Source organism: Peromyscus leucopus, chromosome X, assembly GCF_004664715.2.
Source record: "Peromyscus leucopus breed LL Stock chromosome X, UCI_PerLeu_2.1, whole genome shotgun sequence".
Classification (NCBI taxonomy): domain Eukaryota; kingdom Metazoa; phylum Chordata; class Mammalia; order Rodentia; family Cricetidae; genus Peromyscus; species Peromyscus leucopus.
Window position 1 is genome coordinate 90,095,851 of NC_051083.1, and position 72,089 is coordinate 90,167,939.

General features: G+C 41.0%; 2 protein-coding genes, 1 non-coding gene and 1 pseudogene across 4 annotated transcripts; 1 reads left to right on the forward strand and 3 right to left on the reverse strand.

The window, feature by feature from the left end:
* The first annotated feature begins 7,024 nt into the window (after positions 1 to 7,024).
* Plp1 (proteolipid protein 1) lies at positions 7,025 to 22,295 on the forward strand. Of its 2 annotated transcripts, none has more exons than XM_028855733.2 (7): positions 7,025 to 7,195; positions 15,655 to 15,841; positions 16,567 to 16,723; positions 17,876 to 18,044; positions 18,521 to 18,594; positions 19,422 to 19,487; positions 20,383 to 22,295. In XM_028855733.2, exons 1-7 carry the CDS (start codon positions 7,192 to 7,194, stop codon positions 20,452 to 20,454), a joined length of 729 nt encoding a protein of 242 aa, XP_028711566.1. In that variant the 5' UTR covers positions 7,025 to 7,191; the 3' UTR covers positions 20,455 to 22,295. The 2 variants fall into 2 exon arrangements, with proteins under 2 accessions (XP_028711566.1, XP_028711565.1); XM_028855732.2 differs by having other exon boundaries at positions 7,027 to 7,195; positions 16,567 to 16,828.
* A 5,295-nt stretch (positions 22,296 to 27,590) lies between these two features.
* LOC114681995 lies at positions 27,591 to 27,698 on the reverse strand. Its single transcript, XR_003732974.1, has one exon. It is a non-coding gene; the product is annotated as a U6 spliceosomal RNA (small nuclear RNA).
* Positions 27,699 to 43,920: 16,222 nt separating this feature from the next.
* LOC114681985 lies at positions 43,921 to 45,024 on the reverse strand (annotated as a pseudogene).
* A 2,437-nt stretch (positions 45,025 to 47,461) lies between these two features.
* Rab9b (RAB9B, member RAS oncogene family) lies at positions 47,462 to 58,204 on the reverse strand. Its single transcript, XM_028855744.2, has 3 exons — positions 58,003 to 58,204; positions 52,204 to 52,280; positions 47,462 to 51,126 (listed from the first exon to the last, which is right to left on the reverse strand). The coding sequence occupies exon 3, from the start codon at positions 51,082 to 51,084 to the stop codon at positions 50,479 to 50,481; it is 606 nt and encodes a 201-aa protein (XP_028711577.1). The 5' UTR covers positions 51,085 to 51,126; positions 52,204 to 52,280; positions 58,003 to 58,204; the 3' UTR covers positions 47,462 to 50,478.
* Between the last annotated feature and the right edge of the window lie 13,885 nt (positions 58,205 to 72,089).

Sequence of the window (72,089 nt, forward strand, 5' to 3'; positions counted from 1 at the left end):
GTGTGCTACCACTGCCTATCCTCTATGTTTAATATGTGGCTGCTCTGTCTCTGACCCCAGATAAGTTTATTAGAGTGCACAATATTTCGGGGAACACAATACCACCACACAACTGCTTAAAGTGTAGAGTTTGGGTAGGCCTATCCTCTATGTTTAATATTGTGGCTGCTCTGTCTCTGACCCCAGATAAGTTTATTAGAGTGCACAATATTTCGGGGAACACAATACCACCACACAACTGCTTAAAGTGTAGAGTTTGGGTAGTTCTCTGGCACTGGTAAAGGCTAACCAACCTGCCTTGGGTTCCCCAAGATGTACCCAGTTTTCACAGAGAAGGACCTGCATTGTGGGAAATGTTTTTCTTGTTGGAAAATTGTTGGCTGGTGAGGGCTTTAAACTTAGAGGATGTGGAGTCTTTGGAAAACACCAAATGAATTGTGAAACTGCTCAGTGAGTCCCAAGACATTTCAGTATTTCTACCAAGCACATTTCCTAATTGCTGTTTTAAGGATAGGCAAATTTTGGGGATCTCTAGAAGTCCTAGATCTGAAAGGTATCGTCGGTGCCAGAGATCACTAAAGTTCAGCGTCTGCTTGTTGTTTATGAAGCAGTTCCAGAGTATCAGTCCCCTCACGTGGTTGTTATTAATACTGTTTTTGTACCATAGCAGAGGTGATGTACTGAGAATTTCTTGTTCATTTTCTTGATTAAATCCTGATGGTCCCTCTGCCCTATAATAATAGCAATCGAAAGAAGATCAATGGTGATGTCTGAAGTTAGTAACCATATCAGGTCACCACTATTGTTACACCTTTTTAGGAATGAAAAAGCAAAGGCTCAGTCCTTGCCTAGTGTCATAGACTGATCTGCTAGCCCTAGCAGGTCTGACTAACTGAATCAATGGTTGTTTCGAAGGAAGGAAGGAAGCTGGGGTTGGGCTTGTTTCTAGAGACAGGTACTTTTCTATGGGCTTTGCTATGCTCGACAAGCACTTGGTCACTGTGCTCCATCTCCAGCCCTTCAGTCTGTGTTTTAAATCACTGTACTCTGTACTCATGTAGATCCCTGACCAGGTGAAAGACCGCTTGATGTCTAGCTGAAATCTTGAATGTCACCATTCAGAGTCCTTTCTTTTTGCTCAGTTATCATGAAGAGAGGACGACCACTCGGAAACCCAGAAAAGTCAGTTTCTCCAAGTACAGTTTTGGGGAAAGATCCAGTCCCCCTAAAGCCTCCACCAGCCATCTCTCTGCTGTTCCTTTTATGAAAACTGGAGGTTGAACGGCTTCTAACACCAAGGTGAGTTTCTTTAGACTTAGCTTTGGTGCCTCTTTCAAAGGCCAAGACCTTAGAGGGATCTCTAAAGCAGTGTACTGAAAGGACTTTCTAGGGGCAGGCCACGATGGTAGACCCAGTAAAAGTACATCCTAGTGAGAGTTTTCCTGTCTTTCTAATGGTCCAGCTTCAGGCAGGCAAGTGAGGCAGCAGGGAACTGCTGCCATTGTTCTCTTTGAAGTCCTGCCAAAAGATTGCTGGATTCAGCCTGTGCAAGTGGTTGCAATGCCTTCAAAATTCTGCAGGATATGGAAAGGTAACTCAAGGAGCAGGTATGGCCCTCTTTGGAAGGTCCTCCAAGACGAATGCTTCTTAGATTGAAGTTTTTGACAATGGCACTTTCAAAACAAACGCATTTTCCCTTGAGAGCCAGGGCGCACACCATCTCACAAGTTAGGCCATGGTAGAGGATATATTAGCACCTTCTGATTCAGGGGCTGGTCATCAACTTGGCAGGTCCCTGAAGTGACCTCAGCTCTGGGGCCAGGGCCCCTCATTTTACTCCTGGTTTCACAGAGGAAACCCTTTGAGCAGCAGTGGTTGGAGAGTGGGAGAGCTCAGCACAGGCAAAAGCCTGCCCCATCCTACCTAGACACAGAGGAGCTCTTGTCTTTCCCTGTACCAGCTTCTAGGCTGTCACTTCGGCCCAGGCTTCTGGGCAAAGCAGCTGCTCGGGCATGGCTCAGCTGGGGCCTGAGAGGAGATAGGAAAGCACCGGCTCTCTGCAGGGCCCACTTGCCCTAAGCTCCAGCAACATGCTGTGCACTTACCAGAGGCATTTAGCTCTCAGCAGGGAGGACTGAGGTTTCCCCTGCTTCTTCATTCTGGCCATTGGCCTAGTTTCCCAGGAAAGGTCCATTAGCTTCAAGGTTAGGCAGTCTGCTCCATAGCACCTCAACTTTAAGTTGCAGTGTCATAGCCCAGAGCCAACGACCCTTCGGCTGCCTATGCAGCCAGATGCTTGGCCATGTTCCTCTCTGAAAAGCTCAGCAAAGTTTGTTACTGCTTTTGTTATACCAGAAGGGGTTGACTCATCTCTGTAAAGACTGCCCAGGGCTATGGCATCAAGAAGAGGTCTAGGCAGCTGCTAGAGCCAGGCCCTCGAGGGACAGAATGCAGCCTTCAGTGTTGGTGGAACCCGTAGGCAGGCAGATAGGCTTTGTACCTCTGGCAGGCTACCTCCTGGGTGAAGGGCTCTTGGATAGCATGGGCACATGTTTTCTCCCACAGGAAACTGGGGGCAGCCACTCCTCCGCTAACCAGCTGTGCCCTAAGAGGGTTGCCTGAGGGCTTCTACTGGCCATAGCATCCTCCGAAGCTGTGTATCAGCAGGCAGAAGGGTGTAGGCAGGGTGAATGTCAAGCGGGACAATGGAGGGCCAGCCTAACCACTGTGCTATGGGCTGCCTGAAATCAGGCGAAGAGACCTGAAGGATCTATGGACTGTTGTCTGAAGGACTTTTCAGATGAAAATTTCAATAAAGTAGGCATGAAATGCACATAATTATCAACTACAGTCATGCTAAAGAGCATAGAATAAAAAAAGCTTCTTTTAATCTCCAGATTTCCACCCCTTTCTCCAGGCTAGGTGCACCCTTCCAGAAATAGACATCCCCGTTGGGAATGTTTTCCTTTTTATTTCTGGCTTAGTCTGAATTTTAACTATAATGACTCTTCTTTTTTTGACTTCATATTTTAGTCATGCATGAAGTAGAGAAAATAATAAGATAAAACTCCATGTTTTCATGCAGCTGTAACAATTATCAAAATTTGGCCAATATTATGTCATCGAATGTTGCTAATACATTTTTTCCTATGGGCAAAGCCCAGGGGTTGTGACATTTGGCCATGAAGATTTCTAAAATAAAGTCTCTTTAAAAAAAATCCCTACATCTGGGGATGCAACATAGTAGTGTTTGCCTAGACTACAAAGGCTCTGAGTTGGCTCTCCAGCAGCACCCATACTCACAGTCTGTCCTGGCACTACGATCACAGCTCACAAGCACACCAACGGGCTTTCCTGTCGTATGGTCTCTTCTGACTCCCACTTCTTTCAAATCCCGCAAGGTATAGAAAAACCGTTGCATTTCCAACATTCACTTTGCACTTTGCTCGAGGAGTATGAAGGGTTAGAAATTGGACCATGGCAGCCAGAAGCCTGCCCATCCTCCCCCGCTGTTCTTGTTCAGGAAAGAGGCTCTGTAGTCAAAGATTCTTTGGGAGCAGAACAGTTGTCCCAGCAAGTTCCAAGCAATGAGGCTGGATAGGGGTGTCTTCTAAAGGTAGTTTTGTCTTTTGCCTGGTAGGTAGCCCTGGGAAAGCTGCTTCTGTGTCCCCTATTACTCAAATGGAAAAAACTAAAATGTGTTCCTTCGAGTTAGGTGAGGATTGACAAGCCCAGAAGTCATTTGAATTCTGCTGCTGTTAGATCTCGTATATATGCATCTTCTCTGTAGAGGCTACCCTAGTAAAGATGGCCAGTTTTCAGGATGGGGGGGGTTGTTCATATGGACAGCTCGTTTCTCCGCACTGCGACTGGCTGTTTGGCATGCCCCGGGTGCTCTTTTCCTGAGTTTATTTGTCTGAATGTTTTGGCTTCTAAGCTACTTTCTTTACTTTCTCCCAAACTATTAGCATCTCTCCTTTATAAATACACATACAATTTACCAGTCACTCGTGACCATCCTTGCATTGCTCTTTGAATGACCAGGAAAAGAGCAGCACGCACACACACACACACACACACACACACACACACACACACACACCCTGCATGATCAAAGAATGTGGCATCTCTGGCCCTCAGCCCTCAGTTCTCTTGGCCAGAAAGGCATGGCCAAACCAATCGGCAGAAAGTTGGGTGTGGAAAGTTCTATCTGCAAATACACAGGACTTGATACATTGCCTGCCATTCTGCCAGTCTTCTGTGCCAGGACTGGAAAAAAAACTGTAAAAAGCGGCCACTCGCCTTCCAAATTGGGCCTATAATGACATGATCTTCTTGGATAGGACAAGAAAAGCCTCAGCTCTAGATTCTCCAGTACCACCAGATGAGCCCGAGAACTCACTGGTACTATGCCTTCTCTGGTTCCGTTTCCATCTTCTAAGTGGACATGGAGAAGTGTACCACCAGATTAGACACTTGTGTGCTTATCTAGTTTTCAGGGGGAAAATCACAGGGCTTCTCTGAATGCCCTAGCTCAGTGGAGCAAAGAAAATTTGCCGCCTTATTTCGAGCCTCCAAGAATCTGGTACTGTGAGATGACAGAGGAGAGAACGGAGGGAATATCCAAGTATTTTATCATTAATTGAAGACAGTCGTACAACTAAACCAAGCTGTGATCAAGGAGGGCCAGGTTCTCGGGTGGTACTACAAGAAGTGCTCGAAGCAGTGCAATGTTTACTAGTTTAATACAGTCCTGCTTTGTTCTTCCTCACAGGTCCCCGGAGCAGGCAGCCCACTGCAACCATGAAGGCTGCTGGTGCCCTCTGGAGGAAGTTTTGGGCATTGCAGAAGCCCGGCGGGAATGGAGAAGATTTTCTTTCCTTCAGCTCACTTAGGAGACGCAGTGAAAACAGAATCACAGAAATAGGTAGGGTGGATGGACTTTATGGGGTCGGGAGCTTCTTTAAGACCTGGAAGAAATCCTACTAGGATTGTAGGGAGGACTTAGAACAAGGATGCAGAGAGAGTGTCCAGGCAGACTGTCAGATGGACAGAGCCACTACAACACACTAGATCTGAGGGAACTGAGAACCATAGGGCACTGGGGAGAGTGTGACATAATTACCTGGCTGAATTCCTCTCCGAGCCGTTGGCATAAGAGCAAGGCAGACACAGGAAGACCCACCCCATCAGTGAGGAGAAGCGGGGGAAGGAGGTAGAGAGGAGGGACAAGAGAAAGAACAGAGATGAAATATACTGTAAGACAGTAGAGGGTGGGAAGGAGAAAAGAAAAGAGGCCTCAGGAGAATATGGTAGATAACCTGGTGTCTGTGAGTTTCCTGGGGAATTATTTTCTTCTGAGTAGTCTAGTCAGTCCTAGAGACACTGCTGAGTGATTTCCCCTGCACAGAGATCTGCCTTGGCTATTTGAGTTCTTAAGGATCTTCTTTCTCATGCCCTGCATCAGAATGGCCAAAGTCAGTTCTTTTTGCCGTCATCCCTCTCCTCCAGGGCCATTAATAGAGGGAAGATCCTGCAAGTGTACATCTGTGGCAGGCAGAGTCTGTGTCTGGAGGGCATGCCTGGGAAGGCAGCGCCTTAACGCCCTCAGCAACCAGGCATGGCCTTAGGCTGGTCCACTCTGAGAAGCCGCTACTTTACTGTTCGGCAAGAGGCATATACAAGGATCCCTTCACACTGGAGCTTGTATAAGAGCAAAAGATCTGCTCTAGAGTCAGTGTTGTATAATGTACGGTTCTGGACTCCAGTGTAATCAGCCAGAAGCATGTGGAAAATCACAACCACAAAAGAAGTCCCTAACACACAGTATGTGTTCTCTTCCTCCACAGAAAATTTTAGGCTCTGCTCGGTTTTCCCCCTTGGTTGTCTCTTATCTCAAGATAAAACCACGGGACAAGTTCAGGAGAACATACCTTATTTCCTAGGTGTGTAGAGATGACAGTCTCTGCTCTTGTTATGGACCAATGACCTGCCTTAGATCCATTCAGGAGTCGACTCTTGCTTCTAGATCAAGAGGGTTATGACCGTCTGAGGCTCCTGACCTGAGAGAGAAGATTGACAAGGAACCCACATCAGCACTTAAGGGTCACCTGTTCCAGAAGGTTATAGAAAACTTTCCCTAACAAACATCACCTTTTATATTTGGCACTCGGGTCCTTTCACAGACTTCAGAAATCAGTCAGTCTTCCCAGTATAGACGTTTCATATATTCTTCCTGTTTTCACTGTGCTTGACCATTTTTAACAGAATTTCCTCCGAGACAGGACTGTGTTTCCTTTCTCCCCCATACCTGACTGCTACGCTCTAACCGCTCCTTGCTTCTCTCTGCCTTGTCTTCACTTGCAGATGAGAACACCACATTTCCGGGCTAGATGTTGACTAGCAGATTCCCAGATTGTGATCCTATCTTCTCTCAAAGTGAATTCTCCTTAGAACTCACCTCCAACTGCCACCCTGGCCTCTTTCTTTCTGTGAACTTGGAATAGATCTTGCCCTCTCCTTTGTGTCTCCATTGTCTAACTATGTAATCGTTATAATTCTCAAAGCGGAGGGTGCCTTTTGTTAACCAACAGAGGGAGGGCCAGGTTCCAGGGTCAAGGGCAGCTAGGAGTGAGGTTGTGTGGGGCATATTTGAGAGCGTAGCATGTAGGTTTTTGATCCAGTCCCCCTCATCAGGGCTACCATTTCACATGACTTCAGTATGCTCAGACTGAGGTATGATGCATCAGATAGACCCAAGGATCAGTTGGACGATTGCAGGACCCCTCCATTTAATTCCCACCCCCAATTCACATTTCCAGATGTCTTTGTAGCAAAATGAAATTCTAGAGAAGCTTTAGAAAAAAGAAGGAAAAAAAGAAACAATTGGGAGTGAAAGGCAGAAAGAGAAGATGGAGCCCTTAAAGAAGGGAGGATCCCAAAGGAGGTGGGGACAAGGGGAGGAGAAGGGGAGGAGGAGAGGAGGAGGAAAGCGAGCCTGTCTCTTTAAGGGGGTTGGCTGTCAATCAGAGAGTCCTTTTCATTGCAGGAGGAGAGGACAAAGATACTCAGAGAGAAAAAGTAAAGGACAGAAGAAGGAGACTGGAGAGACCAGGATCCTTCCAGCTGAACAAAGTCAGCCGCAAAGCAGACTAGCCAGCAGGCTGCAGTTGGAGTCAGAGTGCCAAAGACATGGGTGAGTTTCAAAAACTTTAGCAGCGAACATACAGGAATTCAAAGGAGAATTTCCAACTTTGGGGCGTTGGGTTTCCAGTGGTTTCGTTAAGTTGTGTTTTGGCCCTTGTTTTCTGTTTTCATTCCTTAGCATTTCATCGTATTAACTCCTTCTTTACTGTACTCAGCCTAATGCTTTATTGCCAGTGAGTGCCATCAGTACATGTGGAGTCCCACAGGTCCTTGGAGAGAATGCCCAGCAGGATGGATGTGACCATGTGGCTTCCTACCCCTTCACCTCCTTCTCCTTTCTCCTTTCCCCTGATCTTAAGGCCCTGGTTATGGTGGGGTCATCTGGAACCCCTGGTTCCACTGGGGCAACTTGAATATTGACTAATCCTCAGATATATCAAATCCTCACTTCCCTGGTACGAATTTCACAGCATGTTTGGCATCAATAGGATGGAGGAACAGGGAAAATTGGACTCAGACTTAGAAGTGTCTATGCTATATATTTCAGGTTCAGAAAATGAAAATACAGTTCACAATGGTTTTATCATTGTGAATAGATATGGACTATCTATTATCTGTATCTAATCCATATCTGTAGGGAATAGATATGGATTGTGTGTGCATGTGTGTGTGTGTGTGTGTGTGTGTGTGTGTACCACATACAGCTCAACATTTCTAGTAAGTACCATGAATTCCTGCTGTACCAAGAAGGCTTCTATCTAAGGGCACTTGTTGACTGAGACCTGAGGACTTTTCTACGTCCTGTAAAGGTGGAAGCTGTGAAGTTCTGGTGTCCCGCGGTGTCTATTCAGCATAAGGTGGGTGGAACATAAGGGTCTTTGCTTAGGCAAGATGCCACAGAGATATCTACATATTGCTCACATTTGGGACCGATAAAAGTAGCAGCTTGAACACATCCTGAATGAAAGGAGATTCAGTTTCCCTGTGTCTTCACCGTGCAACATAGTAGCCAGTAAGTTGATAGGAGCCACGGAAGTAGTTTTTCAGTTAGACTGAACTGATGTTAACCTTGCCTTTTTTTCCATCCCAAGTCACAGAGGGAACTGTTAGAAGCATGTAAGTTAGTAGGATAGTTAAGAGGGTGGAGTACTAGACTAGGAGGCCAAATAACCAGGTTTGGATCTCAGCTCAGTCTCTAATGAACTCTGCAAAATTGGACATGTCCCCATGAGTCATCATCTGGAACACAGGGGCAACAATAACTGTTTTGTCTACTTTCAGGGTGGAAGATCAGGTACTAATGCTGTGGCAGTCCTGTCAATGTAGACAAGTTCTGTACCCATTGTCAATTCTGATGACGTCAACTAGTATGTATTATATAACAATGCATGTCTAGGCTGCTGCGTCCTCCTTCTAAGGTTGTCCGGTTTTCTTTGTGTAAGAACCATTTGATGGCCTGAGTGCAACAGGATGAGAAGAATCGTGGGAAGAACTCAGTTCTTGCTCTGGACCCAGAAATCCTATCTGATGTGAGAGCAGCCGATTGAGGAGGTTGCTCCTTCAAAACAGGGGAAATGCAAGTTGAATCTTATATCCTGGGGGATAAATCCTTGAAGAAAAGATAGGAAGAAAGAAAGAAAATGATCACAGGAGTATTTTCTTATAAGGGAGGCCAGGATCGATATCTATCTCTCTCTCTCTGTCTCTCTCTGTCTCTCTCTGTCTCTCTGTCTCTCTGTCTCTGTCTCTGTCTCTCTCTCTCTCTCTCTCTCTCTCTCTCTCTCTCTCTCTCACACACACACACACACACACACACACACACGGTATCACTAAGGATGTATATTTGGCTAAGCAATACATGTACTAGGGATACGTGACAGGGTAGCCATTGTTTCTCTAGTCACTCAATAACACAGTATCTGAGACAGTGTGATTGTTCAGCCGTCTCTGACAAGGCAGTGAAATGCTATTGCTTCTGCTGTGGAGTGCACTGCTGTTTAACTATTGCAATAGACAAGTCCAGTCATAGAATCTGGAATTGAAAAGAGCACTGGAACTTCTCTGAGGCGAAGCTGTGTGTGGTGGCCCATGCCTCTAACACCCTAGGGACCTGAAGCAGGAGGAGCAGTAGAAATGGCCAGCTAGACAACATAGGGAGACTGCCATTCACAAAATGTTACATGAGCCAATCATCAATGCAGAAGCCATCCCTTTGACAATAAATTAAACATACATAAGTCTCTGCTTAATCACCTCCAGAAACGGGCAGCTTATTACCTCGACCACAAAATCTCTTAGGATCGGAAGTGAAGAAGAGTACCAAATTCAGTAGTGTCTGAGCAAAAAGCTTATGGGCAGTGTAACAGCTTACTAAAACCTTGTCCAGACTTGGCAGGGAGATGCTTCAGATGAGTGTTTGGAATAACAATGGAACGGAGAAAGAGACAAAGAGCCATAGTGAATATTTTCTGCTCAATAACAATGCCATCGCTGAACAGCAAAACATCGACTTCCTCAAGCTTGTTGTCATCTGAGAACAGTGGCCGTTACCCTGGCAACCAGACTTCGATGATGCTTCCCTCCAAGAGTGGTTTGGAAGTACAAAATGTGGAGGCAGAGCAGAGGCTGAGCTCTACCAGGTACCTGAAGACTATCTGAATCCCATCAAAGGCGCCACAAGAACGCCAGGAGTTAAAAAGAAAGCAGATTTAGAGCAGCATGCTAACTGACTCCTGCTAGAGACACTGGCTAAAATGATCAAGGGCAGCCTTTGCCACACCATTTCTTACCTGGCTCTTCCTAGCCAGGAGCTCTTGAAAAGCTAGAGAGATTAAGCAGTTTGCCCAGCTTGAGGGGCTTCACCTTGGCCCTGAGCCAGGACACCAAGAAATCTTGTCCATATCCTAACGATAATGTTCTCTCAGAGTTCTGAATAGTAACATTTTTAACCTAGGGAGGAGGGTAGGAACATCTACAGGTCCTACCCAAGCCAGTGACGCATTCATTTTTCCATGTCCTTTGTTCGTTTGTTTGAGGGGTGTGTGTGAGAGACAGAGAAAGACAGAGAGAGAGAGAGAGGAGAGGGAGGGAGGGAGGGAGGGATTGTATAGCCTTGAGAATCATCCCTTGGTTACAGTTCTTTAGTTCTGAAAGAAAAAGACAAATATTGTTTCTGCCCATGGAACTTTAGGTTTAGAAAAGATTAAGTCAGGGCAGTAAGCTGATAAGGAAAGATCATAAGCCACGGTCAGTGAACAGAGTTTTCCCATCTTGTCCCATTCACAGGCCCTCCCCAGTGTCAAAGTTGCACTAAAGGTTCAGCGAGTCCTTCCTTAGCCTTTGCCACATGATTAAAAGTGATCTCTCACTGACCTTGGAGCTCTTTGCTGTTCAGGGCTTTGGAAAAGAGTCAGTGGCATCCCAAGGAAGAGGGTGAGGTTCTGCAGGTCAGCTTCCCACTTTAACCAAGGCAAGAGGGGGATCTAGTAGCATAAGGCAGGGCTGCACTTGTCTCTACTGACAGATTGTTCTTCATCTCCCCACAACTGGACAAGGTAGAGACAGTGTTCAAGGAACAGATTTAAACAACCAAGCTTGGATTTTGGCCTCCAAATGTTTGCACATGAATTGCACGCTCCCCGGCCCCGTGACTCTGTGTGTGTGTGTGTGTGTGTGTGTGTGTGTGTGTGTGTGTGTGTGTGTGTGTGTGTTCCAGTCTGTATCTGAAGACGAACATAGGAGGTACGGTGGGCCAGTTGTTCTTCCTGGTGGTGGTAGCAATAGGAGTGATCACTGGTCGTAGCAGCAGTGATAATAATACCTGTCTAATAAGGAGGTTTTTATTTAACTTTGTCCATATGACTTGACTATCAAGCAAGCTTGAATCCTCAGGCCCCAGTAGAGCCCTTTTGAGCTCTTGAATATACTCTAAGTGCTAATAGAATACAGGAAAGACAAAGTCATGGGCAAGGCTTTGTCCCAACAAGATGAGACCAGAAGCAAAAGCCTTTGTCTCTGTCACCTCCTGATAATGGTTGTTTTACTTCTAGAACCCTACCCACTTATCACCATCTATCCCTAGTACCAGTCACAGCTGCTCTAGTATCTTGGCCATGTTAATGGCTGTAGGCCCTGATCAAGGAAGCCTCTGTTTGTGGGTTGAGGTTAAGGGGTGGATTCTGGGAGGAGGGGAAGACTGCAGCGCATATTAGAGACTTAGGGAGATGGGACCAGTTTCTCACTCAAAGAGCTTGCCTGTTGTTTTGCTCTATTGTATAGGGTTCTTCTATCTCTCCCTTTGTCAGCTGGATTCAAGAGACAAGCTGGGAATTGTGTGGGGTACAATTGGTCTCTTTCTACCATTCCTTTCTATGAAAGCCCTTCCTCTCCTCCCTTTGATGAGTTCCCAGATTCACACTGAATTTCCATCATGGAGCTGGTCCTTGAGGTGTGCCCAGGGCATGGGAAAGGAGGGAGGGCTCTGGAGCACTTGGCTCCTGCTTAAAGAGACCGAATCAGGATCAGGACAGTCAGTGGGATGGGCCTTAATCTGAGAGTCACAATAGTACTGTTGATCTCTGACAGCAAACGTTGCTGAGAAGGGAAGTTCTATCACAGATTCATCATTCTTATCTGGGGGATTTGGAGATAAATATAACTAATTCTGAACTAATGTCTTCCGTAGATTTTCACCACAGGATTTGGTTACATCCACTTTAACACTAGTAAGAGGTATCTTTGGTTTTCAATTTAGGAAATAAGTTTGTTCTCCTAAACAAGATTACAAGTTTTCTGAGGAAGGGGAACTGGACTCTTCATTTCTATTTCTTGCAGCATCTATGTTACTAGTACTGTGTTCGATGTTAGTGTCCTCAAGTTACTCAAACACAAAGAAAAAAAAAGCGTCATTAATTTTCTCTGTGATCTCTCATCAAAATGAGGCATTTAAATCTCATTGAGTAGCAATTGTATTATGTAATTCTTTTATACTGACTCCACCACATCACAATTTATACTTAGCTGGGAAATGACAGAATGCCTTTTAACATTCAAAACCCTGTTGACCCTGAGGTATTCTGAAACAGAGAGCTTATGGTTTTAGGCTGCTGCTCACATGTTCCCAAGTTCATTTCTTGGATTGTGAAAATTGAAGTGAACCCAATGGACTTTTATTCAGAATCCTTTGACTGTCAACGACTTTGATGAAAAGACAATCTCTTATATGTTCTGAGTTTTCCCCTGTTGGAATTCAAATTTTGACTTTTGCTTGGGCAGATTAGCTGCGGTTCCTTACTTCTGCTGAACTTAAATGCCCCTTAGAACAAACATTTCATCTGAATTTTGAGGAAATTAACATCAGATGCTTGTTTTGACATTGTTAAAATATTTTATAACCTAACAGCAGTCAATTTATCTCAAGGATAAATTCCACATTAGAGAGACTCACTAAAGTCTGTGTCCTTGTTTCTTGCCTTGAACATCAATAGAACAAAAAGGGGAGTGTTAAGTTATTATCTGAGAACTAAGAAAATAAGTGTAAAAAATAAAGTGGTGGTGATTTAGAGTTGCTCCTAAAGTTTTGTCTCCCAGTAAAAACACTAAATGTAACATTTTCTGGTTATTTTGTTGACCACCAAATGATTATTTGTCCAGGATGGTAAATCATTCTTCGTTTCATCACTTGATGGGAAGAGGGAAAAATCATCCTTAGTGTAGACGACATAGAAGGGCATCAGCTAAAGCACTGAGTAGATGTCTCTGGCTGGCAAGAGCTCAAGTTCCTGATCACACCTGCCTCACCATTAGACCATCCCATGATGAAAATTCTGGGGTGAGTGAATGGGCACAGGATGACCACTTGCCAGGGTAGATGGCTCTCCTTACCCTGGCTAAATAAACAGTTCTGCCATTGTTTACTGGATCTGACCCCCTCCCCACCCCCAGGCCTGCAGGGCCTTGCAGAATACCAATGAGGCTCCTGAGATCGCAGGAGAAAACAAGGCTTCTTTGTCTGGGGAAGTTATGGAGGGCTGTGTCCAAGGTTTGACCCTTTGCTGGAGAGAGAGAGAGAACAGTGGGGTCAGTGACCTCCCCACCCCCACCTCAGGCTTCAGAGACCTTCTTTACTAGAAGAGTCTAAGAGTCTGAGGGTGGAGAGGAGTTAAAAGGGCAGAGAATGAAAATGGTGGTGTGTTTACTTCCAAGTGTCTTTTCTTGACTTACTGGATACATGTAGTATCTACAACTAATGATAAAAAATAAGATCAATTTCTGGAATGTCTCCCCAAGACAGTGATGAGTTTCAGCTGTTTTGCTTTACTTTGGTGTACACATGCGTGTATTGTACACATCTGTGCAAGTGTGCACATGCATACACATCTCTCTTGCAAAGTTCATGCTGAGTAAACTCAGCCTCTCCTCACAGTAGCACGGCGACAAACCAATTGGTTGCCTCTTGTGGAGTGCTTCAGCTTGGGGAAAACGAAAGGGACCCAATTCAGCTACAAATGTTTGCTGCATACTTTGGCTTGGGCTTCTGAGCCATATCTCTAATGCAATGTACACTCTTTGAAGTCTAGGGAAGGCTGTCCTTTCAGTGAGTGATGGGTAATAGGGCTCACTTAGTCTGTGGTTCTGATAAAAGAAACAAATAAATGCCTCTATCCCAGCTTTTTTTTTTCTATGATAAACATAATTTGATCTTTCAACATCTGTTGACATTGTTCAACTTAGCTGTGAAAATCACATGTTTAAATATCTGAGGTTTTAATAAAAACTGAGCTCATATTAAGGGGGTAAGATAATGAAATTCAATTTCTCCTGGTATTCTGTTGTAGATAATTGAACTTGGCTTAGAGAAATACATGAATATAAAAGTCCAAACTTTAGAAAATTATTTTCATTCTATAAGGAGATAAGGAGTTACAACATACTTATCACAAACTAGTACTTTCTCAGGCACATTTCCATATTATCTCTAAGTAAATTTACTATAGGAATAGATGTGTAAAAATGAGCTGACCTATGTATGTATGTATATATGTATGTATGTATGTGTATATATACATTACTAAATATGTGTGCACATATGTTTTATACATTATATACAGTGCATATATTAAATATATACTATCTACATTCACTATCTGATATATCTATTACATATACCTCCTATTTAAAGAACTTCATATTTTTATTTTTCCACCTTTTGCAGATGTGGTCAAGAGGCCAGAGGGAACCACATGTGTATCTGTCTAGTCAGCCATCTACTTGGCATTTGATCAGTTTCATTTCATAAATACCAGAACTTGGGCCATAACTGCTTCCAGGGTCAGTGACTACTTGATGTACCTTTCTTATTTCTCAGCAACACTGGTACAGGACTAAGAGGTACCTGGTCTGGGGATCTCAGGTATTCTTAGCACTTTAAGACACCTGTGTTCCCAGGCCTTGTGTGTTCCCATGGCCCGTGTCCCATGCCAGAAAGCTGCTGTGGTCATTACAGAAAGTCTCCTTGTGGCTGTACCAACAGAATCTCAGTGTAATTTTGAGGGTACAGAAACTGGACAAGCTACAGTGGTATGTAGCAAATGTTCAAACATCGACAAATCATCAAGCCTTTATTAAAGTATATCTCTATTGAATAGGCAATCAAATACTCTGGAGCTGTCTCACATGGGTTCTGTAGAAGCAGCAAGCAATCTTAACCACCGAGCCCTCTCTCCAGCCCCAAGTCTGCATTTTCATTCTCACTATTCTTTTTATCATTGTGTGCAAAAGCAACCTTCCTTGTCCTGTGCCAGTTCCTTTCTTCTCTGGGCTGATCCCTTCTATCCAGATCAAGAAGATTTGGCATTCCTTGCAGCAAATATGCATCATGTGTCGAATGTCCAGAAACATGCACTTCCCATCCTATCTCCCCCCTGGAATGCTCTTTCAGTTCAAATTGTATCTGAAAACACTAACATCTATGGTTCATGCGCTTTCTTCTGAAATTCTAAATGTATTTACTCTCTGTAGCCATTTACTTGGTTTGCTGGAATTGGTGGTGGAAAGTATTACACTTGCTTCATTCATTCTTCCTCAGTCAACTGAAGGTTTCCAATTTGGCAGAGTTTGTCCCTGTTCTGTTTTCATATCCCATGTCCAGTGCTGGGCACATTTATTCCATAGTTGATGAATAATTAAAATAAGTCAACAGACTACAAGAGTAAGAAAAGTGGGGCTAATCTTATCACTTTCCTGGATTGCTACTTGAATTAGTTGATTCCTTTTAAAAACCCATATATATATTCTGTGTATTGAACATGAGGCTTCAATTTTAAGAATGGGGCAAAATAATGAATCTGGGTCAATCTCACATTCCCAAAGCTAAAACCTGTAGATTCTCCTTTAGAGCTCCCAAGACAACCAGTCTCTGTGCTTGGCAGCATGGGCTACTTGGCCCGGCAGTGGATGTGAGTGGATGAGTTACCTATATGCATACCTGACGGCCCTCTTCTTCCCTAGGCTTGTTAGAGTGCTGTGCAAGATGTCTGGTTGGGGCCCCCTTTGCTTCCCTGGTGGCCACTGGATTGTGTTTCTTTGGAGTGGCACTGTTCTGTGGATGTGGACATGAAGCTCTCACTGGTACAGAGAAGCTAATTGAGACCTATTTCTCCAAAAACTTCCAGGATTATGAGTATCTCATTAATGTGTAAGTACCTCCCCGCTCCCAGACCCACGTCTTTTTTTCCCCTCACCCTGTCATGGAGGTACAAAACTCCTCAGCATCCTCATGAGTAGTAGGGGACCAGTGTGGAGCCAGATCGAATTCCTGACCATCTCTCAGTGTACAGAGTCTCCTGTGCCATGTTGCAAGCTCTAAGTGAGGAGATAATGTCAGGTTCAGAAAAGAGGTATGCCTCCTCTCACTCCTCCCTGTTGGCTCACACAGGGTCCAGTTTCTGCTAGGTGTGTTTAATGTTGTGTGAGTTGTCTCCACAATGGCAGGTGGAGGTCCAACGACGGGGCAGAGTGGAGTCCCTGGTCTTGGTCTGACACACTGTTCTTGTGTACTCAGGCTTAGTCTCGCCTACTCCAAGAGCAAGTCAGGCTACATTTGTCCGCGCATCTCCCGGTTTGTCGAGCGTATCTCTCCTGTGGAGTAGCACTTCTGAAGGGTCAGGCAAGGGGTGGCAAGCTTGCTTCTCTAGGATGCAGGATAACAAGAATTCCGGGGGTGGGAAGAGAAGCACATGCTTTTGCCCACCTACCATCTGGCTTCATTCACTTCAGTGAAGAAAAGGTGAAGGAACTCAGGGAAACCCAGTGATTCCTCTTAAGAACCTCTAGCTCCTCAGGCATGTACCTTTACTAACTGACGAAAAGAGCTGTGTCCTCTGAATACGGTCGTCTGGACTTTTCCATCTGTCAATGCAGGATTCATGCTTTCCAGTATGTCATCTATGGAACTGCCTCTTTCTTCTTCCTTTATGGGGCCCTCCTGCTGGCTGAGGGCTTCTACACCACCGGCGCAGTCAGGCAGATCTTTGGCGACTACAAGACCACCATCTGCGGCAAGGGCCTGAGCGCAACGGTAACAGGGGGCCAGAAGGGGAGGGGTTCCAGAGGCCAACATCAAGCTCATTCTTTGGAGCGGGTGTGTCATTGTTTGGGAAAATGGCTAGGACATCCCGACAAGGTGATCATCCTCAGGATTTTGTGGCAATAACAAGGGGTGGGAGACAATTGGGCGTGAGTCTGTGGCCTCATCCCCACCCAAGGTTGGGTCCTCTCCAGAGGCCTGGCTTTTGAGTGAGGAAGCGATGGCTACAGCCGAACGATATGGTCAGGAAGAAAGTGGTGCCTGGCCGGCTTAGCCTAACCTTCCAAAGGTTCCCTAGAAAATTTCGTCTCAAACTGAAAAGCATGAATTTTGTAGGATGCTTTGTACAATAAGACCATTTCTAACCAATCTGTTGGTATCCCTTTATTTTGTTCCTAGCAAAGACTACAAGAGTGGACCAGACTATACAAGAATCTAAAATACTTGTCATGGGATTGAGACTTAGACACGTAACCTGAAATGGAGGGTGGACCATAGAAATTAAAGAATTGACCCAAGTCACAGTATTCTGGGATCGTATTACTATTGGGGTCCCAGAGAGAATTAGGCTAGATCTGTATATTTCACATTTATCTTTGGGCTAGCCATGTTTTAGAAAGACATGTATTGTTTTTAGTTTCTAGAGTTAAAGATCTTTTGGGGTCTTAACATGTGTGTGTTGTGGTGATGACTTTTTGTGACCAGCAGTTAGCTTAGAATGGTTTTAGTCTAAAATTTAAATCTCCTATTGGCACTGTTCAGTGACTAGGGAACAAAACTCCAAAGAACATCTTGCAAGCTCAGCCTAAGGCACAAAATGGCACAACTTTCTTTCAGGACTTTTTTTATTTTTACTTCTTTACACCTTCTCTGCCCTCCAAATCCCCTGAAGCCCCTCTAACCCAGGGATCCGCCTCACCCCAACTCCCATCCACTCCCCTACCCTCCATCACACTTGGGGCCAGTTCTCTAAGAGACACTGCCGATGACACTTCGTAGAAGTGCCCTGCTCACTAATTCCATTTGAGGGAGGTGCCTGGAATCTGGCTTCATTGGCATATGCCACTCCGGGATCTTCCAGCTTGTGTTTCAGGGTCTGCACACCGATGCTGATTTCTAACCACCCCATGTCAATTGTTTTAGTTTGTGGGCATCACCTATGCCCTGACTGTTGTGTGGCTCCTGGTGTTTGCCTGCTCTGCTGTGCCTGTGTACATTTACTTCAATACCTGGACCACCTGTCAGTCTATTGCCAACCCCAGCAAGACCTCTGCCAGTATAGGCAGTCTCTGCGCTGATGCCAGGATGTACGGTGAGTTGGATGTGGGGGTCTCAGATTCCCTGGCATCTATGGAAGCAACGTGTATTGTTTTTGTCCTAGGGTGAGGAAGATGGTGATTATGGAAGTATTGTAAGATGATGAATAAATGCACCTTAATTTATTAATCTCTTTCCTGAAACCAAGGATTCCTCCCGCAGAAAGGGAACATGGGAGTTTTAGAAGGGTTTGTTTGTTTGTTTGTGGTTGTTTGGTTTTTTGGCTGTTCTTACTCCTTTTCTCTGACTGAGTGCCATTACCAACCCCCAAAGCAGCACATTTCAATACTATAAGATTTCAGCACTATTCAATACCACCTTTGCTTTTATATAATTTTAGAAAGGAGGATCATGCTTCTTGTCGATGTCAGGTTTACTGCCAGGATAGAGAAGGTAGAAAGGCTCTGGAGGAAGCCTCCACATGGCCCTCTAGCTCTATTAAGTTTACTCTGCTTGACTTTTGTGCCTTAGGTGTTCTCCCATGGAATGCTTTCCCTGGCAAGGTTTGTGGCTCCAACCTTCTGTCCATCTGCAAAACAGCTGAGGTAAGTGAATGATTAGGGTTATTTTTGAAAGAGATTGGCTAATAGTATAGAAATGCCAGCCTATAACAGAAGTTTCTCCTCATGACCTTCAATTTCAAGGACTGTAGTCTTTCCATGTTGGACTTTCAATAAGCAGATTTCCCTTCTACAAAATAATGGCTAAGTGTGCCTGAACCAATGAGCATACTGATTAAAAGTAAAAGTACCTCTTTTCCCCAGAGCTGCAGCAGAAATCTTACTTTCCCAAACTCCCCTCATTACCAAAAAAATGTACAGCTTTAGATAAAGGTGATACTTAGTAGTAAAATTTCCCAAATGAGAAACCTTTTTTCTTAAGGTTAAAAACTTCTCAAGAGAATAGGCCATGCACAAAGACACACATGGACTCTATAAAATACTTTACATTTGAAACTCCATGTTTTCCAGTGAAATAAGTACACTTGAAAAAAAGAAAATGCTTCATTGAGAACATGTATAGAGGCAAGGGAATAAAAGCAAATCCTAGGGAGAAAGTCAGAAAAACAACATCTTTGAAAACAAAGTATCGACTTTGAAATTTGGGATCCTGGGCACAACTGTAGGAAATGAGTTAATTTTGTGGGATCATTCATCTGTTTTCTGAGTCCTTGGGATACTGTGGGTATGAGGTGCCATGACTGATAAATGGGAGGTTGACACTTAGGGAAGTGAAAATTTAGTTAGAGACACAAAATTAACATACAGGAGAGACCGCAATGCAGCTAGCAAACTGCGTTCACTCTTTAGTGTGGCTCATGCTTTGCTTTTCTGTTATATGAAATAATTCTCTTGCACACATTTTCCTGCAGTTCCAAATGACCTTCCACCTGTTTATTGCTGCATTTGTGGGTGCTGCAGCCACACTAGTTTCCCTGGTAAGTTGTTTTAAAATAATATTAGAAAATAAATGCTCCAGGGATAGCTTGAGTAGTGTTAGGCTGAGACTAGAAGAGAGACTCCTTCCAACTTTGAAAGGCTGGAGAGAAGCTATGAGAATGGTCAGCAAAGTGTGGAGCTCCATATTCTGCCCTGAGTATCACTAAACAGGATTTGCTGTATCCCCGGATTCTGTACAGTAGAAACTTCTTAGATAGTCTCTAGTGGACTTAAGTACTCTCGGGGAGACTGGAGGGACCTGCTCATATTAGAATTGTTGTGACATGCGGCAGTCCTACGCCCCAGGCCCTGCAGGGGGTGTTGGTACAGCACCAATGCAGTATGCTCATTCCAGAGGCACTGAAGGGCAAGGCGATTGACCTCAAGTCTCAAGCAGCAGTTAACCACAGGGAAGAGCTCACAGAGTCCTCCTCAGTACCTGGAGGCTTTCACAGAAATCCAGCTCACTTCTACTTTGTACAATCAGTTGATACATAAAAGATAGGAGGGCTATGCTCATGCAGTAGCTGGGTGTCTATAGCAAACACTCTACGACTCCAAGTCACTTCCACATGCTGACATGACAGAGCACAGGCCTAGCTAACTTCCTTAAGGAAAGGTCAGTGGTTAGCAGAACCTAGCTGTGGAATACATCTTTATTGATTAGGTTATCTGGGCGACTGTTTAAGTGTCTAATAGAAGATTTCAATTCACAAATATAGAAAAAAGAACAGCAATATGCCTTTTAGTTTGTTGTTGTTTTTGTTTTCAAACAGACAATTTCCTATTATTTAGTTGTGATTTTATTTCAAACTCTCCCTCATTCCTAAAAGGTTTTGGGTCGAGAGACCTTCCCTTTCTACTCACTCACCTTCTCTCTTCTGTTCCCTCCAGCTCACCTTCATGATTGCTGCCACTTACAACTTCGCCGTCCTGAAACTCATGGGCCGAGGCACCAAGTTCTGATCTCCCGTAGAAAGTCCCCTTTGTCTAATAGCGAGGCTCTAACCACACAGCCTACAGTGTTGTGTCTCCTATCTTAACTCTGCCTTTGCCGCTGATTGGCCCTCTTCTTACTTGATGAGTATAACAAGAAAGGAGAGTCTTGCAGTGATTAAGCTCTCTCTGTGGACTCTCCCTTTCACGTACCTCTTTTAGTCATTGTGCTCCACAGCTGGTTCCTGCTAGAAACAGGGAGTGCCTGAGAAGGCGATTCTCCAGCTGCAGGGCCCAGAGGAGTGAAAGCTCTAATTCAACTTGGGAGCACCTTCTGAAGACCAGGATGTACTTCCTTCTCCAAGGGCATTTCCATTGAGAAAAACAAAGTGGAAAGAAAGATTCTCAGGGAGAGAGCAGGAATGTCCTTGGTCTCCTTGCCATCAATAGGAGCCACATGTATTCTCCTTGATGCACAAAACCAAGAGCTCACTCTATCTTCCTATTTCCACTGAAGACAGAAGAAAATAAAAGAGTGCTAGCAAAGCGATAGCATTTGCCCAAATCTGTCTCCTGCAGCTGGGAGACAGGGGTCAAAGCAAGGATCTTTCACCCTTAGAAAGAGAGCTCTGACCCCAATGGCAATGGACTATATAAGCCCTAACTCAGACAGCCCTACTTAACTGCATAAGGGAGCACAGTGTCTGTGTAGACAAAGGGGGCAGAATCTGTCCTTACACCTCATTAGGAAGAGAAACAGTGTTGTCATGATCTTCTCACTCCCTTCTCCTTGATAACAGCTACCATGACAACCCTGTGGTTTCCAAGGAGCTGAGAATAGACGGAAACTAGCTTTCATGAAATAAGACTGTGACCTAAAGAGCAGCAGTTGGTGAAGGCTATAGGTGTAACTTAAGATGGCCCCCGGGTAGATGACAGATAGTTAACTCTTTGGATAGCATACCTTTTTTTCTGTCAATTAATTGTGTCCTCTGGCCTCTGGCATATCTTCACAATGGTGCTCTTTTCCTGGGTTTTTAGCCAATCACTCCTAGCGGGTGATTTGAAGATCTTGATTAGTTTGAGAATGATTCATGTTTCACATTTTCCAATTGTTTCTCTCTTGTTTGGAGTTAGATCAGAAAGATCTGGAGAATGCTTTTTGATTATAGTTCTTTTTGAAAAAAAGAACACTGGACAATAAGCATTACCAAATATTTGAAATTGTCTAGTCCCATGAATTTATTTGGATTTTCCACAAGTATTCTGCATTTTTAGAAATGGGCTTGGTAAATTTCAACCTCAACTTGAATAACCTGTCCAATATTTTTCTTTTCGAACAAATGACAGATGATTTTGCTTGCTAATGTTATCTTGGCATTTTGAGAATTAGACTTAGCATAGAGGATATTGTCTCTTGGTACGTATAGGTCGCATAATAGATTGCACCAGCTGTCAGCTGTTTATTTGGTAAGCTTCCATGGAGGTCTGGAGACATGGAGAGGACAGATAGACAGAATTTGAAACCTGAAGAACTCCCAGATGTCAAACTTACCTTGTACTTGTTAACTTTGGGATAAAAACAAAAAACAAAAACAAAAAAAAAAAAAACAACAACTCCGATCTGCTTTGACTGAAGAAGAGGTTATTCTAGACCTTTGATCATAGATCTGTGTCGTCCTTATTCCCAGAGTGTTTTCTGCCACGTTGAAGGACTACACAAGAAGACAGTGAGACTCGTTCCTGGGCCAGTAGAGAAGATAGCTAGCAGGGGACCCAAGAGTGAGGAGAGGGAAAGGCTCTGTAAGAAACCAATCAAGACGAAGGAAAGGGAAATGATCGATGTCTTTTATGTTGTTTTGATTTAATAACATAACAGATAACCAGCTGTCCCCTGAAACCCTCACATGCACACACACACATATATACACACACACACACACACAAAGAGAGAGTTAATCAACTGCAAGTGTTTCCTTCACTTCTGATATAGAATTTTGATTTTAACAACATAAAGAATAGACTTGTAGAAACTCATCTTATAAAATGTATTTTATAAAATTAAAGAAAATAAAATTAAGAATGTTCTCAATCAAACATGGTGTCCTTTGAGTGAATTGTTCTGTTTGTCCTCAGCAACAAAGAACTTAATTATAGCTAACTCAAGGTGCTCATGTATTTTCCAGGCCATGTAAGTTATTCTTACACTACTTCTATGAAAAATGTACTGGATAAATATATTACTTCTTTTTTTATATCCAAGGGCACTAAGAAATAGAGGCAAAATGCAAAACAGTTTACCTAAAGAAACCCAATAAATGCTTGTCTGTACTTAAATATTGTTATTTGAGGCAAGGTTTCATTATAATCTTTGGCTGTCCTGGAATGCTCCATGTATAGCAGGCTGGCCATGAACTTGAGATCCACCTGCCTCTGCCTCCAGAGTGCTGGGTTTAAGGCGTGTGCTTCCGTGCTGGGCTAAACTCAGGTCTCTGTACCGGTTCCTTTTGTGTTCCCCAGTGTTCTGCTCGTGCTGAGTCAGTAAGATTTGCTTGCCCAGTGTCATTGTACAGCCCAGCACCTGGTGTATTTAGGCTAAATTACTTTTACCTTTTCTCGAAATTGTTTAGCTTTTCCAGTAAAGATGCCCAGGTGTTTCCCACATGAATAATACATAGTTTTACTTGGGAAGTACTAAATGAAAGGTTTGAAGTTGAATGTTGATTGGGCAGGGAAGATATAACAAGGACAATATAAATGTAAACATGCGGTGGCAGTTCTGGATTAAAAGGAATTAATGATACCCACTGCCCTGGAGAGCTTAGGCCATGAGCTCACCTAACATAACATGGACAGCATTCTGATGACCAGCCTGAAGAAAGCTGAACTTCAAAATTGGCTGTAGATTTGTCTCATCGTCGTGGCTGACAAGAAACACGAGAAAGGAGACTTTAGCTGTAGGCCGCATGTTAGTGATCAGCTAAGGAGCTCGATTCAAAAGTGGTTCAACTCTAGTCTCCTGATCTCCACTTCACCACAATTAATATTCTCCAAGTCAGTCTGCTTGAATGGCTTTAAGACAAAGACTAAAACACATAGGATTTATTTTTAGACCCTGGAAACAAGGACACGGCACCACATTTTGGAGAATTGACTCGGTGCTACAGAGTGAATGTATTTTTGCCTCAGAGGAGCAAAAGCCAGTTCCCAAGAAAGCTGTGTTTTCCATCTGTGCTTATTTAGTTCTGCCCTCTGGGATGGATCTATAGATGGAGTTACCAGGCTCTCAGAAGCTGAGAGCATCTCTAGTTTATCAATTGGGCCCATTGTTCTTCGCTCTCCTACACACCATAAACCTTCTTTCTCTGAAATGAAAGAGCTCTCTTTGTGCTCAGATCAGCTAAAAGTTAAAATACAGCAGTATAAACAAGAAACATTTTCTTACAACATCAGGGTCAGTATTGAGTGCAGTTTTACTGTGTGTGAAAGCTGCCCCCCTCTTTTTGAAAGAGACGCATTCATTCTGTATATATTCATTGAGAAAACAAGGTTTTCACTAAACCCTGGGAGGTTCATGTTTGGGGGCTTTGTGGGTAGAACAATCCTACAGACATGGCCTTCCACTCAAGGATCTCCTTCACCTTCAGGCATAGTGGAGGGGTCTCCCAGAGTGGACCGGAGTGGAGGCAGGGAGCAGGAAAAAGCAATCTGGTTGGGTGGCTGCCATGAATATCTGATTCCTCCCTTCAGTATGTGGGAGAGGCGGCGGTGAAGGGTCACGACTTCATGTGGCTTTGGTTTTCTGGGACTTTGATAAAAACAAAACTTCAATTTAGAATTCTTGACAACTCGTGACTTGCTTTATGTCCCCCTGCTCCTTGCCTTACATGTGACAGACAGCATTCATGCGTACACTGACACAGTGCATGTTCTTGCTGCCACCCACTTAGTCATTTGAGGAGTCAGAGGGCACATGGATCAGCATTTATGTCAACGCGGGCAATGCAGCCTGCCTTTCTCTCAGTCAGTGGGAAATATGAGAAGCAAAGGAAACAAAGGGTCACAACAAACAAGCTAGAAATGCAAGTACCTATGTAGAGAAGAGAAGCCTGATGTGCTATGATACTTAGCATTGAAAACTGTTTCATAGCCTTGAAATGTTTTGCTCAGCAACATGAAAAGTAGCCAGCTTCATTGATACTGTATGTACTATGGGAAGCACTGTCTTGAAAACACCAAAAAGGAAAACCACAATGTTGTGTTCGACGGGCCGCAGTACTGAAAACTAATACTAGAAAATTCCTAGCTTATTTGAGTCCTAATACATGAGTGAACTCACATGTAGAGCAACTTTTTAAAACTAAGGGTAATATGACTGGTCCACATTAACCAAAAAAAATGAGAATGTAACATAAGTATCATTCTCTATCAAGAACTAATGTACAAAGTTGTCCTCTAACCTCCACAGGCCTGGTGTGCCACATGCACCTACCGGCACTCCCACATTATTCACACAAACACAATCATAATGTAAACATTCAAAAGAAAAATGTTTGAAGGGGTCCAGTACAATAACTTGGCAAATGAAACCATTAAGTGTGCAAGCCTAATCATCTGAGCTCTATCCTTAGTTCCCACATAAAGGTAGAAAAAGACAGAGAACTGACTCCACAAAGTTGTCCTGTGACCTACATATGTGCGCCATTTCACATAAGTGTGCATACTCTGACACGTGTCATACACAGAGAGAGAGAGAGAGAGAGAGAGAGAGAGAGAGAGAGAGAGAGAGAGAGAGAGAGAGCTGTGGGAGCCGAGCTGGGAAAACGGCTCCCACATTTTACGATAGGGTACTCTTGAGGAAAGAGGGATAAGAGAAATTAGAAGGCTAGAGGGGAAAGAAACAAACACAGGATAGCCTCAGGAAAGCCTGGATCCTTCTCCACCAGCCCCTTCTGTCTCTTCTAAAGGGCTATTTATAGGAATGCCAAGAGGTGAAGCAAAACACCTCCCCTAGTTCTGTGGGCCTCCACAAATAGCAAAGTTAAAAACTTTGAAGAATAATGCTATATGAAGACAACATTGCTGGCTATGAGTGACTCAGCTAATTGCTAGAAAGAGAGCCTTACATATTATTTTTAAAACAAGTTTGTCATTTCAGTATTCTCTATTTCTTGTGAGAAAACAAATAATTCTGGAGAGCAAGTACATCATATTTTTCTTCAGCTATCTTACCTGGGAAAAAACAAGTAAATGATATATCCCGAAGGTGTTCGAAGGGTGTTTACTGAGTTTGTGTGTATATATGTATTGGTAGAAATACTAAGGCAACTCCACGTAGTTAAAAGGGAGGTTTATTTTGTGGGGTAACTTACAAGTGAAGGGATAGGTTACAGGGTCTGGGAAAGGTGAAGCAGAGTCCAGCGGTGTTCTCTGGAGAACTCAGCTCAGTCTACCTCCAGTGTCCAGGGTCCAGGAACCAAGAGAGCTGGCCCATCCAGATCTCGGGTCTTCAGGGCTCCGCTCTTGGCTCCGCCTTCTAGGTGTGACAGTTACAGAAGCTTCAGTGGGGGGTAGTACTTCCAGGTCAAAGCTGGAACAGCCACCCACTACATATGTGTGTGTTTGTTTTTAATAGCTGAAGTGGTTTTAGGCAGTTTTGAGACTTTTCTCAGCCTAAAAAATGTTAGTCATACTCTGACATAGTAATATTTTGATGGTTATTTGTCTCAGTGTAAAAGAAAACCCAAAATAATTGTCTGGAGATAATTATAGCCCACTCCATAGGCAACAATTTCCAATTATAATAACTGCACTTTCCTGAGTACTCTATAAGATTGCATGCACATCTTATCACACCTTAGTTCTACAAGGCAGAAGCAAGTTATCCTTCAGTCCTGTGCTGGACTGTGTACCCTTTTCAGTTATATTTATTCGTATACAGGGATGTTGGTTCTATCCTAGCTTATCCTACTACTGAAGCTACAGAGAACATCTGTTACTTTTCTGTTGCTGTGCTAAAATACCATGACCAAGGCAACTCACAGAAGGAAGGGTTTATTTTTGACTTAGGTTCCGGAGGTTCAGGGTTTGTAATGGTGGACACAGCGTGGCTGTAGGCAGATCTGTATGCTCAGATCATTCACTGCAAGCATGGAGCAGAGAGAGTAGACCGCGCATACAGCAAGGCTATGCAATCTCAAAGCTCCCTATCGGTGACTTCCTCAAGCAAGGCTGTGTCACCTACAACTCCTCAAACAGCATCACCATCTGGGAACTAAATCTTCAAATACCTGAGCCTATGGGGGACATTACTCAGCCAAAGCCCTGCCGTTAAGAAGTAGAAAAGCGGTGATTTGTAGCTGAGTTCTTTCCAAAACTACTGAGAGAAGCAAAGAACTGTTGTCAGCTCATTTTTCTCAGCAATCTCCAAACATACTTTTAATTGGGTAACCCTGCTAAACATGACATTGCTGCTTTAAAATGTGGTGTGAGGATAAACTGCTTAACAGAAACCAAATTTCAGCAATATTTATCCCAGGGTTTCTTACATATACATTAAAATTTAGGGTTTTCTGGGTGTGATCTTATAAGATGCATTAAAATATATCTCACTAATCTTTATGATAGTAACAGTATATCCATGTGTGGCTATACTAACATATTTAATATATGCTATTTTAAAGTGTGAGATAAATGTGAAATTATTTATTAAATATATCCTCTTTGACAGTTATAAAATGTATCTCTTATTTTAAATATGTTATTATTAGTATTTCAGTGAGGTCAGTGTGGCTGACTACGCTTCATTAACTATGAAACTATGCTTTAATATTCTAGAATCCTGAGTTCATTTTAAACTGGCACTTGTCTTCAATGGATGTCATAGATGAAAATGAAACCTTACAAAGATTCATGTACCTAAATAGATTCGTGTTCTCAGAAAATTGTGCCACTGAATTTTCAGTCTTACTGCACAGTGATTTTAAAGATATTTTGCTGACATTTGATTTATTAAATTTCATTCTTCCTAACATCTAATCAGTGAATCTTACAAAATAAAAAAAGTAATAGTTTAATTCCTACATTCCTTGTGCTTCCAGAAAACTTTTGAAATTAATATACAAAGGATTAGGTATCATTGTAACATTTTCAAACACAGTCTGTTTTAGAAAACTGTGAACCACTATGAACTTGCATGTCATCCGTGGACAGGTACCATGTTAATCTTCTCCGGATCATTCCAGTTTTAGTTTATGTGCTGTCAAAGTAAGCACCAACGTAAAATACACAAATGAGTTTAAACTATTGGTACAGCTGGTTTTAGGCAAGTTAACTGGGAATCAATCTAACACAAGACCCAAACCTATACTGCTCTTGGGCATATACCCAAGGAATGCTCAATCATACCACAGGACACTTGCTCAACTACGTTCATAGAAGCTTTATTCATAGTAGCCAGAACCTGAAAACAACCTAGATGCCCCTCAGCTGAAAAATGGATAAGGAAAATGCGATGTATTTACACAATGGAGTACTACTCGGCTGTTAAAAAAAAAAAAGGACACCAGGAAATTTGAAGGCAAATAGATGGAACTTAAAAAAAAAAAAACATCTTGAGTGAGGTAACTCGGAGAAAGAGAAACATGGTATGTACTCACTCATAAATGGATATTAGCTGTAAAGTAAAGGATAATCATGCTACAATCCACAGACCCAGAAAAACTAGGTAATGAGGAGGGTTTTTAGGGAGGCACTCAGATCTCCCTGGGAAGGGGAAATAGAAGAGATTTTGTGAGTGGACTGAGGCCGGGTGGGTATGGGAACATGAGCGATCATGTTGGGGGGCACTGAGGGGAAGAGTGCTGAAGAGTGCTGAGGAGGACTCGGGGGGCGGGGGGAGCATTTCAGGGTCAGGTGGAAGCCTGGCGCAGGGGAAACTCCCAGGAGTCTACAGGAATGACCCAAGCTTAGACTCCTAGCAATAGCCGATAAGTAGCCTGAACTGGCTATTTCCCATGACTAGATTGGTTCCTAGCCCAGATAGTCACCAGAGAGGTGTCATCCAGCAGCTAATGGAAACATGCAGAACCACAGCTAAACATTGAGTAGAGTTTGGGGATCCTGCGGAGGAGGAGAAGAAAGGATTTTAGGAGCCAGAGGGGTCAAGGACACCTCAAAAAAAAAAAAAGCAACAAAAACCTCACAGAATCAACTAACCTGGGCTCATAGGGGCTCACAGAGACTGAACCAACAACCACAGAGCCTGCATGGGACTGAACCTAGGCTCTCTGCATATATGTTACAGTTGTGTAGCTTGGTCCTATTGTGGGACTCTATAGCAGGGTTCTTGCTGTTGTTCCCATTGGGTGTGAGGGCCAAGTACGCGCAGAGTCAACAGCACACAGACTCCAGGAGAATGTCGAAACAACAAGCTCAGTTTATTCAGTTAGAGGCAAGCCTTATATACCCTCCACCCCTCCCTGGGGGGAGGTCTGATGAATATGCATCAGCTGGTGTGACATGGCTGTCTATCATTGGTCTAGGTCATCTCCAGATCATGTTTCAGCTGCTGTTGCTAAGGCCTTTAGGCAGACCCAGGCTGGCTCTCAGAAAGTATCTTTTTTACTTGGCTGGGCCTCGAGCCTGCTAGGGATGAGTGATCCCACAGAACTCCTAACAGTGGGATCAGGGGCTGTCTCTGACTCTTTTACAGACGTTTGGGACCCTACTCCTCATACTGGGTCACCTTGATATATGGGGAGGTGCTTAGTTAGTCTTACTGCAACTTGATATGCCATGTTTTATTGATACTCATGGGAGACCTGCCCTTTCCTGGATGGAGATGGAAGAGGAGAGGATTGGATGGGGAGCAGAGAGGGGGGTTGGGGGGAGTGACTAGGAAGGCAGGGAGAGGCTGTGACTGGGATGTAAAATAGATGAATAATAAATAAATAAAAATAAAACTCACACACTTGGAAAAATGCCCTATTACTTTTTTCTTTAAAGTTAGGACAAATAGAAGATAGAGAGAGAGCTCAGTGGTTAAGAGCACTCACTGTTCTTGCAGACAACCTGGCTTCAGTTTCCAGCACCCATGTGGTAGCTTACTACAGCCCTTAACCTCAGTTCCAGGGGCTCTGGTGCCCTCTCCTGGCCTCCTTGGTCACCAGGCATGCAGGTAGTATACAGATGCACATGCAGACAAAACATTCATACACATAAACACATAAAATAAAAATAAAATCTTCTTTCAAAAGTTGGGCAAATAGGTGACTCAGTTTTCAGCAACATATTTACAAGACAGTGAAAAACTTTTTTTCTATTTTTAGTTTTACATTTAAAATATTATTTTTTTAACTTGTATTTATGAGTGCTTGCTTGTTCAGCACATGCATGCCTGGTGCCATCAGGGGCCAGAAGAGGGCATCAGATTCCTCGGAACTGGAGTTAGAGATGGAAGCCACCATGTGGGTGCTGGAAACCATCCCTGAATCATTTACAGGAACAATAAGCACTCTTGACTGCGGAGCCATCTCTCTAGACCCCAAATATCTGCTTTCTTTACATTTATTTTTATTTTCTGTGTATGAGTGTGTGTGCCTGGTGGCCACCGAGAACATCTGATGTCCTGGAACTGGAGTTACAGACAGTTGTGAGCCATCATGTGGGTGCTGGGAACTGAACCCAGGTCCTCTGGAAGAGCAGTCAGTGCTCGTAACTACATTTTCCCAGCCCAAATATATGTTTTAAAATGCTTTATTTATGACATATGTCTATTGAAAGGAGATTATCTTTTCACTCATTATTAAAAACATCTTCCCTTGATGACTAGTCTGAGAATACCAGAGTCACTCTTTATATTTGATATTAATAAAACAATTTTCTGAATATTTAAAACTAATATAAATACTACTTATAATGTGTCATTGTTACAACTTATGTAGAGTGCACACATCTCACAATAGGGACCATAGTGTATTAAATAATTCAAACCGTTACAAGTATGAAAACTACCTTTCTAGCCAAGTGTGGAAGCACACGTCTGTAATTACAGCACTCTGAAAGCAGAGGTAGGAGTATCTCAAGTGAAAGATAATCTTGGTCTATGTAGCAACTCCCATTCCAGCCTAGATTATTAACAAGACCTTATCTCAAGGAAAGGAAGGAAGCAAGGTAAGAAAGAAAAGATTCTATCTCTTTCCAAAGTCACTACAACAATGCTTATAATTCTACTCCACTGGTTGAGGACACATTTTAAAACTTCACTGAGTTTAATAACATACTTTTAAAGTTTTACTTTAAACATTCACAAAAGAGAATTATGCAACAAACCTAATGTCACCCTTACTTAGCTTCAGTAACCACCAATATTCCTAGCACTTTAAAAGGAATTTGTATTTTAGTATCGTCTATGCACACGAATGTGCATAACCTATTCAATTTACTAACAGTCTTAGATGTTCAAATGGACATGGAAACTTGTCTTCATTTTATTCCCCAGCCTCCAAAAGACTGAGGAGCAAAGCTTAGAGCCTAAAATACCTTCCTGGTTTAAGCTAGACTAACAAGTATCTTCGTACTGGCATGGTTCCATAGTGGCTCTTACAGGATTGTTTTTAAAGACAGTCTCTGTTCTGTGTTGTCAGTGACTTACAGGAAGGCTTATTTTTCAAATGCAACCCTACACTCCAGAGGCCTTGCTCACTATGCTTTTGCAGATCACTCATACTTAGCATGGGAGAGTTTGATATGAATTGTCAACGTGCCTACTGATAAAGTTGTGCTTTGGAAATTGAGAGTGGGCACATCAATTGCTTTAGTAACAATCTATTTCTGAGTGGTTCAAATTAATTTAAAAGAAGCCATTTTATCAGGTTCTTTTTCATTCTATTTCTGCTCTTTCTGTGACAGTGCTCAAGATGGTCCGAATTGAAGAAGAAAGACAGTTTCAGATCTCTTCTTCCTTAGCCTCACTTCGAGCTCTGTAATTCAGAAACCCTTAAAGTGTTGAGCTTAGATGTAGTTACCTGTAAGTTAACTTACAGGACTCAAGCTTGGTGAATCAATTTCTGTGAAGCAGATGAGTATGATTGGTACTCCAGCTCTAATAAAGAACTTCCGGAATTTTGCTCACTTTGTTATAACATGGAAGGGCTCCTACCTGGGAAACACTTCCAAAATACTTGCAGAGTGGAATGTAAAGACTGAATACCCCATATCTTTGCTTGTGACTGACAAAGGCTTTTGGTATTGTTCATGCCATCTTAGAGTAAAAGTTGAGAATGGCTAATTCCCAAAGCTATTTTCAACATCTCCAACAACTTGAATTGTTTCAAGAAATATCAGAAGACATGGTACATATGAGATTTTAATACAATTCTACTTTGAATTAATATATTTTAGATAAAATAAAACAAGTGATGGTTTTCATATATTAAAATAGTTGCATATTATAGTTTTAAAAACAGTTACCACAAGCATGGATCCATTGTAGGCTCTGCCTTAGGTTTTCTATCTCTATTTTCCTGGGCTTACAGATGAGTATAATGTTCACAAGACTGAGTTTTACCATTATTTTTAATAGCCATGACCCCTCCACCATTATGTTTATGATCTCATTCTCCCAGCCTGAGTTAGTATTAGAATTGTTTTTTATCTCAACTGCCTAGAATTGTCCTTATTTCAACTCACATTCACATATATTTCTGTAGTCTCCTTGTTGTATGGTCCAGATTTGTCCTTAACCAGTGGCTTTACCACTTGCCTAAGTCTTTATTCCTCTTAAGTGCAACCTAATGACTCTGCTAACCTGCCTGAAAACCTATAAAATTTGGTTACTGTTGGATCTGGCTCCTGCCATCTATCCATCTCACTGGGTGTGACTGAATCTGTTTTGCCAGATGATCCTGGGATATGAGTGACAACCCAGCATAAATAACAGCAAATACACTATGACCTCCACTATATACTATCATTATTCTTATTACTTTGTGGATTTTCCTCATAATAAGACAGAGGTGAGTACTAGTATTATCAACATCATCATTCTGATTTTAAAACTAAGCAAAGCATACTGCCTCAAATTGGAAAAAAAAAAAAACAGAACTATGACATAAACTAGGTAGTCAGATTCTCTAGAGTGTGTGTGTTTCTTTTCTTTCTTTTTTTTTTTTTACTACACAGCTTCTTAACGATTTCCACAACATAAGGAAAGCACCATGGGGTACAGGATGTTAAAATGAAAGAAAATGGGGCCTGGAGAGATTGCTCATTTATTTGGTAAAGTGCTTGCCACAGGAGTGTGATGACCTGAGTTCAAGCCTTAGTACCCACATTATAAAAAGGAGCCATACTGGTCTGTAATCTCAGTACTGAAAAAACAGAGACAGCAGGATTTCTGGAACTCACTTCCCAGCCAGTTTAGTCGAATCAGCAAACCTCAGGTTCGTAAAGGGACTGTCTAAAAATAAATGAGTTGAAAAATGACTGGGGAAGTCATATGATGCTGGCATCTGGCTTCCACATACATGTGTGCACTGTGCATGCACACCTACACATGTGCACACTCACACACATTCACAAACATTTTCACACTAACAAAACCGGGTCTGGAGAGATGGCTTGACAGTTAAAAGTGCTTGCTGTGAACTTATAAAGACTAGCGTTTGGATTCCAACATCCACATAACAAGGCGGATGTGCTGCAAACACCTGTAATCTCAGCTCTGTGCGAGCCTCTGCAGACACGAATGTGTACACATAGAGAGACACATACACACTCATGAATAAATTCAGTAAATAAGTAGTATAACGAAACTGTCTTGTTTTTACTGAGAAAAAGCCCAACAAGAACAAGATGGGATTTGTAAGAATAGAATGCTGAGGGCTGGAGCGATGATGACTCGGCAGTTAAGAGCACTGGCTGCTCTTGCAGAGGTAGAAATTTGACTCCCAGCACCCAAATGGTGGCTGACACCCATATATAACTCCAGTTCCAGGGGACCCAATGCCACATTCTGGTCTCCATGGGTGCTACACACATGTGGTGTATAGACACATACAGGCAAAACACCATACACATAAAATAAAAACAAGCCATTTTTAAAAAAATAAAATTAAAAATAGGATGCTGAGGGTCAGCAAATACTAATTAGTACTTGGATTACTCAGTCCTCAGTGAAAGAAAGAATGTCATAGCATAAATGCCAGTGTGCAGAGAAGAAGAAATGTTACTGCCTTGTGTGTGAAATAAATTTAAACAAACAGTTGCCCTGGAAAGACATGCTTTGCACTTCAGGGCTCTTACCGTTCACAGCTTTGCTGGTCGGAAACGTAGAGTTTCTGTTACTCCTCAAGGATAAGAAGGAATAAGATATAGGAAGTTTCTACACAGAAGTGAAACTTGATTTAGCTTTTGCTTCACTGGGAATTGACTAAGTTCTTCTTTGCAGTTAGATGTGACAGACTATTAGTGTGTGACAGCCTAGTTTATAACAAGATAGTGGAAATAAAACACACACAATTGATCCCTTTTAAATGTACAGTTCAATGGATATTAATATGTTCACATGTCCACAATCAATTTTAGAACATTTTCAGCCCTCCCTCCCCCCTGCAAAGAAACTTCATACCCATTAGCAGCCCAAGGCAAGCAACTGATCTACTTTCTGTCCCCGTGGATTTATCTATTCTAATCGGTTCATATAAATACAAGACATCGTATATGATAATTTGTGAATGTCTTTTCCCTTGGCATATTTTTGAGGTTTATCCATGTCATGCATTTATACCAGTAGTTTATTCATTTTGTTGTCAAGGAATGCACCCTGAATCATCTAAATGGTATATATTCTACTGTGCAGGAATGCCACATTTTGTTTCTTCACTAATGTATACTTGTGGCTTTCCCAATTGCTCACTATTGTGAGTAATGCAATAAACATTTCTGCACACAAGTTGTTGTGAGAAAGTGCTTTCTGTTCTCTTAGATTTTTGTCCTAGTTTTATTTCTTTGCTATGATAAAACACTCTGACCAAAAGCAGCTTAGGGGAGTGTACTGGCTACTTTTATGTCAGCTTCACACAAGCTAGAGTCATCAGAGGAGGGAGCCTCAATTGAAAAAAGGTCTCCATGAGGTGGAGCTGTAGGCAAGCCTGCTGAACATTTTCTTAATTAGTGATTGATGGAGGAGGGCCTAGTTGTAGATGATGCCACCCCTGGGCTGGCAGTCCCGGGTTCCATAAGAAAGCAGGCTGAGTAAGCCACAGGGAGCAAGCCAGTGAGCAGCATTTCTCTATGACCTCTGCATCAACTCCTGCCTCCAGGTTCTTGCCCTGTTTGAGTTCCTGTCCTGACATTTTTCAATGATGGACTATGATGTGGAAGCATAAGACAAGCAACACCTTTCCTCTCTGACTTGCTTTCGTCATGGTGTTTCATCACAGAAATAGTAACCCTAACTAAGACAGGGAGGAAGGGTTTATTTGGCTTGTGATTCCAGGCCTTGAAATGATGAAAATGTCATCATTTTTAGGAGGTCAAGGCAGAAACTCAAGCAGCTAGTCACACTACATCCACAGTTCAGAGCAGAGCCAATAAACGCATCCTTACTTGCTTGCTTCTGCTTCAGTGTGTGTGTGTGTGTGTGTGTGTGTGTGGTGTGTGTGCTTGGTTTTTTTGAGTCAGGATTTCCTCTGTACAGCCCTGGCTCTCCTGAAACTCGCTCTGTAGACCAGGCTGGCCTGGAACTCAGAGATTCACCTGCCTCTGTCTCCTGAGTGCTGGGATTAAAGATGTGTGCCACCGCTGCCCAGCATGCTTTCTTCACTCTTAAATAGTTAGGTGCCCTGATATGAAATTGTGGGCAGCACCATTTCATGGGCTGGGTTTTTCTACATTATCGATCAAGACATGCCCATGGTCTTACCTGATCTGACCAACCTCTCATTGAGGCTGTCTTCTCAGGTGATTCTAGATTGTGTCAATGTGACAATAAAAACTAACCATCACAGACATATACTTAAGAGTAGAACTGCAGAAGTATGTGGTCATTTTATGCTTAACTTCTTGAGAAACTGTCAAATCTTTTTTTCTTCTATAGGAAGACTCCAATTTCTCCAGGTTTTCATTAACACTTGCTATTTGTTTTTTTTTTTTTTTTTTTTTTTTTTTGCTATTTGATTTTTTTTGAGTGAAGTAATCTCATTAAGGTTTTGACTGCATTTTTCTGACGACTAATGTCAGACTTTAAGATGTCCACGCATGTGCTTATTGAACATTTGTATATCTTTAAGAAATGCCTGATACTTATTCAGTAATTTGTCTATTTTTAAGTTGGGTCATCATTATGTTTTTTTTCTATGACTTTTTTAAACTTTCCATTTTATTAAAAAGATTCTTTTCTCATATAAATTATACTGATTATAGTTTCTCCCTCTACTCCCCCCAGTTCCCTCTCCTCCACTCCCTTCTGGATTCACTCCCTTTCTGTCTCTGACTTCTAGAAAAGAACAGGCCTCTAAGAGATAACAACCAAAGATGACAAAATAAAATGTAATAAGATAAAATGAAAACCATCACATTGAGGCTGGACAAGCCAAAGCAACAGAATGAAAGGAGCCCAAGAGCAGGCACAAGAGTCAGGGACCCACTAGCTCACATACATACTCAGGAAGCCCATACAAACACTGAAGTGAAAGCTTATATATATATATGCCGAGGACCTGGTGCAGACCCATGTCAGCCTTGTGCTTGCTGCTTCAGTCTCTGTGAGTTCAGCTGAGTCACCAATTATTATGTTAAAAGTGTGTTTTATATATTTTACATATCAGTACTGTAGCAGAAAATGGTTTTTAAATATTCTATTTCACTTTATAAGCTGCCTTTACATTTAATTAGGTCGTCTTTAATCCCTGTCAACAAAATTTTGTAATTTTTTAGCATATGAACCTTTTCCTTTCTTGTTAAAGTTCCAAGTATGTTCTTCTTCGGGTGCTACTTATTATAAATGGAATTAAGGACTGGAGTGATAGTGCACCAATTAAGAGTACTTACTGCCCTTCCAGAGGACCTGAATTTGATTCCCAGCACCCACATCATAGCTCATAACCATCTGTAACTGCAGTTTTGGGGGATATAACACCCTCTTCTGGCCTCCACAGGTATCAGGTATCCAAGTGTTGCACAGACACGGAAATAGGCAAAATACCCACATATACAAAGTAAAAGTAAATCAATGGAATTGACTTGAACACTTTCAGTTATAGATGATTCAGTATCCGTATATATGACTACAACTCATTTTTGTGTGTGTGTTTAATCTAATACCCTGAAACTTTACTGAATGTGTATATTAGCTCTAATGGATTTTATGGTCTTTACATTTTTAAAATGTTTGATAACATGTTAATTAAAATGTTCCTATTATCTTTCTTTCCAATTTGAGTGCCTCTTGTTTCTTTCTCTTGCCTAGTAGACATATTTAGGATTTATTAGAGTGGTTTACAGGCTGTGGTCCAGCTAGTCTAACAATGACTACCAATGCAAGGTCAAGAATCCAGTAGTTGTTCAGTTCACAAGGCTGGATGTCTCAGCTGGTCTTCAGTCTATATTGGAATGCCAAAGAAGTATGTTCTAATACCAGTGAAGGAATGCCTCTGCAACAGGATAGATAAACTTGCCAATGAGAGTGAGAGCAAGCAGGCACAAAGCAAAACTTTATCCTTCCTTGCCCTTTTATGTGGGCTGCCACCTGAAGGTTTGGCCCAGATTTGGAGTGAGTCTTCCCTCCTCAAATGATCCAACCAAGAAAATTCCTTACAGGTGTGCCCAGCTGTTTGGCTTTTAGTTGATTCCAAATGTAGTCAGGTTGACAAACAAGACTAGCCATCACACTTGTCTAGAAAACCGTCCTGTTTGAACTTGTGTCAGATTTTATGAAAGTGATTATGATGAAGACTTGAGAAAATCCTAACGACTGGGCTGTCCTTCCCCAGAGACTTTGATTGAGGAGACCCTGATGAAGCCGAAGAATGCGCATTCTAGCAAGATCCTTAGTTGATTCTGCTATAGTGGTTTGTTCCTTTTACCTTGTTTATTTTGTACACTTGCAGCTTAAAATCTAAATATGTCATTATAACTTGCATAGTCCTTTATATTTTCGTATCCATTGTTAGTTTCTTACTGCTCACTTGTCTATAGTTTCTCACTCCCAACAAAACCCATCCTCCACATCACTAGAGTATTCATTCTGTAGTATGGACCTATATCTCCTCCTCTCTTACTTAAAATACATTTTATTCCCCATTCTTTTAATGTAGCATAAATTATTCTCTCTGCTTTGGTTTCTTCCACTTTCTACTTATGTTCTTTATCGCTATGCCTCAAATAGCACCTGGTATTAGGTTTACATCCAAGAAATGTTTATTTTATTAGTAGGATAATATGGTTCTTAAATATGTTAGGTTTCACTGAAGGGCTTGCATATAATTCAAGACATAAGAATACTCTCACTACTATAACTAAAAGGTATGGCGAGAAAAAGGGGCACGATACACAGCTATTATAACTTGCATACTCCACTCAATGTGTAAAATATCTATTAAGACAAAGATCCATAACAGTTTACTTCATAGCCTAGGACACAACTGGAGGTTGGAGATTGTAAGAGCAGTGCAGCAGCAGATTCATTCCGTGTCTAGTGAGAGCCCTTCTTCCTGGATAAATGCCTTTTTTGTGCCCTCAGATACAAAGTGGGGAAAGAGCGAGGAAAAATGTATCTCTTTCTCTATTTACAAGGCACTGATGCCATTATGAGGACTGCCTTCAGGACCACTTTTAGCCCAGAAACCCCAAAGGCCTCCAAATACGATCACACAGAGGACAAATATGAATTTTAGGCATAGTTCATAGCACCAAAGTACTACTGCATAGTCCCTGCTTAAGCAGAAATTTCGTGTTGTCAATAACCACTTCTCTTATTTTATCTCTACATAAAGTATTGTATGAGAGAATGTGGGATAGGTCTTGGAAGTCATCCTCACCAGGGATTTCTTTTGCTTTTATGAAGTTTTGTCTGAAGCCTAAACCCTCCTTCTCCTGGAGTTGAAAACTTCCCTTTCTTTGTCTCTCTTGTTTTACTTCCTTCTCTTCATCATATCTTTTCATCCTTCCAAATACATTCGTAGCATGCTGGATTTTCCTGCTTAAAGGCTGTTCCAACACTTACTCTAAAATGGTACACATATCACCATGCTTTCTGGGGAGTCACATCCCTTTTCAAAACTCCCTAAGTAACATATTTGGGTTTTCTTTTTGTCTGCGAAAAGAAGTTTTTATTGACTATATGATTTTAATCCCGCCTTGATCCATGACAATGTATTCTTTTTTCTTTATTAAGAAATTTGGGGCCGGGCGTTGGTGGCGCACGCCTTTAATCCCAGCACCTGGGAGGCAGAGGCAGGCAGATCTCTGTGAGTTCGAGGCCAGCCTGGGCTACCAAGTGAGTTCCAGGAAAGGGGCAAAGCTACACAGAGAAACCCTGTCTCGAAAAACCAAAAAAAAAAAAAAAAAAAATTGGTGTTCATTTTACATACCAACCACAGATTGCCTTCTCATCCCTCCTCCCATTACCCCTCAGCCTTCCCCTCTCCAACCCTCCCCCCTATTCCCTCCTCCAAAAAGGTAAGACCTCCCATGGTGAGTCATTTAGTTGAGGCAGGTCTAAGCCCCTCCCCCATGCATCAAGGCTGTGCAAGGTGTTCCCCCATAGGTAATGGGTTCCAAAAAGCCAGTTCATGTACCAGGGACAGATGCTGATCCCACTACCAAAAGCCCTTAAACAAACCAAGCTACATAACTATCTTGCTTATGCAGAGGACCTAGTCCAGTCCCATACAGCTCTAGAGAAGCTAGCTAACCAGGAGGACCCTAAGAGGGATGCATCGATCACCCTGAGAAGGGGAGATAAATGAGATCTCCTGAGTAAACTGGGGACGATTGGGGGTAATAGAGGGTAGGGGATGGGGAAATGAGAACATAAGGGAACAGGATGGTCGAGCTGGAACAGGGATGGAATGAGAGAGCAATGAAAGAGATACCATGATAGAGAGAAAGAGATCATGGGGATAGGGAGAAACCGGGTGCTAGGGAAGTTCCCAGGAATCCACAAGGATGACCCCAGCTGAGTCTTCTAGCAATAGTGGAGAAGGTGCCTAAGCTGGCCTCTACCCCAGTAATCAAATTGGTGAATATCCTGTCATCATAGAGCCTTCATCCAGTAACTGATGGAAGCAGATGCAGAGATCCACAGCAAGCACCAGGCCGAGCTCCAGGAGTCCAGTCAAAGGGAGGGAAGAGGGATTCTATGAGCAAGGGGCATCAAGATCATGATGGGGAAACTTACAGAGACAACCACACCAAGCTAGTGGGAACTCATGAACTTCAGACCAACAGCTGTGGAGCCTGCATGGGACTGAACTAGGCCCTCTGCATATTTGTTTAAAGTGAACATTTTTAAAATTTTTTTATTTATTTATTTTATAATATAATTTAATTCTACATATCAGCCACAGATTCCCTTGTTCTCCCCCCCCCCCGCCTTCCCCCAGCCCACCCCCCATTCCCATCTCCTCCAGGGCAAAGGCTCCCCCGAGGATTGAGATCAACCTGGTAGACTCAGTTCAGGCAGTTCCAGGGACTTTTTTTTTCCTTTTATTTTATTTTACAATACCATTCAGTTCTACATATCAGCTGGATATTGTTCTATATAAATAAAACACTGATGGCCAGTGACCAGGCAGGAAGAAGGTTGCCAGGCAGGAAGTAGGTGGGACAAGGAGAGAGGAGAATTCTGGGAAGCAGGAGGCTGAGAGGGGAGACACTGCAGCCACCACCAGGAGAAGCAGTATGTAAAGACACTGGTAATCCACCAGCCACGTGGCAAGGTATAGATTTATAAAAATGGGTTAATTTAAGATAAAAGAACAGTTAGCAAGAAGCCTGCCACGGCCATACAGTTTATAAGTGATATAAGCGTCTGAGTGATTATTTTATAAGTGGATTGTGGGACTGCGGGGCTTGGGGAACCTGGAGAGAAGGCCCTCCAGCAACAATCAGCCACGGATTCCCTTGTTCTCCCCCTTCCTGCCCCCCTTCCCCTTCCCCCCAGCCCACCCCCCATTCCCACCTCCTCCAGGGCAAAGCCTCCCCCAAGGACTGAGTTCGACCTGGTAGACTCAGTCCAGGCAGGTCCAGTCCCCTTCTCCCAGACTGAGCCAAGCGTCCCTGCATAAGCTCCAGGTTTCAAACAGTCAACTCATGCACTGAGCACAGGACCCACTGCCTGGATGCCTCCCAAACAGATCAAGCTAATCAACTGTCTCACCTATTCAGAGGGCCTGATCCAGTTGGGAGCCCCTCAGCCATTGGTTCATAGTTCATGTGTTTCCATTCGTTTGGCTATTTGTCCCTGTGCTTTATCCAACCTTGGTTTCAACAATTCTTGCTCATATAAACCCTCCTCTGTCTTCGCTAATTAGACTCCCGGAGCTCCATCCGGGGCCTAGCCATGGATCTCTGCATCCAGATCCCTCAGTCGTTGGATGGGGTTTCTGGCACGACTATTAGGGTGTTTGGCCATCCCATAAAGTGAGTATTTTATAATCACCAAATACTGCAAAAAAAAAAAAATTGCCAGCTGTTACAAGAACCTGTTTACTGAGTTCTTTTTTGTTTTGTGGTACTAGGGTCTCTTCTATGTTAGGCATATGCCCTACCACTAAGCTATATCACCAGTTCTTTTGTTAGTTTTCGTTTTGACACAAGATGTTATTAAATTGGCCAAGCTGACCTAAAAATACCCCCTGTAACCCAGAGGCAGGCTTTGAACTTGAAATACTCCTGCCACAGCCTCCCAAGTGTTCAAGATTACAAGCTTGTGCTAAGAAGCCCAAATGGAAAGAAATTCTTTATAAGAAAATTTTACCTCTAAGTGCACTAAAATCCAATATAGTGTAGTAATAACCACAAGATGGGGAAAACATACTCTAGTATCTTCAATTTTTATTTTTAATGTGAAAATACATTTACTTACAGCAGTGGGGAGCAGGTGATAGACATTATTTTCATGTTTTTTAAGAAGTTTTACTATTTAGCTCATGCTGGTCCTATACTCATTATCAGCCTGCCTCAACTTCCCAAGTGCTAGGATTTCAAGCATGTCTTACCATACCTGGTTCAGATTAATGTCTTGTGGGAGAAGAATAATTTATGTCTCTTGTGCCTATCATTTTTATTAATCCTCAAATGAACTGGGTAAGAAAAGCAGGACTTCCTTAGGTTGAAAAAAAATAAGCTGAGCAAGGTGATATAATTATCATAAGATAAATCATCCATTGAATGTCAGGATTGGATTTGAGCTGGGGAAAATATGTGTCTCTACAACACTGTGGAGATAATAAATATAAATGAACTGTACATTTTAAGTATTCAATGCTACTTGTGAACTTTGCCTCAACAAAAAAGGTAAAACGGTTTTTACAAATCAGTAAAAAATGTGAGTGTTTACAGTTTGAGTCAGTTAAACTAAGCCATGGTACTGTAAATGGGAAAAGGTCTTGGACACAGGTCCCTGTGACCTTGAACAAACTGTTAAACAGCTCTGTTGTTCAGTTTCTTTGTGTATGAAATAAGGGAAGGGTGGGCTAGCTAGGTACTTTTCACATGCCTCTTTGGTTCTAACAGTCTGGGTTCTACTCTCTATGGCAGAACACTAGGGAGTCTTTATTGTCCCCTTGTGGGTAAAAGCTGAAGTTACTCTGACTGTATTTGTATGAATTAAGAGCAATCTGTTTATTACAGCAAAAATTAAACCAATTCAAAGCAGCTGTTTGATACTTTGCAGTGAAGCATCTAGATGAAAGAGTATTTTGATTGCTGTCTGTGCTTTTTATTATGTTGACAATACTAAGACCCACAGACTTTCTGAAGGATAATAGTGCTTATAGTTTCAATGTGATCCAGAGTAAAGAAGAAATAAGAGGAAATTACTCTAGTTCCCACCTACCATAGTTTTCTATTTTATCAGAACATAAGTTTTTTTTTTTTTTAATAATTTTAACATATTTGAAACATACCATCAACAGAGTTAAAAAGTGAGACATATGGAGAGGAATTACAAAAAACAGGGGTATAGCTACTATCAAAGGTTAAAATACACAATATAAAAATGAATTCCTAGAATTCCATAAGAAACAAAAATGAGAGCTGAACCTCAGAGATAGATCACTTGCCCAGTAGGCATAGGAATGGATTCTGTGCCCAGAACAGCAACAAAACAAAATAAGAAAGAAACAAAATAATGCCCCACATCCCAAATAAGCTAAGCAGCATAATGGACCATTTTCTTAAGAAAAATAAAAAATGATCAATACATATCTGTGCAGTTATTACTCTCAGATAATAAATGCAAGTGCAAACACGAGTTTTTACTTTCATTGATGGAAGTGAATATTGTCAGAGAGGATGGTATATGTGGATGTTTGAGAAAATCAGTCTCTTATTCTACTAATGTTAATGTAATTTGGGACAACTTTCTAATGGACAATTTGTCATTACATATTAAAAGCCATAAAATATTCATATTCTTTGATCTAGAAGTGTTACCTGTAAGAAATAAGTACAGGTCTGAAGTAAGCTTATTATTAGTAACCTCGTCACCTTTATTTTATGAGGACACAATTTTATTACAAGTATTACAGTTTATTCTTCAATAGAATGCAAACATTAAATACAATCCGTAGAAGAAATACTCACTGCATATTAGGTGGAAAAGATTGCACAGTGTGGGTACAGTGTTACAGCCAGTTTTCCTTTTATATAAATAGATTCAAAGCCCACCTAACAAAGATACATTTGCTTATCTTAGAATAATATTACTAGAAACGAATATTATTTATCCTGCTTGTCTAGATTTTCTGGCTTTTCTGCCATAGATGCATAAGTCTACTCCCACCCCCATAAATAAAGACAGGGTTCAAAATGTACACTGGTGGCGCCATTTTCCACCCAGGAACAATAGAGAAAGAGAAGATTTAAAGCTACCAACACATGTTCATGTATCACCAGCTGTTAAGCCATATATTACAGGGCACATGTGCTGTTTTTAAGGCAGCCAGGAACAATGTAATGGACAACAGAAGAGCTGAGCCTGTCTTTTGCTTCCTCAATGTAGCAAATGTTCAATTTAGTTATTTCTTTCATTAGGCAGCATTTTCCAACTCCTTTTTATCAGCCAATTCAGAATAAACAACATGGCTTGATTGTCTGGTTAAAATTCAGGAGTACTGAAGTGAGATTCATTACACATTTATCAATAGCTGACAGGGCATGAAAGGAATTGAAAGATTACCTAAAAAATACACATTTGCACACACAAAGCACACCTTTTTTTTCTACTAAAAAATTGTATTTACTTAGAAGCATTCAGAATGCCAACAAAACAGCTGCAATTTTTTTTTTTTTTTTTGCAATTACAGAGTGGTATTCAGTTAACAGAACAACAATTATCTTCGTAATAAGCTGCATCAGAGACAACTGAAGATGAAAAAAATAAAACAAAAACAAAAACAAACCCTACCGTCCCCATATATAACTAATTTGTGCTGTGCACCAACAAGAACCTGCTTTAAATTTCCATGCCAATTTACACCCCCCAGACTGTACCAGGCAAGGTTAGTGGCTATTGAGAATACCACCAGGACGGCTGTCTAAAGACACATTCGGTAGTGTGTTAACTATACAAAAAGAGACACTGTACGGTTTAAAAACAAATCTGACACAGCCTTACATTTCAATTTTTTCTTTAAAAGGAGTGAGTTGTGTGTACAGGGGGGGTTACATGCTTTATAGACAAGGAAAAAAACTGCGCTAGAACCAACTTATTCATCATCATCATCTTCTTCTTCATCTTCGTCTTCCTCTTCTTCCTCCTCTTCCTCATCCTCTTCATCCTCCTCCTCATCTTCCTCTTCCTTCTTTTTCTTGCTCTTTTCAGCCTTGAAGACCCCCTTCTTCGCCGCATCGGGTTTTCCTTCAGCTCTGTAGGCAGCAATATCCTTCTCGTACTTCTCCTTCAGCTCGGCAGCCTTCTTCTCGTAGGGCTGCTTGTCGTCCGCAGCGGTGTTGTTCCCCATCTCCCCCAGCTTCTTCGCAACGCCCCCGATGGACAAGCCGGGGTGCTCTTCTTTGATTTTGGGGCAATACTCAGAACAGAACAAGAAGAAAGCCGAAGGAGGCCTCTTGGGTGCATTGGGGTCCTTGAACTTCTTTTTGGTCTCCCCTTTGAGGGGGGTGTAGGTTTTCATTTCGCCCTCATAACGAGCCTTGTCAGTCTTTGTCATGTCTTCAAATTTCCCCTTTTCTTTAGCAGACATGATCTTCCGCCTTTCTGAGCACTTCTTCGAGAACTCTGAGAAGTTGACAGAAGCATCAGGGTGCTTCTTCTTGTGTTTCTCCTGGCAAGCTTGCACAAAGAATGCATATTGAGGACATTTTGCCTCTCGGCTTCTTAGGATCTCCTTTGCCCATGTTTAGTTGATTTTCCTCCGAGAGGCACAGAGTCGCCCAGTGCCCCGTCCGGCTTGCACTTGCCCCGGCGCTGTCTCTATGGAGCTCAATGTACTGCAATGGCTGTGAGAGCGGGAGCCAGACACAGACTCCTCACTCTCTCCGCTCTGTCCAAAGCACACCTTTTTAAAAAAAAGCATTTATGTGTGGCTGAATCATAATGCTCTGTGTTTCCCCCGAGCAGACAAAAATATCTGTGAAGATGCATAGTTTACTGCTGCAGTTCCTATATGACTAAAGATGACAGCTTCTCATTTCCAGATGTGAAGATGCTTATTCTCACAGGGAAAACATTAAGTAACCTCTCACTCTGTAAGGGAAAAAAACCTTACCCCCAAATCACTGCAACTACCACTAGCAGCTAAATAAAAGGCAGTGCATTGATGATGAGTGCGTGTGAACTCATCAGTAAGATGTTATTGAATAGCATTTAGCTTCTCAATTTAGTGTATTTTAGAAATTATTTGTATGCATATGTGTCTGCTTTGTGGGTATGTGCATGGGACTGCAAAATGCCCACAGAAACCAGAGACTTTCAACAGTCAGGGAACTGGAGTTACAGGTGGTTGTGAGCTACCTGACATGGAGGTTGGAAACTGAACTCTTGGGACCTCTGTAAGAGGAACATGCACTCTTAACTACTGAGTCATTTCCCCAGTCCTTAATATTTCTTTTTAAAATAGTGTTTATTTTATTCTGTAAAACATATCTAGCTTCTGCAATTCTCCTTACTCTCTTAAAAAGTATAGACTAAACAATAAAGGCTCCATTGGTGTGACAAGCTGGGGTAATTAAAAATATTTGCTTAGAAGAAAGGGACATTAGTGACTACGCCAAAATATACACATATTAATATGTCTGCTATGAATCTAATGTTTACGCTCACTCATTCCAAAATCACATTGAAATCCTAACTTACCAGATGATAGTATCAGGAGGTAGGGGCTTTGATGAGGTGATTAGGTTGTGAAGATATTATCTCCATGACTAGGACTAGTGCTTTGATTTAAAAGAGACCCCTTCTGCTCACTACACAATGAGAAAATACTATTTGTAAATGAGAAATCACCAGATTCAGAATCTGTCAGTACCTTGATCTTAGACTTGCCAGCCTTCAGCACCATGAGAAACAAAACTCTGTTGTTTGTAAGCCACCCATCTTATGGCATTTTGTTGTAGCAGTCTGGACTATGACAGTGCATCACGGTTTCTCTTCCCTGAAATCAAGTATAAGAAAAATCATTCTCTGTGTCAAATCCTGTCTCTCCATAACAAGGAAAGAAAGATGTGAGATGACTGCCTAGATCACTGATACTGAAAAAATATTGTTGTGGGTTTGCTTGAAGTAATGAAAATTAAACCGATATGCCAATCTCAATTCCCATCATGAAATTATTCAAGCAGATACCTCAATTTCCCAAGGTGTTTTTAATATTCAATTTTAGGGTAGAATAGAAACTGTATCTTGCATGTCCTCCTTTTTTTTTTTCTGGAAAAATCCCAGCTACTGTCCCCAAAATGAGACTTCATATTATGTCTTAAGAGGAGATTTCCCTGTAAGCAATAATTGTGACAAAAAACTGTCAGACAGAAATCTAGTTTTCTGCTTTGAAAATATCAATTCTGGAAGACAAGATCCATCGCCTTCCCTCTTTTTGTTCAGTGATGGGGATCAAACCCAAGGCCTCAAGCTTGTTACAAAGTGGAAAAATTCTTTTGAAGTTGATTAGAAATTTATGCCTTTCCATAGTCTCAAAGTTGTATCATTGTAGAATTTGGATTATTATAAGTATGATGTAATAATTCTGGAGCAAGGAAAATGAATATTTTTGGCTCTGCATAGGTCTAATAACCAAAAGTATGTACAATGGATGAGACTGATAAATCTGTAGCAGATGGAATCAACGTGATGAATCATGTATGGTAGAGAGACTTACATTCATAATTTAAATGTCGGTAGACCCGCAATATGGCTCAGCTGGTAAAGGCACTTGCCACCAAGCCTGATGATTTGAGTTAGAAAGTCGTCCTCTGATCTCTTCACATCTACCGTGGTGCACACATGAACACGCCTCCCCCCCACCCACACACACACTCACTCTCTCTCTCACACAAGCATATATATGCTTTTTAAAAATTCACCAACATATGTGTTCATGCCATTTGATGCTTAGTGTAACATTAATGGCCTAAAGTGTGGTGGTCGAGAGAATAAAACATTTTTATATAAAAACAATCTTTTGTGTTCTGACCTGTTTTGTCTACATTTCCATATTTTTCTAATGTTTAGGCAATTTACCAGTCAAGAAAATAAAGACAGTGTGGATATTCTGTTTATATTTTCATAATAGTTTAACATTTAAAAATTATGTTTAAAAATAAAGTAGAAGAATAAGATCCATATTCTGGTCCCCAAACTCTCCACGTATTACAGAAGGGTCTAAAATAAAAGAAAAAGAATCTCCAACCTCCAACTTTTTGAGTTTGTTTCTCAATCACTACTGCATGATAAATATGGAGAGGCACTTGGAGTATCACATAAAAAAATGATCCAGAGACCACATCAGGTAAAGTCTGAGAGAGGCATTGACTAACAGGTCAAGCTGCTATACTGACAAAGAAGAAAATGAGAGAAATAAAACCCCATAAACTTTGTATGTTGGTTATTCAAAATGCACTTTTTATTCACTTTGACACAGATGATTTTTTTAAACAACTGGAACAAAGTATCTTATACACATTTTGAGATTTTGAGCAGCACCTGCAACAAGAGGATTGTGGAATACCTCAGGATAAAGTAGAGATGGCTGAGGCAGGTACAAATACACCTGAAATTCATCAATCCACTGAAGACATATGGAATCTGAGGCCCCCCCCCAAAGCCAAAACATGACAATAAATTAAATAAATATTTCATATGATGTTTTAATGGACCATTGAAAAACAGTATGCTTCTAATTAGAAATACATTACTCCAAAAATCTACTGTTCATTAAAAAAACACCTATTGAAAATATTTCACTGCACATTCTGTATACACAGTCGATTTCAAAATGCATATGCACAGTTTCTGGTACCACAGATGTCAGCTTTTGGTGTTTTTAATCTTACCCAAACTATATGTCAGCACCCACTGGGTGTTACTCACCAAAAAGTCACTGTTTTGTCACTTACTGTTAAGTGCTTGATATTGTGAAGTAATTTGGTAGAAAAAAAAAAGTATATGGATAAGAAGAAAGGGGCTTCAGTTTACCTGCCAATCAAATTAACACTTGTCTTGATGGACAGGATGCCTATGAATTGAATTCCCATGTACTTTTATTTTTACTCAAATGACCACATGCCACTCTACAGAGACAAAGGTTTTGTGAGCTGATGGAGATCTTTATGAAGGCCTGAGATCTACAAATAGAAACTATTAGAAGCAGAGAGCAAGTAGAAAGAGAAGGCCCCTGGTCTCATGCACTTAAAAACAATTACCATTTAATAGTTCTGACGTACAGAGTTTCACCCAAACATGATTGTAGCAAAATGACTGTAGAACATTGAAACCAGTATGGCTGGCTATAGGCATAGGCAGGATAGGAACCAATATTTAAGAGCTGTGGGGTCCCAGTTCTGGCTTTCACTTCTGGCATCTAAATTAATTGGACAATAGGGTAAGGACTATACAATAATTGGAAATACTGAGTAAGCCTGTGTTGAAATATTGTCCTCCTCTTGTCTATGTGGCCAAAAAGTACCAGAGTTCTTAAAGCACATAAGGTCCCACGTGTAAGGCTGATTCCATGTGTGACTACAATGGAGAATTCTAGGCTGTATTCCCATGAATGCTCCCACCCCATCCCAGGCCTAAATCTCTTTGGGGGGCTTTATCTAACTGTCCCTCTCTACAGTGAGTCACAATTTTTATCATACATGTTTTAAAGCACAGATTAAAATCTATGCAGATCAAGCAATAAAAACCAGATGGCACATTCATAATACAGTATGTAATTATTGGCAGTCATGGCATTCAAAAATTGTCAAATCATTTTTTGAGCATGGTGTCTTTGGAATATTTTTAAAATAGTAGTTGCTGTAAAGGCTAATCCCAGAATGGCTTGAGGATTTTTTAAGGCCCTCTCTATAGTCTTAACTATTATTTTCAGATAAATTCAACCAGAACATGGCACTGACATAGTTTGTAAATTCAGAACTTAAACCTGAAGGAGCCTTAAAACATGTAGCCAGTACAGTAATTCTTTTTACAGTATTTTAACAGATGGGCATCCAGTGACTACTTTTACTGGGAGGGAGCTCACTATTAAGGCAGTCTATTCCATTTTTGAACAAATCTAATTATGAGAAATTCATTCTAACACAAAGCTTTAAAAACAATCTGCTCTTTTGCCAGTTTTAATGTCCTAGTTTGGCCAGCTGAACATTTGGTGAGACATCCCAAGAATCAGATCCTTCCTCTACAACACACAACTGAGTGAAGGAACCTGTGGGAAAAGGCCGTTACTCTCCAATCTTTTCTGAAGCTGTCTTCATGAGCCAGCATGGTGAACCATAGGACCGTCTGAATTTTAGGCAGAGAGCACTGCACCCAAAGCCACATACTAAGCAGCATCACTAAATTGATAAGTTGTCAAGGAAGCAACATCTCTATGCAGCAGCAGTAGACTGTATGAAGGAAAAGCAGGCCAACCATGTATTTGCAAAGGGGGTTGGCATATTTAAGCATAATCCATTCACTAGTGTCCTGTGATTCAAACACATGGATTAGAATCAACCTCCAATGTCATTAAAGTATTTTTTAAGTTCATTATTGAGATGATTTTTTTAAGTTCATGAGATTAAACCATATGTAAGGATTTGAACAAGTCAGTGTGCAATTTTAAAAATCTATATTCCTAATCATCTCCACCACATTTTTCTAATTCCTACTTAGAAATCCTTGCTTCCATTGTTATTTTCAGAATCTTATTTTTCCCTTTGGTAGAAATGGCATCAATTGCTTGGCAAAAGTCTGGTGGTGGCATCTGCTCGCTGGTTAATGGAACACTTTAAGCTCTTTCACTCCATCATGCGGCTGGCTTCTAGGTTTAAACCGTGATTTAAAAACACTCAAATCTCTCAGGACTGACACTTTCTGAAGGGTCCTGAGACACACAGGAAGGGAACATAGCAGAAATCACGCAAAATACACTTGGCTCAATAAAGCTTTTTTTAAACTGCTCTACGACTTCAATTTGAAAGGTTCTGTTTCAAAAGTAGAACCTTATCTTTTACTCTCACACATGCGCACGCACGTGTGTGTGTGTGTGTGTGTGTGTGTGTGTGTGTGTGTGTGTGTGTGTGTCTGTGCATACTACCAGAGGGCACAGTAGTTCTTACACTATGGACTAGCCAACTTCGTGCACACTTTTGAACAGAGTCCCTATTCTAACAGCATGAAGAACTTGCTTTGGAGCCGCTGTTCAAATCAATGGTGTGACCTAACATGCAATGTTCCAGCTGTTCTTCTACAGCTAACACCTGCCTAACAGCTTCTTCAAAGGCCACTGTCACATTAGTATCATCTTTGGCACTTGTTTCTAGATAAGGGTAATTTCCATTCTCCAGGCACCAGGCTTGTGCCTCCTCAGTCGTCACTTGCCTATCCTCTTTGTCTACCTTGTTACCCAGAACCACAAAGGGGAAATGCTCTGGGTCCTTTACATCTGCATAGTAGATGAATTCTTTTTGCCAGTTACCAAGGTTCTCGAAGCTCTGCCGGTCATCCACACTGAAGGTCAGCAGGCAGCAGTCTGCTCCCCTGTAGAATGGTGTTCTAAGGCTCTTGAAACGTTCCTGCCCTGCAGTGTCCCAAATCTGAAGTGTCACAAAGCGTCCATCTACCTCCAGATCTCGATTTAAGAACTCTACCCCTATAGTGTGGAAAGCCTGGGAGTCGAACTTGTTGGTTACATAACGGTTCATGAGTGAGCTTTTCCCAACTCCACCATCACCCAAGAGAATGACCTTTAAGAGAAGGGATTTTCCACTCATTGTTGCAACACGAAACAAGGAGAAGTTTGCAAACCAATGAACCTGAAAATACATGAAAATGCAGGAAGGAAAATAGTTAAATCTGAAACAAATCAACTTCACAGAAATTTTCCCTGAATTATGAGGCCCCTGATAATGATCTTACATGATCATTACTTAATTTAAAACAAGGGGGAAAAAAACTCTTTTAATAAAAGAGGGAAAACTGGTCTTCCCCCCCACCCCCGGAGCTTCTTACCTGGGCAAGGAATGGCTGAATGCCATGAGTAAACCAACTAGCAGACAGCTCCATAATTTGTTCAGTTCTGACACTATTCTAGGTGAGAGATCCTAGAACAGGTATTCCACTCAAATGTGTGACCATATTAGTTTCCAGTTTGGACAGTTCTAAACAGGTTTAATGTTTGCTTCTGAGGGACCTAAGTGTTACTGAAAGTTATATAAGCCGTTCTTGATTCTGTCAAGATCTGGATCCCAATTAGACTGAACCCAAGAATATGGAAAAAAGAAAAAATTCAACTTTTTCTAAGCATTTTCTCCCATTATACTTGCATTGAAATGGATACTGTAACAAGAAATGGATCTTCAATATTTTTTTCTTCATGGTACAATGACATTTAAGTTTATGATAGTTAACTAATATCAATATAACAGTTATTATCCAAAGGAGGATCCTATGAGATTCTTGAGTTTAAGTTTTAATACCACAAAACCAATATATGAAAAGTCATGTTAAAATATAAAGCACTAATAATCATGTAGCAATTTTCCCATTACCTACACAAAATATTTTTACATGGACTACCTGGAATATATTTTAAAATAAAATATTCTGTTAGGTACTGTCACATTGGGTCTATCCCGGAAATTCAACAATGTTGCTATTAATCGGGTAAGGTAACATTTATGTAAGAGCCTCAAAAGAAGGAAACCTAAACCCTGACCAAGAAGTGCATTCGAAAGAGATTCTAGAAGCACACACATTTAAAAGGGAATTTGAAAGCCATAACAGTCCTTTAAATTATTTTTTGAATGATTTTTAAAATTATAAATATTGACTTTTAACAGAGGAAATTGCAAAATATCAAAATTCATAGCATGATCTCATGAAATACTTACCCAGCTGTGTTTTTATTTTTTTACAATTTCAGCCCTCTCCTCTGTCCCTCTTGCTGCTTTATTCTCTTATTAGGGCTCTAAAAAACAGAATTGGAGGCAGATTTTTAGTAATCTATAATAAAATGAAAATAAGTCTCTAGAAAAAACTTATTCAATTCAGGGAGAAATCCCATAGCAATCTCAAGTAATCTGTGGAGAATTCCCACAAATACACTTAAAAGTTCAAAATGTCGCAGGTGTTTAATGTGATCAAAGTAATTTTATTACCCAAACTTCAATTTACCCTAATCTGATTGTACTTTGTGTGATAAAAAAAAAACTGTGTTGTCTTTCTGCTGACTGTTCTATTCAAAGTAAAAGTAAGTAAAAGCAAGTAAGTGATATTCCAAGAAGTCAAATTTGGGAGAGTGAAAGCAGAGGAGTTTAAGATAAATCCTAGACAATTTTCCTTCCATTTATACCTACCAACACTCCCACTTCGAAAACCACCAGTGCACCCACCAATCTGCCTCAAGGCAGTCTGCAATTGATTCTCATGATCAGAGAAGAAATCATTAATATGTTTATGGGCTTACAGTATACTTTCTGAGCTAATTATTTTATCGACAAGTTGATGGTATCTATCTTGAACCCAAGATTTTGTTTGGTTGGTTTTTGAGACAAAGTCTCGCTATGTAGCCCAAGATGGTCAGGAGCTCACTATGTAGCTTGAGATAGCTTTAAACTCCTGATTCTTCTGCCTCAGTCCTTCCAAGTAATGAGGTTATAGGTATTCGTGATCATGCCTGGCTTGAACACAGGTTTTAATATTTAGCTGTCCTTAATACAAACACATATTTGCTTAATATTAATAGTTAATTGTGGCATATATTAATGACACAAAACTAGAATAGTGGTCCAAAAAGACAAATAATTCCTATGCTTGTTAAGTATGTTTGTTGAGGAATAAATAAGCTCAACTGCTTAACTATTTTATGTTGTTTTGCAAAGCTGATCAGGTATTTATTGACTATCTGATTCAGTAGCTAAAATGTAAGCAACATCTACGTTAATAAGCTTTATCCTCCTTCTTAGGCTAAATCTACTCTATAGAATCTGAAATTTCTTACCATTTCTGTTAGCTTGGTTTTTGTCCACACTTCTGCTTTCAAATTTCTGTCTTTGGAACTGTAGCTCAAGTGACAAATATTTCTTGAAATGATGGTGAAACATGTGTTAGCACAGTTTTTAATTCTCCTTTTTTGTTTGTCTTTGCTTTTGATATGCTGTAGAGGGACACAGGGCCTCAGTGGGCTAGGAAAGTCCTCTACCACTGAGCTATGCTTACACTTCATACTTTATTTTTAATACTATTTTACAATATAATTTTATAGTTCAAAACTCTTCAACTCTCATTTTTTAAAAGCAACATAAGGGAGTACAAATTTGTGTGAACTATAGATGGCTGGTATAAAAGATAGATACCATATGAGTTTCCTTAAATACCTAGACAATGGGTGTTAACATCATTAAATAACTCACTAACTCTACTTTCCCAGCTGTGGATAAACTCAGTAGAGGGGTCAAACCCACAGTGAATATGGCAACTAAATGCCCAGCTCCAGGAATAATTATCAGTATTAATGACAATCTGAGAATTATCTAGTTGGCAGTGTGCACACATAATTCTAGGTACATAAACTATATGGTATGGGAAAAAGAGGGTCCTCCTTGCTACTATACCATTCATTTGTTTTATGGAGATATTAGTTCCTTCTTGTTCTTAAATGTGTAACAATACCTGGCGAGCATCTGCATATGGCATGGAGTCTCAGCGTTGAAGAGATCTTCAGGATGTTCTGGTATAACCCTTTAACTGATGTTTGAGAATGCACTGAGTGCCTACTGTGTGCTGTGTCATTACCAACATGACATGCTACACCAGCGGTTCTCAACCTTCCTAATGCTGCAACCCTTTAATACAGTCCCTCCTGTTGTGGTGACCACCAACTATACAATTATTTTGTTGCGACTTCACAACTGTAATTTTGCAGCTGTTGTAATGTAAACACCTGATAGGCAGAATATCTGATATGTTATGATATAATATGACCCCTGTGAAAGGGTCATTTGACCTCCCAAAAGGGTTACAACCCAGAGGTTGAGAACCATTGCTCTACATCCTTCTCCACCATCTCCAATTCCCATGTATTTGCTAAAAGTGGAAAGATATAGTTTAGGCTGGTCTCCTTGCCTTCAGTCACTATATCCTGCTGACTTGGCCTCAGATACCCATTTCCAGTCCTCTACTTCTATCTCCGTCTTAAAAAATTAGACTCCCATGCCGGGCAGTGGTGGTGCACGCCTTTAATTCCAGCACTTGGGAGGCAGAGGCAGGTGGATATTTGTGAGTTCGAGGCCAGCCTGGTCTACAGAGCAAGATCCAGGAAAGGCGCCAAGCTACACAGAGAAACCCTGTCTCGAAAAACCACACACACACACACACACACACACACACACACACACACACACACACACACACACAAATTAGACTCCTGCTGGGTTGCCCAAGCTGGTGTCAGGGCTCGTGGTCTAAAGTAATTTATCCTTTTTTCCGTTCCATGCTTCATTGCAGGCATTCATAACTGCACATGATTTTGTTGCCTTTTGGCCAGCATCTTCTCACATCTAAGTTATGAGAGGCTTTCAGGTCTTCTCTCCCCACCTCTGATCTCTCCTCACTCAATCTACTTTGTAAAGTTTAGCACTTGAACACCAATACATGTGGATATGTTTGGAAATGTTTAAGGCAAGGACTTGCCCATAAGGAATTTACAAATGAACATCTAAGCTTCAGTCTCACAGTAGGGACCGAGGATGGAACTCAGTGGTAGGAGCACTTGTCTAACAGGTATATGAGGCGCTGGGTTGGATCCTCAGTGGAGTTCTATTTCACACTGGAGAAAGAACGTAGGGTAACTACTGCTCGAAGCAGTTAAATATATTTTTAAAATAACCAGGAGAGGGAGTACCTCAGTTGGTGGAGTATTTGAATGCACTGAGTTTGACCCTCAGCACCATATAAAGCCAGGCATGGTGGCAGATATGTATAACTGAGGCACCCAGGAAGTGGATTCAGGAAGATCAGAAGTTCAAGATCATACTCAGCTACAGGAGTTCAAGTCCATTCTGGGACATATAAGGACATGTGGAGAGGAGTGAGTGCTTGACAGGTATGTAAAGGCGACGAGAGAGTGCTGGAGGTGAGAAAAACCAGAATGCATTCTATACCTGTATGAAACTGTCAGTGATCCAATTTAATAAAAATTATTTGGACATTTTATAAAGGAAAATAAAACATTTCATAGTCCTTTATAGTAAAAAAAAATATGAAAGTCCCCAGCACATAGAAATGATTAATATTTAAGGAAATGGAAGCAATTATTACCCTTCAATCATTATACATTGTATATTTATATCAAATGATCATATTGTACCCCACAAATATGTCCACCTTTTCTGTCTCAATAAAACATCTCATTTTTGGCATTTGATGATATTATTATACTGCTTGATGTTGTTAATAGACTTCTTTTAGAAAAAAACATGTCTTCCCTAACCAATTGATTTAAAGGTCCTCTGCTTATGTATGTCTTTGAAGCCTCTTCAGCTTGTGGTACCAGAATCCATCATAGAAATAAGCAATAAGTATTTATAATTTAACATATTAGGTAGGTACCCAGAATTAATGCCTTGGAATTTATGCCAACAATCGATCCATGATTCTGTAAGACATCCAAATGTTATCACATATAATGTAACTAAAATTACATCTGGATCCCTTTCCAGACAGAACTTAACAGAAATTCCACCTGTTGAAAGTCAGTGGAAGCTTTCCATTACCCTCTTGCTACACTCACATTTTAAAATAAATATATTTACAACAGTATCTCCATTCCTACCAAAACCAAGAGGAGAATAATGATGTTCATTTTGTTTTTAGTGGAGACTGTCATCCCTGTCGTTATGTATGAAGGTGAGGATGATAAACATTAGTGCATATTCAAATTGAAAAGAGTCATCACAGTATAACAATCAATGAAATCAAATTCCCTCCCCTAGGAGAAGCCAAATTTGATCCAACATGAAAAGAAGAAAGCATTAAGTAGAGAGAAGACTTTTTGATAACAACAAATATATCTAACACAAAGGTGAAATTCAGTATGGCTCCCATATTATGCTAGATCTGAACTGAATATCCTTTTTTCTTTTCTTTCCTTTTTTATTTTTTAATTCACAGCACTGGGAATCAAACCTAGGGCACCTGTGCCTTAAACACTCCACCACTAAGCTACACCTCCAGCTCTTGGACCATAATATTTATTCTAATTTTGGTCCCATTCAGAGAAATATCTGGCTTTGACTCAAATATTGTCTTGGATAATAAGATGAATCAGGAATTCATATAACTAATATTCTTAGCTCTCTATTCTTCAGTGCACTTGAAACCTTTTGAATCAGCTATGTTTGCACCCACATAGGTTTATTAAAATTACCGTATTTAGTTGGGGGTGCTTGAGATTAGGAGCAGAGGGAATAAAATAAGAAAGGTTGAACCTTTTAAAATAATGCATTTTTTTAATGATTACGGAGAGAAAAGAGGCACACACACGCAAACTGGCAGCGTCAGTTCAGTTTCCATGGGGGTGGAATGATGCTCACAATCAGTAATGCAGGTTGTTTGGAAGCAGGTCTTGACAGGGGTGTGTACTGCAGGGCTTGGTGGGGGAAGAAGGGGAGCTAGACAATGGACGAGAGTGGCCCTAATGGACGTCTGCACAGGGGAGGGGACATGCTTGAGGAAAGCCCATCTTGTGGCGACATGCTGATTCGGGCTATTCAGTTTACTGTCTAATCCTGAAATATTATTCAGAAATCCTGCACCGGAGTAATGGGTGTGGCTTTCTTTAACGTATGTGAAAAATCAACACAAGTAAGAAATGATTGATCTTTGAGACCCTCTAATTTAAATGGTGTAGGTTGCTTCCCATACAACCTGATGCTGGAAAGGGGATTGTTTTACGGCAGGGGAAGCCCTGTGACGCACTCAATTTACTTTGCAGAGCTCAGTTATCAGCTACACCTATGCTACAAAGTCTAGATGCCATATCTGTCATACCACCGAAATGCTATTCCTAACTTCATGCTGGCATTTACATCATATATGCAACTAAGTGTTCAGTGTGGAAATGCATGTCTAATCTTTCACTCCTCATAATAGTTCTGGACCAATAAGCCCAAAGACACACTTGATAGGAACTTGGCACTGTCCCCAGGCCACGTCTTCCTTAATAGGCTGCCTGGAAGTAAAGGTTTTCCGGACACTAATAAAACGTCCTTAGGAGACCAGGAATGTTGGCATCTCTACGACAGGAATACTGTTTGAGCATTGGGAACTTAGAAAGTGAAACGTCACACATAGTCCCAACTACCTCAGACCCAGGTCTTCTCACCTCATCAGCTCCTAGAGCCAGTCGACTGTGGCGCATGCGCAGTGAACCACACCCGCTCCCCACGGAGCCCTGCGCCTCTCTGCCCCGCTCTGGCAGCCACTCCAGATTACTCAGCAACGCCCCCCTCCACCATCACCTACCTCCGACTACAAGCTCAGCAGCTTCTAGGCCCCTTGAGTGGGGTGCGAGTAACCCCGGCGATGACCTAAGCTGCCCTTTCCCCCTCTCCCCACAGGCCCCCCACCTCCTGGCCTCCCGGGTCCACCAGCCCTAGCCCCCTCTTGCTGCCCACGCGCGGACACCTTACCCAACACAATGGGAGGGAGGATGGACAGGGCGATAGATGCCAGGCAGCTCGGCTCTGCGTGCCTCCAGCCTGGCTCCTCCGCGACCAGGTCACAGCTCGCGCTGCCGCCTCGTCCTCAGTGGGGCAGCAAGTGCAGCTCGGACCTCGGTGGCCTGACAGCTGCCGCTCGCTCCCGCCGCTGCCGCCGCGCAGCGTCTCGCGCCCGCGCCCGCGCCCGCCAGGGGAGGGGGCGGGGCCCGCGCCGCCTCCTCGTGCCCCCTTCTTGACGCTGGGGACCCACGGTAGCCGCTGCCCGCTGGCTCCTGTGGCTTGCTCTTCCTTCATGCTCAGTTGTCCAACCGGCATCTCCCTCATCTCTCTTCCCCTCCCAGCTGATTAGAAGTCACAGTCACAATGGACCATCAAATAATTGCTCTGGCAGCTTAGCGTCTCTTCGGCCTGGGATCTAACGTCTCAGGCTGAGCTAGCTATAGCATCATTTCCTGCAATGACTCTTCCATTTACCTCATTTACCAAAGAAACACATCTTTCATTTCTTGTTGTATCTGTTCTGTTTTGTTCTTGTCCCAAGAGGTAGTACATACACCGTCTTGCTTCAAATTGTACAGGAAAACATATGATCACAACACATTAGTAGGCCCTATTGGTGCCTATTGCTCAAAAAATTCTCATGACGCTTCAAAAGGAAAGATTGACATCTGTAACTCAGCCACAGAAAACACATAGCCCTTTATGCCTCCTTATCAATTACTATTCTAGAGAATCACAGACAGCAGTACTTGAGGCTCCAGGAACTGTTACTGTCAATGTTCCAATTATGCCCAGCCACCAAACTAGTCCCTCCTGATTTCCTGTGGTCCTCTGGTATCTTCGACTAGTTTGTGATTAGCCTGCCTCTCTCCACCCTCATTCATAATCAAAGGAAGGCAAATCTCTTCAAGTAATTGAGCCTGCACTCCATCTTTTTCTCAGTTACATTCATGTCTTAAGCTTCACTGCTTTCTGAACACCCATTCCTGTATGGCACTGCCCCCTTCCACCATATGTTCCTCACACACACCATCTCTCCATCTACGCCACTCTCTCCCGATCTTTTCACAAGGCAAAACAAACAATCTCAGCAAGGCTCTGCTTAAATGCCACTTGTAAGGATAGGGTAGCTTTTCTCCATAATCCCACAATGAAGACTGCCTCAATTCATCTCTTATAGCCTCTTGTAGCTAGCTATGCTTTCATTTCACACCACAATCATATAATGTGTGATTATGTACATAATACATATATGTATATATATATACATATATTACATACTTATTTGGTTACAACTGTCTCCTTAACTGAACTATACTCCACTATAGTTTGAGATACTGTGTTTAAGTTCACAACTATATCCCCCCAAAGCAAGATGCATATTATGCACTAAGAAAGTATTTATTAAATATGAATGAATGAATAATGTATCACCAATAAATTTTGATATTTTAAATTAAATGGAGCTAATGGAATCCCTTGCATAGTTTAAACCCACCTCAGTGCTCACATAAACACACTACTCTTGAGATGGGAAGAAGATACATACCATCCTCTAAAGTAATTTTTACTGATTCTAATCTTCAAAAAAAGAAAAGAAAAGAAAAGAAAATTACTGAGAAAATTACTTCTACAGCTTGGATATGGTTCATCCTTCAACGGTTCATGTGTTGAAGTTTGGTCCTCAGTATTAGGGTGGTGGGACCTTGAAGAGATAGAGCCTGGTGGAATGTCTGTCATTAGGTCCTGAGAGGGGAACCATCAGGAATGGATTAATGATGAACTCACAAAGTGGGTTGTATTTCTCAGGAGTGAGCTAAAGGTTATGGTAGTGAAATGCTACAAATTAAGGACACACTATGTACTTGTCTCCAGTATGTCCTTTTTGGCTTCTTCATCATGTTGTTACCCATCCAGGGACCTCTCATCAAGATACTGGTGGCATTCTGTTTCTCTATGATGGCTGATCAAAACAAGCATCTTCACAAGTTTCACAGCCTCAGGTAATTTGGTATAGGTGTACAAAATGGATTAAGGTCTGAATATTTGTATGTATATATTTAATCTATATATGTGTAGTATTTGTACATATATACTTTGTTTACTATGTTATTGTATATATACATTTTAATACACAGAACACTAAAAACACTCCAACACAGAAATTGTTAAAGAAAGAAAAAGAAAGTATGCTGCTGTTACAATGCTTATTTCTGAACTCCAATGAAATGTTTTGTGAAAAGCTCTAAATAAATGTCCTTAAGTAGAGTCTCATCTTCAGGCATAATAATTTACACTCATTTGTTCTCTTCCCAGGAATGCTGTTTTCTGACAGTTTTTAACAGTCTTTAAGAATCTCTCAAACCTACATATACTTGTTAAAGCTTCTTTTATTTCTAGGCTTAGATGCCTACTTCTGTAGTCAGGATCTCATGACTGCTAAAGACACCACACTGCTGGAAACCCTAGGGGTAAGCAAAACCTTATGTTAATCCAGAGACTCCTAAATGCAAATTCTACAAGAAAAACATTTTATAGCTCTTATAAGAAACCCTGAACTAGGCAAGGAATTCTTAGATATAGTATCAATGATAAGAGATAGTTTGACTCCTTCAGAATGAAAATAACCTTTATACTTCAAAAGACACATCAAAGTTCTCCCCGAGATAGCCATCTCCACAATACAAAGATTGATTTGTACAGCATCACCAACAAAATGTTGAAATACTGCACTTGCTGGTTACTTTGTATCATGTAAATTTGCTTCAATTTTCTAATTTGTAAATGTAGGAAATAGTAATACTGTGATAATCATATAGACTTATCTGTATACAAAGAAGTGCCTTTGACTTTAGTAAGTAATCAAGGAATATTAGTACTAGTAACAGAATGGAAATATCTTGGACACTAAATTTACTATGCTTTTGAAAAAATAAGACACTATCAAGGGGTTGGGGAGACAGCTCATCATATAGTGGATGGTATGAAAGTGTGAGAGGCTAAAATCAGATTCCCAGAATCCATGTAAAATGCAGAGCATAGACCATGGGCAGTGTGCATCTGTAACCCCAGACAGTTTCCTAGAACTCATTGATTAGTGCATCCAGTCAATCTGTTAACTCAAGGTTTAGTGAAAGTCCCTGTCTCAAAACCAGTGTGTAAAGCAACAAAGAAGGAACCTGAGGTCAACCTCTGGCCTTCACACACATATGTGCACACACTCACATGAACAGAGAAATGCACACACACACACTAATAATAATAATAATAATAATAATAATAATAATAATGTTTTTAAAAATGGAACCTGCTGAGCATGGTAGCCCATGTCTTTAATCCCAGCATTTGGGAGGCAGGATCAGATGGACCTCTATGAGTTAGAGGCCAGCCTGGAAGGTGTACATAATCCAGGAAAGCCAGGGCATTGGGGGACCCTGTCTCAAAATAAATAAACAAAAGAATCTGAGGTTAGAAAAATAAATGAATAAAAAAGCAGATAATCTGAGTATATTTTTTCCAAAATCTGTGCAAATGATTGGTGAATATATGAAAAATTCCTGGCATCATGAACCATCAAGGGAATACAAATTGAATTCATAATAAGACACCATACCACACCTACTAGGACAGTTGTAATTAAAAAGTAGGGTCAGAGGCTTGAAAAGATGGCTTAGCAGTTAGAACACGATACTCTTTCAGAGGACCTGGGTTCAATTTCTAGCACCAACATGATGTCTGACAAGTAGCTATAACTTTAGTTATAGAGTAGTAAATGGCTTACAAAATGCAATGTACCTCCACAATGGAATATTTTAAGTCACAAAAAGGAATAAAGTTGGGGATCGATGCTATAAATGAATGAACTTGGAAACATTCTACTAAGTGAAAGAAGCCAGTTACAAAAACTTAATCTTGTGTTAGTTATATGAAGTGCTCACAAAAAGGAAATGCACAGAAACAAAAATAGATTACCGATTACATAATACTAAAGAGTAGATTGAGATACTGAAGTTCAGGAGTAGATTGAGATACTGAAGTTGAACACTAATGTGTATGAAATTTCTTTTGAAGGTGGTTAAATTCATTGTTGTTGTGACTGCACAATTCAGAAAGCATTCTAAAACCCATTTAATTGCAAACTATATAAAATGACAACACCATGGTATGTGATTTATAGCTCAATAAAGTTAGACCTAAAAATGCTAGAAAGAATAAAAGATGTGGAGGAGGAATCTTTAACAAAAAAAAGAGCAAAAGAATCCTAAATAATATCCTAGGAACCTCTTTAAACTAAACATCATCTCCCATGACCTCTGCATACCATTAAGACAACAATAATAACCTTCCAAGAGATATATCAAACTATTCTAAAGTTATTTCCTTTCCCAGAGGTATCAACAACCTCATTTGAATATAAATTTAAAAGCTGTAGTATACTACCAGGGAAATTCCAGCACTAGACTATATATTTTATACTATTAATAGCTGTCGATTTTCTTTCAGTTGTCACAAAGATATTGTGGTAATACCTTAGAGAGAAAATTCACCTTTTAAAGGCTTTCCTGAAGTGCATATGGATTCTGTAATATACTGACATCTGATTTATTTATTATACTAAATTTATACTATACAGATGATTTATACAAACATCTGACACATTTAAAATAATATTGTGGTGGAATGGAAGGGTTAGACAAAGACAAGAATGGAAGCTGCATGATGGGCGTATCCACTAACTTATTATATAGTCTTTTCTTTTTTGGATGCTTAAAAAGAAAAAAAGGAAAGTATTTCATTCTCATTTGTCCCATTCTACGCTTGTATGAACATTTCATATTTTTGTTTCTCTAGTACTTTGATGCAGGTTTCATCTAAAAGATGGACATAAGAATCCAAGTCTCATAAAATGTGATTATTCTCTCTAAGAGGATAAATCAGGCAAGAACATAGTGAGATTGGTTAATATACTTCAGTTTCCTTTAAGGTTTCTGGAATCTGAGAAATGAAATACAATGTCTATATCTTGCCCATCACTAAGGGTCGTCTCTCCTTTGAAGTTCTGCTAAGGTAGAAACCTCACTTTTACCTCATCTCTTTGGAACTCACTTAATAAATTGCAGCTTTGGAAATGCATGGTAAAGGTTATCTAATCTAGTGACTCCTAAACATCACATTACATAGAGGACTTATCAAACCTACAAATTCCTGATCTGTGACCTTGAAATCGCTCTAGTAGTGGCCAGGGGTCTATATTTTCAGTAAGTTCTCTGGATAATTCTAATATAGGCCACATACATGTATTTAGGAACTATGGACTTCATGTGTCCTCTTGGCTATTTTCAGATTCCCCTCTAACAATTCCTGGACTCATGGGTTATTTGGCTTCTGAAAAATGACTTCACAAGTGTCCCATTCTATCATTTAGAGCATGTGCTTTAAGTTCTTATTAACAATGAAATCTGAAAAATCTTAACACCCACACATTTTGGTACTAGTTCTGACCTTAGAGATTGCAATTAGATTTAGTTTCGCTGAACTTTCTCTTAAGAGAACACAAGTTTTTCCTTGGAGGGTGGTAAGAAGCTTCTTGCTTGTCAGCAAGTAGGAAGTTTAAAAGGAAAAATATTCAAAACATACACAGTGTTTGTAACTCTGTTCATGAAGTCGTTGCTTTTTCCCTGGATCATCCTTCTTTCATACCATAGATAGATATAGATATAGATATAGATATAGATATAGATTAGATACAGATATAGATATAGATTAGATATAGATATCTTGCAAATGACGTAAAGACAATTCTTTATGGCTAAATAAAACAAAAGTGTGTATTTAGGGCACATTTTCTTTATCCATTTATCTATTAATGGGCTGCCTTGTTCCATAGCTTGGCTAATATGAATAAATGTGGATGTGCAAGCATCTCTGCAGCACACTGACTGAGATTCTTTCGGATGTATCACAGGAATTCTATCATTGCGTCATACCATAGTTCAAGTTTTAGATTTTTGAGGAAACTCTGTACTGATTACCACAGAAGCTACTTAATATACATTGTTATCAGCAGTGCATGAGGATCCATGTCCCCATCCCTATCCTTATGTGTACTATCTAGTGTTTGCTTCCTGCCTTACTGAGTGAGCAGTGTGAGATGGAATCTCAAGGTACTTTTAATATGCATTTCCTTAATGGTTTGGGAGTCTAAAGAGATGGGAAAGGGGGAGCTAGAGTGTGTAATGGGGGGAATAAAAAATAAAACTCATGTTAAAAGCACACACACACAGGTACACACACATGCACACACACACATACACACACACACACACACACACACACACACACACTATGAAGCATGACATAACTGTGTGGAGGAATGGGGCCAGTTGAAAGGGGAAACCAGACAGGGGAATGGGGCTACAAATATTAGCAAAGTACACATACATCTATAAAAATGCCACAGTGAAAATCATCATTTTGTATACTGACTAAAAAAAAGAAGTCGTTGTGTACTGAAATACTAACAAATTCTATTTTAAAGATAGGATTTTTTTCCTAAAGTGCAAGACACTATTTCACTTTATTTCTCTTGATAATACTATAGATTTGTCTTATAATTGTTGTCTTATCATTGTTCTAGATGCTGTAAAACAATGTTTAGATGAGTGTGTAGATTATATGTTATTTTGCATGAAGATTAATGTTTTATAATTTCTGACACTTAATGTAAAACATCCATAGCTTGCTTGACTTTTTTTAAAAGATTTATTTATCACATATACAGTGTTCTGCATGCAGGAATGCCTGCATGCCAGAACAGGGCACCAGATCTCCTTATAGATGATTATGAGCCACTATGTGGTTGCTGGAATTGAACTCAGGACCTCTGCAACAGCAGACAGGTTGTTGGGAATTGAACTTGGGACCTCTGCATTTCTCCACCCCGCTTGACTTTTTTTTAAAGCATTATTCTCTAAGCCTATAAAACTTTAGTTTATCTTTCTGGTGATAAAGGTACATGCATTTAATCCCAGCACTCAGGAGTAAGAGGCAAGAGGATCTTTGAGAGTTTGAGGTCAGCCTGGCCTACATAGTGAAATCTGTATCAAAAAAATAAAGTCAGTTTATCTTGAGAGTAAAGGAGTTAAAATAAGATTTTATATTAGAAATAAATTCCCTAAATTTAATATATAGCCGGCAAGTTTGTTAACCTAAATAATATCTTGACAGTTTCAGTTCATTTACTACTTTAGATAAATTGAAATTCATTGTCTCAGCCACAATGGGAAAATACTCTGGTGTCTGTTGTGGGGACAGGAGAAGCAAGGTGGTAGCAATCTGCACACCAATGCAATCCGTCCTCAACATAGTTAAACTTTCATACACCCAGGTTGTTCTCACACATTCTTTTTTATCTTCCTTTCCCTAGATTAATCATCTAGAAGTCTTTTAATCATTATTCACATGTACCTGGTTTTTATATGGCTCTATTTCATTTTTATAAAATGTTATTTATTATTGGTGTGTTTGTGTGTGTGTGTGTGTATGTCTCTCTCTCTCTCTCTCTCTCTCTCTCTCTCTCTCTCTCTGTGTGTGTGTGTGTGTGTGTGTGTGTGTGTCTGTGTGTGTGTCTGTGTCTGTGTCTGTGTGTCTGTGTGTGCCTATGGGCACATGTGTGCCATGGCATGTGGCAGGGGGTTTCAAAAACAACTTTGGGAGTGGTTGCTACCTTTCATCATGGGTCTGGGTATTGGACTTAGGTCATCAGGCTTGCACAGCAGTCACATTAATCACCTTGATGGCTTATTTCCTTTTCCTTTCTCGACAAATACAAATAATCAATACACATTTTAAAGTAATATCCCACAACATTTTAGGGTATTGCTCATTTTAATTTATATATTGCTTTAACATTTCAAAATTTTAATTTTGGAGCTGTATGAGGATTCCCACTACAAAATTCATGTCACCAATTACCATATGAAGAGAAAACAGAAAGAATCACTCTTTGATAAATTTAAACTAAATCAATGATAAAATAATGACAGGACTCAACTCTTGATATAGTTCTTACTACATCATCATCACCCTAGTTTCCTAGTTTGTAAGAAACTTTCCTTTCATCGTCTTCTTGCTAGTATCTTTTTTTCCTACAGATTTTCAATATAGTACAAGTTTTGTAAGATCAATAGAAACAGAAACATCATAAGAGTACTTTACAAAGAATCAAATTTATCATGTCTTGAATTTGGGAAGAGTGAGTACATACTGCTGAAATTATGAGTAATTCTTGGAAAATTACAAAAGTTTTTTAAAAAGACACAAGGTCTACAGCAATGACCTGCTTGCAAGATATACTGGAGCAATGAGTGTCACAAATGTTATGGGAGTAACCAACTATGATCTGATTGGATTTAAGACCTATTACATGAGATGGGACTCACTCCCAATATTGCTAAAGTGGCCAACAAGTGGAGACTAGATATGTCACAGACCTAGGAGAAAACATAATACAATTATTATTCTGCTAAAGGAATTTAGCAATAAACTGACTCCTGATGACATGTCACTATACCCACAGATCAGAGCATTACTCGGTTCTCATTAGAGAAGCTTCTTGCAGAACAGAGGAATTAACACAGAGACCCACAACTGGACAATTTATGGAAAATGAGAGACTTTGGAATACTCGTCTTGCATGGGAAGTCTTCATCAAAGCCCTCCCATCAAGATTCAGAGATCTATGCAGGAGAGGACACAAAAAGATTATAAGAGCTAGAGGTAGTGGGTGATTCCAAGAAAATAATGTTTTCCAGACACAACAGGACTGATGCACATATGAACTCATGGACACTGTGTAGAATGCTTAAGACCTGCACAGGTTCAAGCCACGTGGGATCCCTGAACTGAGAGAGGGAAGTGGACACAAGTTCTCACCCCTAACCAAGAAGCTATCTGTTACTGATACCCACTGACAAAGAAAAATCAGTTTTCTCCAATGGAATACCACTGAGTTTTAACTATACTCAGGGCATGCCCCCATGCCTCACAGTAGTTTGGCAATACAAAACAAGCTCTTTTGTAGATCGTTTGTCTCATTTTGCTTTGTTTGGGCATTTTTTATCTTAATGGTCCTTTGCTTGTCTCTTGATTTCCATTTTGTGGGATCTTATTATTGTGTGTGTGTGTGTGTGTGTGTGTGTGTGTGTGTGTGTGTTTCTCTTAAAGAGAGAGAGCAAAAAAGAACATAAAGTTGCATGGGTAGAGAGATAGAAAAGACTTGGGAGGAATTGTGGGAGGGAAAAACATAAGCAAAGTATAGTGTATGAAATTTTTCAATAAAAATACAAGTTCTAAAGCATATAATGAGTGTCCCACAAATATTTTCATCTTCCATAATTATGTATCATTAGCATTCTGGATTTGTGGGCTCTGTGTCCTTCTGTTTATTTATAAGGTATCAGCACAGTACTGGACATCAGGAATTATATGCTAATTACATGGTATCAGTGCTGGTGATGGTGCCCAAAGTTAGTCCTTACCCCTTCCTCTCACACTCCACTGCTACCACCATAAGATACAGAACTACAGGCCAGTATGGCAAAATGGTTCAGTGAGTAAGGGTGCTTTTTGCTAAGCCCAAGGACTTGAGTTCCACTTATACAGTAGAAGGAGAGACTTGATTTCCCAAAGTTGCTCTCTGATTTCCACAAACACCATAGTACATATACAACACACACACACACACACACACACACACACACACACACACACACACACACCACTGAACTAATAAATGTAAAAACAAATTGTTTTAGCATATAGAATTAGTGAACTAGAACAAAAGTGACAAGGATTTTTATTAAAAATTTGTGATGTGTACCAGTGGCTTTTTTTTTTAAATTGCCAAAGACTTAAAACAATTCAGGAAATCTTTATGAAACAAATCATTTTTTAGTGGGACTAGCAGGCTGCATAGATTTTTTTTTTTTAACATATTCTACTCCCAGAGTCTCTTCCTCTGTGGTAGCTTTGAAAATTAATAGGTTGCAATCACATTAAATGCAGAGCTCCTGGGTCAGAAAGCTAAGTAAGAATGGGGTTGGACCTTTTTCAAAGCCTCATTCCTAGAAGAACGTAGTTATGTGACTGTCTGGCAATTTCCTGAAAATCCCTTCTCACAGAGCTGCTTTGTTATTCACCTAACTCTGAGCTTGCTCACAGCAGAATACTCTTCCTCAAGGCTTTTGTGTAAAACAGTAAGTGGCAATTGTATAATGTTTCAGCTCCCTGTGGTGATGATGACAACTGAAGAAAACACAAAATTGACCATCCAACAGTAACAGGGAAGCTGAGGAACGAGGAAAGTCTGTAGGCAGCACTGATCATTTCAACAGCCATACAAACAGTAGTTCACAAAAAAAATCCAATATACTTTCATTGATTTAAAACAACACCCAGTAACTCAGACCCAGAAAGACAAACATGGTATGTACTCACTCAAAAGTGTATATTAGGAGTGAAGTATAGGATAACCACCCTACAATCCCCAGCCCTATAGAGGCTAGACAACAAGGAAGGCCCAAAGAGGGCCGCATGGATTTCCCTGGGAAGGGGAAATAGAAGAGATCTCCTGGGTAAACTGGGGATAGGGGCGGGGACAGGGAATGGGGAAACTAAGGGAGGAGGTTGGGCAGGGTGGGTGCAGGAGGCGGGCTGGGGGCGGGATGGAGGGGGAGAATAAGGAAAGAGACTTCTTGATAGAGGGAGCCATTATGGGGTTAAGAAGAAACCTGGTGCCAGGGAAACTCCCAGGTATCCACAAGGATGACCCCAGCTAAGACTCTTAGCAATAGTGGAAAGTGCCTGAAATGGCTTTCTCCTGTAATGAGATTGGTGACTACCCTAATTGTCATCATAGAACCTTCATCCAGTAACTGATGGAAGCAGTGCTGCAAGCCACAAAAACAAAGTAGGATTTCAGCTGATTATGACAATGCTAATACCTGGAAGAATCCAAGGGCCTTCCCGAGGTCAAGCTGAGGCTCAGGGAGTCTTGGTGATATCGGCTTTTTTGTTTGTTTGTTTGTTTTTTGTTTTTTGATATTGGCTTTTGATTATCAGCCATTTCCTGCTGTGAGTTTCTTGTGTGCTACTGTAGCTTTTCCATCATTTATTGGGCACCATTTCCCCTCTACTAAAGGAATATTTAGATAACCTGTGTGCTGACAACCATGCTCGCCTGAACCCCAGTTTAAGCCTCCCTGTAATTATACATTGGCAGCATCCAGCCAGGACCATCCCCAGATGGAGGAGAGTACCTTATCAGAGATACCTCTGTACTCTCTAAGAACAGACTTAAGCATCCGGACTACCTGTTTGAGAAGGCCTGGCGGATGTGCCAATTAAGCTTAACTTCCTTCTTTCCCAAATCTTACCTCTAGTTCCAGATCTCCCTTTAACTATCACCAGAGGCATCTAGCTGTACACAAGTTGCCTAGTGACTGAGCACACTTTCCCCTACCCTGCAGGAAAACAGCAGATAGCTTGGACAGATAGGAGCCACAGGAAAAAAGAAGACAGTTTTATTTTCTCCCATTGACCTAGCAACTTATAGATTCTTAACATTTTCTACCAATCACGTTAAAGACTATAGTGAAGCACATAAGATCCCTCTTCTTAGATATTACCCAAATTTAGCCTTTAGTTAATTCATTTCCCCATTAGTCACTTCCCTTTTGGGTTGTAAATAATAATTAACAATTATTGCCCCCTATGTGATTCTTATCACCTCTCTGTTTGACCCTGGAAGCCTGGCTTTGCACTCCCAAGGGATTACTGCTTGTAAGTGTATATATAAGGACTCCCAGGGCATGGGAGGGGAAGAAAAAGATTTGGAAGAATCAATGACTGGACTAAGATCTCTGTGTGCTGAGATTAATTTCCCAAACATAGTCCTCACTGTTCATAGTTCTCTCTCTTGAGCCCCTGGGATGTATAATATTAAGGCTGGTCCCTCTAATACTATATAAAAAAAGCAGGTGCAGAGATCCACAGCCACGCACTGGGCCAAGCCCTGGGAGTCCAGTTGAAGAGAGAGAGGAAGGGTTGTACGAGCCAGGGGGAGTCATGATGGGGAACCTACAGAGACAGCTGACCTGAGCTCTTGGGAGCTCATGGTCTCTGGACCAACAATTAAGGAACCTCCATGGGACCCATCTAGGCCCTCTGCATGCATGTGACAGTTGTGTAGCTTGGTCTCTTTGTAAGACTCTTATTAGTGAGATCAAGACCTGTTTCTGGCATTTAGCTGGCTTTTGGGAACCTGTTCCCCACACTGGATTACCTTGCTCAGTCTTGACACAAGAGGAGGGGGTTGGTCCTGCCTCAACTTGATGTGCCATGCGTTGTTCAAGCCCATAGGAGGCCTGCACCATTCTGAATGGAGATGGAGGAGTGAGTGGAAGGAGAGAGGGAGGAGGACACTGACCTTGAGGAGAGGAGGGAGGGGAAATTGTGGTCGGTTGCTGTGGATATCATTCTGTATAAATAAAACACTGATTGTCCATTGGCCAGGCAGGAAGTATAGGCGGGACTAACAGAGAGGAGAAAAGAAAGAACAGGAAAGCAGAAGGAGTCACTGCCAGCCGCCGCCAGGACAAGCAGCATGTGAAGATGCCGGTAAACCATGAGCCACATGGCAAGGTATAGATTTATAGAAATGGGTTAATCTAAGATATAAGAACAGTTAGCAAGAAGCCTGCCAGGACCATACAGTTTGTAAATAATATAAGCATCTGTGTGTTTATTTTATAAGTGGGCTGTTGGACTGCTGGGGTTCGGCGGGACCCAGAGAGAAAACTCCATCTACAAATGGTACCCAACGGCTCGAGTTTCCACCTTAAACCTGAGAATATTTGATAAGCAATTCTAAACAGAGTCAAAACCAGGTTCCTGCTACTGGCAGGTTCCTGGCATTTGCGCTTGACCTGCAGTATGGCAGGAATGAGGCATCTACAAGCGGCACATTATGCTGCTGCTGTGTTGTGGATTTAGCCTTTGCTAGTATTAAAAAAAAAGAGGTTTCTGAGCTACACTCTGCTTGGATAAAAGCATAGACCCACGATGGCTCCCACCATGTTGGGAAGCTGAGGTGGGCAGAGCCAGCAGCCACAGCAGCCATTTCAGTCTTACAAATGCTACAGTTTAAAGCAATAGATTCACAATAAGACAGATTCAGATAAAATAGTTTACAATGTGTGTAAAGTATACATAGGCTTGAAAGAAAAAAAAGGTGATATATACAATTATATAAACAAATACATAATTTTAAAAAATAAAGTCTTGCTGGGCGTGGTGTCGCACACCTTTAATCCCAGCACTCAGGAGGCAGAGCCAGGCGGATCTCTGTGAGTTCGAGGCCAGCCTGGGCTACCAAGTGAGTTCTAGGAAAGGCACAAAGCTACACAGAGAAACCCTGTCTCAAAAAACCAAAAATAAATAAAAAATAAATAAATAAATAAATAAATAAAGTCTTTAAAGAGATAGTAAAACTAATATAAAAATAAGCCATGTAAAAATGGATAGCACACAGAGAATCTGGATTATGTTCTCTTTGATATTTTTAACTGCAGAAAAACATCTGATGGTAAAAACTGTTGAGTTAAACAAAAATGTATACTTTAAAGGTACCTTGACTTCAAAATTTGGATATAAAGATATGTTGCTTTGGAAAAGAGGCTCTGCTTTTGTTTCCATAGAAAGCAAGAGGCTATGGATTTGTTCCAGATTAAGATACATCAGGTTTGACCAGCCAAGACCTCCTGAAAGGTCTCTGATGACACCAAGGCCCAGATGATCCAACATCCAGATCTGTTTCAAAGCAACTGGCTCAGATGATACACCCTCACAGACTACTCCATAATCCTAAAATTGTCTTTGTGTCCCCATAAGATACAGTGCCCCCTTTCAGCAGGAAGTAGTAAGAAAAGCTACGCCCAAATTCCCAAATATACCAAGCTGGCTTTGGAGATGGAATTGGCTCACTCCCTCTCTAAATC

Coding starts and splice junctions, on each gene's coding strand:
- Plp1 (XM_028855732.2), top strand. Junction 15,842..16,566: donor TATGAGTATCTCATTAATGT/GTAAGTACCTCC, acceptor CTGTCAATGCAG/GATTCATGCTTTCCAGTATG. Junction 18,595..19,421: donor CCATCTGCAAAACAGCTGAG/GTAAGTGAATGA, acceptor ATTTTCCTGCAG/TTCCAAATGACCTTCCACCT.
- Rab9b (XM_028855744.2), bottom strand. CDS start 51,084: ATGAGTGGAAAATCCCTTCTCTTAAAGGTCATTCTCTTGGGTGATGGT.